This window comes from Chrysochloris asiatica, unplaced genomic scaffold, assembly GCF_000296735.1.
Source record: "Chrysochloris asiatica unplaced genomic scaffold, ChrAsi1.0 scaffold00411, whole genome shotgun sequence".
In the NCBI taxonomy this organism is placed as follows: Eukaryota; Metazoa; Chordata; class Mammalia; order Afrosoricida; family Chrysochloridae; genus Chrysochloris; species Chrysochloris asiatica.
In genome coordinates, this window is record NW_006408929.1 from 1,135,260 (window position 1) to 1,194,510 (window position 59,251).

Sequence of the window (59,251 nt, forward strand, 5' to 3'; positions counted from 1 at the left end):
CCACTCCTCAGAAACCCTATACAGGGTCGCTCTGAGTTGGAACCAGCTCAACAACATTTGATAACAACAACAGTATCCCTGGATTAAATAAACTTGATTTCACTAAGGATTTTTAAAAAATAATTTGACCATGGAATTATTATATGCCCAGGATATTTATCACCATTCATGGAACTAGTGTTCCATGAAATTAATACTCTGCAACAGGTAGTCTAAATTTTTTGAAAAGTCTTAATCCTTGGGAAAACACACATACTCAGGCCTTCAATTAGTCAGGTAATTAAATACAATAATTTGTTATTAGAAAGAGTTTGCTATTCATTTTCAAAAACCTATTCCTATTGCTCAAGTCAGTTCTGACTCATAACAACCCTATATTGTTGTTGTTGTTGTTGTTAAGTGCCGTCGAGTCGACTCCGATCCATAGTGACCCTGTATAAAGTTTCTGAGGAGCAGCTGGTGAGCTTGAACCACCAACTTTGAAGTTTAAAACGGCTTTGCAGTCTGACGCATTAGCCCACAGCGCCACACCAGGACTCCAACCCTATAGTACAGAATAAAGTACCCCATGGGGTTTCTATGGTTGTACATCTTTATGAAAGCAGACGACCACATCTTTCTCCCACAAAGTGACTGATGAGTTTGAACTGCCAACTTTTCAATTAGCAACTCAGCATTTAACCACTTCGCCACCAGGGCTTCTTTCTGTCTTTTCTTTATTTCTTCTTCCTTTTTTAAAATAGTGTTTTGCTGAGTTTTTGGTTAAAGTTTGCATAGCAAGTTAGGATTTCATTTGACAATTTCCACAGATATTATTCAGTGACATTAACTACATTTACCACAATATGTCACTTTCTCTTTGTGTTCTATTTATTCCCTTTCCAGTATTAGTTCTTTGTGCCCTTATCTTCTCATTTTTGCTTTTGAATATTTGTTAACTTTTTTTTAATCTCTTATTGATGGTTTTTAAGTTGAGCTCTAATCTTATGGGTATTACATGGGGACTTCAAAAAGTTCATGAAAAAATAAAACTAAAAGATCATGGAATTTTTTAAAAAACATTTTGAAATTCCTTTAGATCTTTTAGTTCATGTGTGCTATTCTGCTATTTGGAATCCTAGTGTGGCGCTGTGGTAATGCGCCAGACTGCAAAGCCATTTGAACTGAAAGGTCGACAGTTCAAGCTCATGGAAACCCTATGCAGGGTCACTATGGGTCAGAACCGACTCAGTGACACTTAACAACAAACAAACAACAACTCTGCTATTTTGCTAAATGGTGATCTTGGGATAGGCTTGGTTATAAGTTTAAAAGTGTCTCAGGGCTATAGTCTCAGGAAGTACTTGGTTCTCTACTGTCCCAGTTTGTCAGAATTTTTTTTTTTTTAATTCAGAATTTGTGTTCCACTCCACATTTTTCTCCTATCTATTGTAACCCCAGTCAGAAAAATCAGTGGTGGCAGCTGGGCACCATCTATTTCATCTAGTCTCTGAAGAGGTAGTTACTTGTTTCTTCTCTGAGCTTCTGGTAACCTTCTTACTGTTTTGCTACAGATAAATAGAGACCCATAGTTGTATCTTAGATGGCTGTTTGCCCCATCACTTCACTAGGATGCAGATCATGATTTTTGTGAATTATGTTATGTCAAATGATTGAGTTATCCCATGAGACTACAGGCCTAAAATTTCAAACCCATAACACCAATCTTCAAAGATGTATGGCAATGTCTGTGGAGTGTCCCATATTGTGTCTTAGAAAATGGTTATGGTTATAAAGTTATAGAAATCTTCATTATTAAACAAAAAATATCAAAATACGAAGCTATTGTTTGTCAACACATCCTCCATCTAGGTCTATATGATGATAAGTCAAAAGTATTGCTACAAAATCATAGAAACCTTTATGAAACTAAATATCAAACCATGAAGGATTGTTTCTGAACATATCTTCCATCAAGGTCTATACATTTCTAAAAACTCCTTCTCTCTAACCATACTGCATTTGGGTTTACACCACATCAAAATGGCAATTTTGGTATCCTCAAGGAACTCAAATCATTTTTCTTTTAAATATTTTGTCTTTAGTTTGGGTAGCAAAATTAAGTTTAAAGGGGAAAAATTAGCACTGTAAGGTAGATAGGGTAAGATATCCCAATGAAATTCTCCTAGGACAGCCCTTGCTGCCCTCGAAGAAAAAAAAACTCCTCAGCACAACTTTCAATGGCCATTTTAATGTAATTTTCAATTATCTTAAAACTTCCTTATAATAAAACCTGTCCTTCAAGAAAATCTATCAAGTTTACCTTTTTGGAATCCTAACCTTTTGAAATAATCTCTCTGCCTTGAATTTAACTGACCCAGCAGACACTCTTAAAGCCACTGTTTGTATTAGACCTTTTTTGAAAGCCCCCTAATGAAGTTAAGACAAGTGTATTATTCCTGAGAGAATTTGTCTGCAGCCATCCACTCATTACAGAAACATATTTAAACATATTTAGTTTGGAATAAACCTGTGCATGTATGAACTAGAACCCTAGTAGCAATATTTTTGGACATACCTTGTATATATAGAGACCAACGGTCGTTGGTGGTTGCCAGGGAGAAGAAAAGGAGGGAAAAATATGCTTTACTTCAGAGGTGGGAACATCTGACCCAAGGACTATATAAAACCTGAGAAATAATTTGGTCTGGCCCTGCCAAGGCAACCTCAGTTCCAGCCATCACATTGTTGTTGTTGTTGTTGTTGTTGTTGTTAAGTGCCATTGAGTGAGTTCTGTCTCACAGTGACTCTGTGGAGGGTTTACAAGGAGGAGCTGGTAGGTTTGAACATTCGACCTTGTAATTTGGAGTACCGTGCTGATCCATAGCACCACACCAGAAGTCCAGTCATCACATTGTTGTTGTGAAGTGCCTTCGAACTGGTTCTGACCCATAGCGACCCTGTATAAGGTTTCCGAGCAGCAGTTGGTGAGCTTGAACCACCGACCTTACAGTTCAAACGGCTTTGCAGTCTGACGCATTAACCCACAGAACCACACCAGGACTCCCAGTCATCACATTGTTGTTGTTGTTGTTAGGTGCCATCAGTTAATTAAATGTTTGAGCAAATATAGCAGGCTAATTTTTATGATGATATATTTGTATGACCCGTGAATGATATTATAAATATTCAAATGGTCCTTGGGGGAAAAAAAAAGGTTCCCACACCTGTTTTAGGTAGTAAAAACTTGTTTATTTTATTTTATTTTATTTTGATAGTTAGAAAAGAGACACTAAATGTGAATGTTATGATCATAGCACAACCAATGTAATAAGGAGTGTTTGAGCACATATAGATGAATACAGGGATATTAGTATACAGGTAGGTACAGGTACGTACATAGGTGAGAATAGATAGAAATACCTACAGATATGTGTAAATACAAATATGTGGTTGCAGGCCTATATGGGCATAATTTTATCTTATGAAAGTGGGACCATACAGTATTTGTCCAAGGGGTTTTGACTTATTTCACTTAACATTATGCCCCGTAGGTCCATCCATGATAAAATATGGTTCATGATCTCATATTATTATTTATGATTACATAGTATTCCATTGTTGTACCTAACACAATTAGCTTATCCATTCATCCATTGATGGGCAGTTTGGTTAGTGCTATTTATTTGTTATTGTGAATAAAGCAGCAATGAAAATTCTTGTGTATATGTCTGTTCATATCATTAGTCTTAGGTCTCTACGATATATACCAAGAGGCTTGGTGGTGTAGTGGGTTATATGTTGAGCTGTTAACCATATGGTTAGTAGTTCGAATCCATCAACCACTCTGCAGGAAGAAGATGAGGCTTTTTCAAGTCAAACCAACTTGATGGCATACAACCACAGTAACAACAACATATATACCTAATGAGATTGCTGGATCGTGTTGTTGTTAAGTGCCCTTGAGTCAGTTTCCAAGGAGTGGTTGGTAAGTTTGAACCTCTAGTCTTGCAGTTAGCAGTCCAATGTTTATCCTACAGCACCCCACCAGGACCTATTTCTATTCTGGTTTTTAGAAGGACTCCTTTCATTCCCCACACAAGTTTATAATTCTATAAACAATCTTGGAGTAATGCAGTTTGAAAGAGAGAGCACCGGTCTATAAAACAAACTTCCTAAAATCCATTTGTTTGGGGTTGATCTTTGTTTTGAGGATCTTTAGTGGAGGTAATGCCTGATGTTTTTCTCTTTCTTATCAGGCAGCAGTGAAGGCTGTGGTGGCCTCCTCTCGGTTGGGAAGTGCCAGCAGTCACAGCAACATCCAGGAGAGCCATAAGGCCAACCAAGATCCCTCCTCAGTCCAAGATGGCAACCAGGATATCAGAGCCATTCCAGAAAGAGAAAAAGGTCCAGAAGACGAGGCACAAGTGGCATTTGAGGCGGCAGAGGCTGAGCTGATGAAGGAGCAGGACTTAGAGGAAGTTAAAGATGCAGATCTAAATGCTGCCAAGATGGTGCCAAAAGCCCTGAATGATGAGATAAAGGTGGCCGAGACGGAAATAGCAGAAGATCTAATAGAGGAGAAGCTGAAGACTGTGGAGGCAGCAGCGGTCCCTAAAGAAGGTCAAGAAAACCCTAATCTGGAACTCGGAGTTCAGCAATATGATGTGAACCTGCCAGAGGATTAACAAGTCTTCCTTCAGATCTGGAAGCCAAGCCTGGCATTTCATGAACTTTGTCCTTCAGCAAGGAAGATGTGGAAGCATGATATTCACTATAGTGATTCTGTTTTTGAGGTGCAAAAAACTACATATATACCAGTTGGTAATCCTAGCTTCAATGCATGTGACTGCTTTATGAAAATAATAGTGTCTTCTATGGCATGTAATGGATAACTAATACTGATGAGTTAAATTTGAAATTGCAAGTAAACACAGCATCACATTTAAATGCAGACAGTTTCAGAGACCTGTGGCATACATTTGAAGTAAAGAATAACCAAGTGTTTCTTCTTTGAAAACCTAGCCATTCTGTATCCTTTGATTTCTTCACAAGGCAGTAATTCTTTTAGACTACAAGTCTGGTATTACCTGGTAGTCCTATAAGATGTGTTCCTATGATAGTCACAACATTTTACTTTTCATCATTATTGTGTTCAAACTTTTTATAAGGATATGGTTATAGGTTATAGTTGAATGGTGCAGCAAAAACACATTCCACTCAAGGGTAAGAAATTGCAGCATATTTTCAAGGGTCATGAATCATATGGCTCTAAAACTCACGTGGGAAATGCCTTCTTAGTTTATCTTTCTTTATAGATGCTTATTAAGAACAAAAATGTTCTTTCATAAAATTTTGCCATTTTACATTTGTAGAAAATCAAAGGAGACTTCAAAAAGTTGGTGGAAAAATTCCATTATCTTTAAATTCCATTTTTCTATGAACTTTTTGGAACTCCCTCATATTTACAGTCAAATATTATTGAGGAATATATGCGTACTTTCATTTACTCTTCAATAAAATGTACTTGTGATGAAAAAAAAAATTTAGGAGGAAATACACTGAGGAGAAAAGACGGGCTTAGACAAAAGAAGAAAGATTGGTTTCATGTCATTTTTGAGACAAAAATTATACTTATCCATGTGTTTTTACAACTTTATAAACAGGAACATTTTTGTGGATAAATTCTATAAGGACCAAGTTACAAACATTTTTTTAAAATCCGTTCCATAGGCTGGTACCAAAATATCTGAAAACAGTGGGAATAACATTCCATTATATAATCATTATTGACTTTACTAGAATAAGAAAACATTTTTACTTCCTTTAATGGTTATGTAGATGAACTGTGTATGAACTAAAGATATTTCTGAAAAGTTAGTGTATCTTTTTTTTTTCATAATTGAAATATAAATTCCCATGTTTTACAACATAAGTTTGAAAGTTTCCATGTAAACAAATGTAGAACAATGCAACTTCATATTTACCTTTAAAAATTTAATACCACCAAAAAAAAAAAAAAAATTACAGCAAAAACAGATTTCAAGTCAGACTCTTGAGAAGCTAGAACATTAAGCCTAATATTTTATGATGTTTTTGAGAATAAATCTAACTTTTCTTTTATGTAAATATTAATACATTTTCCCTTAGAAAAATCACACTGATTCCAAGTGTTCCAGATTTATTTCTACTTTGAGTTGAAATGGAAATTTTAACAAATGAATTATGTATCACATTTTTATAAATTTCCTTAATTAAAAAAAATATATTTTTGAAGATCAATATATGATAGTGAAAATGGCTGTCACATAAGAATCCACATCTAAAAAAAGAGAGATAGATCTTACAATTTTGGGGCTCTTCCTCAAAATGATTACATTGAGAAATGAGATATAATCTCTGATTTCTAGAAGCGATGGTAACTCAGGAGTCCTGCTTTGGTACTGTAGGATAAGCACTGTACTGCAAGGTCCGTTTGAACCTCAAGGTTGTTGTTCAAACTCACCAGCCACTCCTCAGAAATCCTATACAGGGTGTCTATGAGTCGGAATCAACTTGACAGCATTTAACAACAACAACAACATGGCAACTCAGTAGATATTTTGCACAGATCTTCCTTTACTGCTATCTTCTCACAAAGAAAACACGAACATCATATCTACCTTGGTTTAAGGGCCTGCCACTGACATGCAAGACTAGAGTCCTAAAGAGGCCAATCATTTGAGTTTAGAGAAAGATGCTTTTTCTGTTTTGTTTATCTCTTCTTATCTAGTATAGAATACTTATCCTTTTATCTCTTTCCTTCCTTCCTCCATTCCTATAATTATTCCAGAATTTTCATTTTTGCTATTAAGAAAAAGCTCACTATTTTTAATCTTCAAAAATGCACCTTTGCTGAATATTAAGATTTCCCATCTTAAAAATCAGGGGAAATAACTGTCATGTGAAAAGTCTATTTCTTGGCATTATTTTCCCAATGAGACTTAATAGACATAGTAAAACCTGCAAAATCTGGAACTTGTGTAATGTGGAAACCAATAAGAGAAGGAAAACTCAAATATTTTCCAGCAATGAAAAAAACAGTAAAACCTGAAAAACCTGGAAAAGCAGTACAATGCCATGGACTTCTGGTTCTTACAGGTTTCTCTGTAGCGATGGTAAGTATCCCATATATGTGAGGAGAGGAGGAAGGATGGAAAGGAGTCTTGTTAGCAAGTCTCAATTACTTAGAAGATGAGAATACATCATCCCTCACAGTCCATCCCATATTGTTCCAAGGGCAGTTGTTATTGCATCATTCCAATAATGTATTGATTTGCCCAAGCATTGCAAATGCTAGAGCCTATGTATATTTTAGAATTTTCCCATTGAAATATGAGTATGCAAGCTCATTCTTTAAATATATATGTAAATTGCAATCTCAAAAAAATCAATGGGAGTTTTAAATTTTGAATTATATTTTAAGTATTAAGTCCTGATAATGCCTACATAATAACTTAGACAATTCAATGAGGGGTAGAGGGGGAGTCCAAATCGATTCACAAAAATTAGTTATTAAAAAATTATTTTCTAAGATTTCATATAACCTAAGTTAGGATAAATTATGCTTACATTTTTAAAAGAACAGCCAACATTTTTATTGCTTGCTAAAACAGACTATATTATCTATCAAAGATTACTTTGACAAATAATGGTAGACTGTTGCAGATAGAGTCTAATTTGACAAACCTCTGTGTAATACCAATATACTCACAAAGAAATTTAAATGAAGAGTAATAAACTACCGTTAAGATTTTAGAGTTATTGGTTACATTATATTATTGGCTTTTGTTTTGAGATAAAGTCAGGTATATAGCATAAACTAGACTATTTTATTATGAAAAAAAAAAAAAAAACCCCACTGAAACCATGTAGATTCCAACTCAACCTAACTACTCTATATAGGGTTTCTGAGCTTATAAATCTTTATGGGAGCATAGAGCCTCATCTTTCTTCCACAGAGCAACTGGCAGTCCAGTGTTTATCCTTCAATGCCACTATAAAGAAGAATAATCTTGAATGATTTTTGCAATTTAAAAAGTTGAATTTGGAATCCCATTTTTTTCCCAAACTGTAAGAATTCATTTGTCCTCTAGATATGAAGAGGGTAGAAATCAAAATATGTAGATGTTATAATCTAGAATGAGTGCTATCTAATACAATTCAAGCCATGAAGGTAATTAAAATTTTTCTATTAACTACTTTAAAACTAGTGAGATTAATTGTAGCCATATATATTTCAACTTCATTATTTAAATTATTCATTCACATGTATTTAATGTTAAAATATTAATGTGGTATTTTACATAATTTTATACACATTTTTCAAAGTATGAGGTATAATTTACAACTTCAGTACATCAAGTGCTAAATAGCCACATGTGGCTAGTGGTTAAGGTATTAAACAGCAGTGGTCTAGTATTTTTTATTGTAAACAAGGTAATACTAGTATCTATGCTTACATTTAAACTGCCTCAGTTTTTTCAAATTGATAAATCAAATTGGCAGCCAAAGAGAAAATCTTTCAGGAATGTCAGACTTAAATAATTTGTTTTTTAAGTCTATTTGCAACGTCAACTAATTCGTATGCTTCAGAGGAGGAATAACTCCCAACGTGACTTTTGAAGAACAGTTTGCTGAACATGGTTAACTTGCCTATTGGCTACAGTCCCTGTAGTTCCCCTTTGTGTCCTGGGCTCTGGACTACAGGTTAGAGTCTCCTGATGACTACCATGGAGGCAACAGTTTCTTGTTTATTAAAATCTATTATGGGTGAACCATGTCCCTCAGGATTATACCAGAGTCTTCATCGTGTTTGTAGGCTTGAACTGTTGGACATGACTCATGTGTTCCAGGTAGTTATGTCCTTCCAGAAATCTGCTGCACCATACCAAATTTACATCGTGATGATTATATTCTGAGGAGGATGTCATCCCATCTACTCTGAAAATGGGACTATGTTGTTGTTGTTGTTTAGTGCTGTCAAGTCACTTCTTACTCAGCAACCCTGTATAGGGTTTCCAAGGAGTAACTGGTGAGCTTGAACAGCTGGTCTTGCAATTCAAACAGACCTTGCAGTTCAGTGCATTATCCAGGTTTCCTTAGATTTCCTTAGAAGGGTTTGTTTAGCACTGCCATTGCACACAGATTTTGGAAATTTTCTTACCCTCTGATTTTTCAGAACAAAACTTAAGGCTCTATAGTAGTTTTTAATGGCCAATTTAAAAAGAAAGGATCAGTTTGCCTTTGATTGTGACCTCAATTACATGATTTTTTTTTTGTAATGAGCTTTAAAGCATCTTTTGTAATCTGGAATGCTTCCCTATTTCCAGTTTAACATGCAAGGTAACTGATGGTGGGTTATCTACAGCCTGAAGCTTTGGAGAGAACCATTTTGTTCCATAATTCAAAGTTTTTATTGTACAGAAATAGCTGGCTGTATTTCAGATTGGAAAATGAGAAACAAATGCCAGTAAAGTCAAAGGATAAAATTAGGAAACAAATTATTCTGTTTTAGGAGTATTCTTGCTAAGCAAATGCAAAAAATGAAAAGTCAGCAAAGTGAATCAGCACAAGGCTTTTCTTGATGAAGGTTGACTCCATAGATAATTGACATAAATATATTGAGCATGATTACATAATTATAATGCCATTATGTAATTTGCGTGTCATTTAGAGTAATTAATCAGTCTGGTTACCTAGGTCTACTTTGGTACATAGTTTCCAGACATTTACTTATACAATAAAATTTGCAAAGTCCTTGTAATTACTGTCTATTAGGTCAGTTTCTAATTTCCTTAACCACTGAAATGTTCCTAATCAGGGTCATTGATAACTTTTGAGCATTTGCTGGTTAAACACTGCTTAATGGTCAGACTCTATGCAGTGTTTGCATTTTTTTTTTTTTTAATATTTACTGTATCGGTTTTATAATATTCAGAGCTACACGAATGAGAAGCAGAAATGTACCCAATACTTATGTATAACATTTTTCTCCAAAGGCCTTTTATTGCTCTGAAAAAGCACAGAGAGTTGCCATTCATGGTAACTTGTTTGAACATTTCCACTTTGATCTGCTGTTGTTATTCAGTTCCAACTCATAGCATTCCTGTATAAGGTTTCCAAGAAGCAGCTGGCAGGTTTGAACCTCCAACCTTGGAGCTAGCATTCCAGTGCTTATCGTACAGTCCCACACCAACCCAAGTTTTTGTCATTATTACTTATATAGTTACCACCTCACACATTCATATACTCATCCTGGAGAGCAATAACAAATCTAATTGAAGTTTTGGTGTCTGGCTGATTAAAAAGGACCTCTGTAGGGCAGTGGTTAGATTGTTCAATAGCTAACTGAGAAATTTGCAGTTTGAGCCCACCAGAAAGTCTCAGGGAGGGAGAAGATGAGGCAGTCTGCTGCTGTAAAGATTTACAGGCTTGTAATCTCTGTAGAGCAATTCTACTTTTCTATATGGTCACTATGGATTAGAATTGACTCAATGGTGGTAGGTTTGATTTGACTATTTAAAATTCCAATTTTCATAAATGTGCAATGATTTACACTAGAAAGAATTAATTGCTTAGTTTAACTCTTGCAAGACTCAGTTTGTTTCCTCACATCCCTGTCATCTGACCTAGAAGTCCATCTAGAGCAAGACATGAAAGTAGGACCATCTGACTCGTCAGACACTACTGGGCATCTGACCTGGCTGAGCTCAAACGAGCCAAATGAGAGAAAGCTCTTTCCATGCTTTCATTGGAAGTAATGTTTGAATATTTGCATAATACTTTTGACCACTAATGGCAAAAATGGGATTCCACCAATCTTTTGTTCTTGGTTTGCTACCAACTTGGCCCAGATAAATGTTTTGTTTCATTCCGTTAGCCATCAGGCTCACCATCTAGGACTGTGTGATCCTCTAAAGTTCTGGAAGAAATATGGGGTCCTTGGTGACCCAGAATTTAGTTTGAAACTATAAATAGCCATGATAAGACTGCAAACTCACATTATTCTTCTAAACAGTTGTTTTCAGTGCATTTTGAAGATTAACCAAAGAAACTCATATAATTCTTGTATCCAAGTCCATCTTTGCTGTGATTCATTGTGTTAAAAATATTGCTGTTGTTAGAATCTAACTCATAGTGATCCGATGTACAACAGAATGAAACACTACATGGGCCTGTACCATCCTTACAATTGCTTTCAGTTTGAACCCATTGTTGCTGTCACTGTGTCAATCGTTAGAGGTCTTTCTCTTTTTCACTGACCCTCTACCATGTCCTTCTCAGGGGGGATTGGCCTTCCTGACAACATGCCCAAAGTATAAGAAATAAAGTCTCAGTCTTCTGGCTTCTAAGGAACAATCTGGCTGAACTTCTTCCAAGACAGATCTGTTGATTTTTTCTGACAGCCCATGATACTTGTAATATTCTTCACCAACACCTAAATTCATATGCATCTGTTCTTCTCCAATCTTCCTTATTCAGTGTCCATCTTTTATGTTCATATGAAGCTACTAAAAATACCATAGCTTGAGTCTGTCAGAGACACTTTAGTCCTCAAAGTGATATCTTTGTTCTTTAACACTTTACTGAGGTCTTTGGCAACACGTTTGCCTAAACAAATATGTCATTCATTCTGTTGACTCTTAACTTTTATTAGTGTTGATTGGATCCAAGCAAAATGAACTCTTTGACAACTTCAATCTTTTCTTCACTTATCATGATACTATCTCTTAGCCCAGTTGTATTTTTATTTTCTTTATACTGAGGTGCATAGTGAAGGCTGTAGTCTTTGATCTTCATCATTAAGTATTAAATCCTCTTCATTTCCAGCAAACAAGGTTGCTTGATCTGCATATCATAGGTTGTTAATGATTCCTTCTCCAATCCTGTTGCCATGTTCTTCATAAAATCCATCTTCTGGGGTTATTTGATTAGCATCCAGATTGAATAAGTATGGTGAAAGGATACACCTTTACTGATTTTAAACCACTCTGTTTGAACAACTCCTCTTGGTCTATATATAGGTTTCTCATGAGCACAATAAAGTGCTCTGGAAAACCCAGTCTTTGCGATGGTATCCATAATTTGTTATGATCCATACATTCGAATGCTTTTGCATAGTTAATAAAGTCTAACTAAACATCTTGTTTTCTCTGCTTGTATCCAAGATCCATGTAATGTTAGTAATGATGTCCCTCACTCCACATCTTCATCTGAATCCGGGTTGAATTTCTGGAAGCTCTCTGTTGATGTGCTGCTGCAACCATTTTTGAATATTTTTAGCAAAATTTTACTTGGGTGTGATGTTAGTGACATTGTTCAATAATTTCCACATTCTCTTGGGTCACCTTTCTATGGAATGGGCATAAATATGGATCTCTTCTGTCAACTGGCCAGGTAGCTGTCTTCCAAATTTCTTGACATAGACAAGTAAGTGCTTCCAACACTACATCAATGTGTTGAAACATTTCAATTGGCATTCCATCATCTTGGAGCCTTGTTTTTTGCCAGTGCCTTCAATACAGTGTGGATGTCTTCCTTCAATATCATTGGTTCTTGATCATATGCTACCTCTTGAAATGGTTGAGAATCAACCAATTCTTTGTGGTACAGTAACTTCATGTATCCTTCATTTTTGTTTGATACTTCTGGCATCATTCAATATTTTGACCATAGAATTTTTTAGTCATAAAAATTGAGGCTTCAATTTTTTTTCTTTTTCAAGTCCTTCAACTTGAGAAGTGCTGAGTATGTTCTTCCCTTTTGGTTTTCTATCTGCAGGTCTTTGCACATTTCATTATAATTCTTTACTTTTTCTTCTGGAGTTGTCCTTTGAAATTTTATTTTTAGCTCTTTAAATCATCATCCAGTTGCTTTAAATGTCATTAAACTGTGTTAAAAATTACAAATATTTGATTGTCAGATTAAATCATAATCTTACTTTTTTTTTAAAGATTATTTTAGGTCACTCAAATACAATAAGTAGATTTGCTACTGGAAATTCTGAAAGCTATTACTTTCTCTAAGCTTTCTCACAATTCTGATAATCCATTGTGGTGAATGAAAATTCCTTAGATTTGTCCTTTCTTAATCCATTTACTATCTATATTAGTTAATCAGTTTCATAAAAGATACAATTAAGCATGACTATAAATTGAAAACTGTCATCTAATAACTGCCTCCTTTCAACCTGTTCAATTTTAAATGTCTACAATATAGTTAATGTTGAATAGCATAGTGTACAAATAGCACATTCATGGTGTGTGATTTTGTTTACGTTCCTATTGTCAAGGCAATTTTCTGACTGTTAATCTTTTTCATTTCTTTGAAAAGAGAGGGCCTTAATTAGGAACAGCAGATTTGTGGACTTCAGCAATTCATTATGCCTTGTGAACTAAAGGTACCAAGTAAAAGTGATTATTAGAAAATGAGTTAGGGGAATATTTATACTTACTTATATGAATGCTATCATTCTTTTATCTCTGTTGGTCTTTGACATACATATGAAAACTTACGTGTTTGTTTTTGTTTTTTAAGCATTTGCTATGCAATTTCCTAAGGGACTAAATTTGAATTTCTAAAGAATAGTTTTTAGGGGTCATGCAAACTGGCTTGCTGACTAATCCAGCCAGAAGTCTGTTTTTCAAAATAAAGTTTTGTTGGAACACAGGCATGCTCATTTGTTTATATATTGTCTGTGGCTGCTTTCACACTATGAAGATAGATTGACTTCTGATGAAAACCATGTGGTCTACAAAGCCCAAAATGTTTATCAAGCCATTTACAGAAAACATTTGATGATCCTGATTAATACAGATTCTCAAATTTTATTTTTCTTCTCCTATGCTCAAGGTTCTTATTTCCATTCACTTCTCAGGAAGTTTAGGAAGAGTTTTGTTTCATGTTGCAGATGCTCTTTCAACTCGTATTCATGGCGAAGTACAATTTAGCTGTGAAGTTCCTCTCTTGTTAGTTGCCGTTGAGTTATCCTTGACTTATGGAGACCCACGCACAGCAGAATTGAACCACAGTGATCCACAAGGTTTCACTGACTGGTATTTTGGAAATAGTTCACCAGCCTTTTCTTCCTAGTCCATCTTAGTCTAGAAGGTCCTCTGAAACATATTCAGTATCCTATTTTCAAATAAGTCTACTAACAGGTGAGTCCTGGTTGTGTTTGAGGTACAGTAGCCAGGAATCCAAACCCCAGTAGACATGAATTTGACAATTGAACCACATTGCTCCTTGTAATTTCCTAATAAAACTAAAAATTCAAACTTGCATCATTCCTGAAAAATAGAAATTTGAGTACGGATTGATTGACTTGGTCAGGAGGGAAGAATCTGAAAGATTTGCATCACATTGAGCATGCACCAGTTATTTGATATTTATATTTTAAATCACACGAAAGACATTTTACATTGACAATTGTTTACATGTAAGTCTACCTGAAAGCTGATAAGAAGATTCAAAGTTCTGAATCCTTCAGTGTATTCTCAAGTAATGAATACCAATTGGATTTTCTTTTAATCATTTTTAGAAAATAATATATATTATTATATGACATTTTGTGACAATGACTTGCTCATCAATAGCTTAGGGAACAAACAAAGCCAACTGTTCTACATAAGAAAACCTTCCAATCAACATGCTTTACAGGGAGACTAGAGTACATGCTTTTCTCTATTTTGTTGTTGTTATTAGGTGCCATCGAGTTGGTGCCGACTTATACTGACCTTATGCACAGCAGAACAAAACTCTGTCAGATCCTGGGCCAACCTCATTACTGTTGCCACACTTGAGTACATCGATGCTGCCACTTGGCTAATCCATCTCATTGGGGCTCTTCGTCTTTTTCTCTGACACTCCACCTTACCAAACATGAGATACTTCTCCAATGACTGGTCCCTCCTGACAACATGTTCAAAGTATGAGAGATGAAGTTTGGCCATCTTGGCCTCCAAGGAACACTCTGGCTGCACTTCTTCCAACACAGATCTGTTGGTTTTATGGGCAGCCCATTACATTTTCAATATTCTCCAATGCCATAACTCAAAAGCATGAATTCTTCTATGGTCTTCCTTATTTACTGTCCAAATTTCACATGCATATGAAGTTATCGAAAATGCCATGGCTTGGGTCAGGCACACCTAAGTCCTCAAGCTGACATTTTTGCTTTTCAACACCTTAAAAAGGTCTTGTGCAGCAGATTTTCCTAATTCAGTACATCATTTGATTTCTTGACTGTTGCTTCTATGAGTGTTGATAGTTGATCCAAGAAGAATGAAGTCCTTGACAACTTCAATTTTTTCTCCATTGATAAGAATGTTGTTTATTGGTTCCGTGGTGAGGATTCTTGTTTTCTTCACATTGAGATTTAATCCATACCAAATGTGCTCTTTGATCTTCATCAGTAAATATTTTAAGTCCTCTTCACTTTCAGCAAGCAAGGTTGTATCGTCTACATACAACAGGTTGTTAATGAGTCTTCCTCCAATCCTGATGTCAGGTTTTTCTTCATAGAACCCAGCCTCTCAGATTATTTGCTAATCATACATGTTGAATATGTATGGTGAAAGAATACAACCCTGTCGTACACCTTTCTTAATTTTAAACCATCCAGTATTCCCATGTTCTGTTCAAACAACTGCCTCTTGGTCCATGTGCAGATTCCTCATGAACACAATTACGTGTTACAGAATACTCATACTTCACAATATTGCCCATAGTTTGTCATGATCCACACAATCAAAAGCCTTTGCATAGTCAATAAAATCACAGGTAAACATCTTTCTGATATTCTCTGCTTTCAGCCAAGACCCATTGGATATCAGCAATGATATCCCTCGTTCTATGGTCTGTTCTGAATCCTGCTCGAACCTCTGGAAGTTCTCAGTCAATGTATGCTTGCAGCCATTTCTGTAAAGCTGTTTACCTTTAGTAAAATTTTACTTGCATGAGATATCAAAGAGATTGTCTGATGATTTCGGCATTCCATTGGGTCACCTCTCTTTGGAATGGGCACAAATATGGATCTCTTCCAATCAGTCGGCCAGATAGTTGTCTTCCAAATTTCTTAGCAGAGATGAGTGAGTGCCTCCTGTGCTGCATCACTTCCTTGAAAGATTTCAATTTTTATTCCATCAATTCCTGGTGCCTTGTTTTCACCAATTCCTTCAACACCCCGTGAATTTCTTCCTTCAGTATTATTGGCTCTTGATCATATGCTACTTCTTGAAATGGTTGAACATCAGCCATTTCCTATTGGTATAGTGACTCTGTGTATTCCTTCCATTTTCTTTTGGTGCTTTATGCATCATTCAATAATTTGCTCAGAGAATTTTTCAATAATGAAAGTCAAGGCTTGAATTTTTTCTTAAGTTCCCTCATCTTGAGAAATGCTGAGCATGTTCTTCCTTTTGGGTTTTCTGACTCCAGATCTTTGCACATTTTGTTGTAATATTTGGCTTTATCTTCTCGAGCTGATCTTTGAAATTTTCTGTTCAGTTCTTGTACCTCATTTCTTCTGTTTGCTTTAACATCTCTACACTGGAGAGCAAGTTTCGGTGTCTCTTCTGACATCCATTTTGACCTTTTCCTTCTTTCTTGTCTTCTTAATGACTTTTTGCTTTCTTCCTGTATGATGTTCTTGATGTCATCCCACAAATCTTCTGGTCTTCGGTCTTTAGTATTTAATGTATCAAATCTTTTCTTCAGATGATCTCTAAATTCAGGTGGGATATACTCAAGGTCATATTTTGGCTCTCATGGACTTGTTTTCATTTTCTTCAGCTTCAGTTTGAATTTGCATATGAGCAATTGATGGTCTGTTCCACAGTCTGTCCCTGGCCTTGTTTTCACTGATGATATGGAGCTTTTTCCATCGTCTCTTTCCCCAGATGTAGTCAATTTGATTTCTATGTATCTCATTTGGCGAGGTCTGTGCATACATTCATCTCTTATGCTGTCTAAAGAAGGTATTTGAAATGAACAAGTCATTGATTTTGCAGAATTCTATCATGCATTCTCCAGCATAATTTCTATCACCAAGACCATATTTTCCAATTACTGATCCCTCCTCTTTGCTCCCAACCTTTGCATTCCAATCACCAATAATGATCAACACATCTTGATTGCATGTTTGATTGATTTCAGATTGAAGAAGATGGTTGTTGTTGTTATGTGCCTTGAGTCAGTTCCAACTCATAGCCACCCTGTACAGGGTTTCCAAAGCTGTAAATCTTTACAGGAGCAGAAAGTCTCACCTTTCTCCCATGGAACAGCTGGTAAATTCTAACTGCTGACAGTGAGATCAGCAGCCCAATTCGTAACCACTATACTACTAGTAGAATTCTTCTATTTCATCCTTACTGGCTTTAGTGGTTGGTGCATAAATTTGAATAATAGTGGTATTAACTGGGCTTCCTTTTGGGCACATGGATATTATCCTATCACAGACAGCATTGTATCTCATGACTGATCTGGATATATTCTTTTTGACAATGAATGAAGCACCATTGCTCTTCAAATTGTCATTCCCAGCATAGTAAATCATGTGGTTGTCAGATTCAAAATGGCCAATACCAGTCCATTTCAGCTCACTAATGCCTAAGATATCAAAGTTTATGTGTTCCATTTCATTTTAGACAACTTGCAATTTTCCCAGAATCATATTTCATACATTCCATATTCTGATTTTCAATGGATGTTTACAGCTCTTTCTTTTCATTTTGAGTTGTGCCCCATCAGCAAATGAAGGTCCTGTGGGCTTTACTCCCACAGGCTTTACTCCATTCGCATCATCACGGTCAACTCTACTTTGAGAAGGCATCTCCCCCTGTCGCATTTTGAGTACCTTCCAATCTGAGTGGCTCATTTTCCTGCACTATAGCTAACAGTGTTTCTCTGCTATTCATAAGGTTTTCAGTGACTAAATGTTTGGAAGTAGTTCATCACTCCTTCTTCCTAGTCTGTCTGGAAGCTCATCTGAAACCTGTCCAGCATGGGTGACCTTGCTGGTATTTAAAATACTTGTGGCATAGCTTCCAGAATCACAGCAACTCACAAGCCACTACAGTACGACAAACTTGACAGACGAGTGGTGTTTTCTCTACTTACATACATAGAAATACAAGTATGGCCTTTCTCTTAGTCTACTTCTGTCACAGAGATATAAATCTTTTTAAAATAGCTGCCTAAACGGAAGCAGGTGACTCATATACTGAGAGAATCATAGACATCCATGGCCCTTGTGTTTCAGCCAATGAACAAACATTTGTAGTCAAAAGGTTATAAATGAAATAGTGAGTAGAAAATCCATTATCAACTTGTTATTATTGTTGTTAGATGCCATCGAGTTGATACTGACTCATAGCGACCCTATGCACAACAGAACAAAACATTGCCCAATCCTGGGCCAACCTCACAATTGTTGCCACACTTGAGCCCATTGATGCTACCACTTTGCCAATCCATCTCACTGGGGGTCTTCCTCTTTTTCTTTGATGCTCCACCCAAACATGAGATCCTTCTCCAGAGACTGGTCCAACCTGACAATATGTCCGAAGTATGAGAGATGAAGTTTGGCCATCCTGCCCTCCAAGGAGCACTCTGGCTGCACTTCTTCCAACAAAGAGCTGTTGGTTCTTTTGACAGCCCAATGCACTTTCAATATTCTCCTCCAACACCATAACTCAAAAGCATCAATTCTTATATGGTCTTCCTTATTTACTGTCCAGCTTTCACATGCATATGAGGTTACTGAAAATACCATGGCTTGTGTCAGGTGCACCATAGTCCTTATAGTCTTTGCTCTTCAATACTTTAAAAAGGTCTTGTGCAGCAGATTTTCCTAATGCAATACATCGATTGATTTCTTGACTGCTGCTTCCATGAGTGTTGATAGTTGATCCAAGAAGAATTAAGTCCTTAACAACTTCAATCTTTTCTCCATTGATAAGAATGTTGTTTATTGGTCCAGTGGTGAGGATTTTTGTTTTCTTTACATTGAGATGCAATCTATACACTAGGCTGTGGTCTTTGATCTTCATCAGTAAATATTTTAAGTCCTGTTCACTTTCAGCAAGGAAGGTGTATCATCTGCATATCACAGGTTGTTAATGAGTCTTCCTCCAAACCTGATGCCATATTTTTCTTCATAGAACCCAGTTTTTCTGATTATTTGCTCAGCATACAGGTTGAATAAGTATTGTGAAAGAATACAACCCTGTCACACATCTTTTTTAAATTTAAAACATTCAGTGTTCCCTTGTTCTGTTCGAACAACTGCCTCTTGGTCCTGGTACAGATTCCTCATGAGCACAATTAAGTGTTCAGGAATATTCATATTTTGCAATGTTGTCCCCAGCTTGTCATGATCCACACAATCAAAAGCCTTTGCGTAGTCTATAAAGCACAGGTAAACATCTTTCTGATAGTCTCTGCTTTCAGCCAAGATCCATTGGACATCAGCAGTGATGTCCCTCATTCTACATCCTACTCTGAATTCAGCTTGAACCTCTGGAAGTTCTCTGTCAATGTATGATTGTAGCCGTTTGTTTCTGTATTACCTTTAGTAAAACTTCACTCACATGGGATATCAAAGAGATTGTCCGATGATTTCTGCATTCCGTTGGATCACCTCTCTTTGGAATGTACACAAATATGGATCACTTCTAATCAGTAGGCCAGATAGCTGTCTTCCAAATTTCTTGGCATAGAAAATTATTTGTTAATTTTGAAATATCCCATGACAAGTCAATTCCAGGGCTCATTTTTCAAGTGAACTTATTTTTATTGAGCACCTGTAATGTACAATGAAGGAGTCAGCGATTAGTTAAATCCAAGGCTGCCTTCTAGGAGTAAGCATTGCAGTTTGAGAAAAGAGGGAAGAGCACATCTATGGCCTGTGCTAAATGTAGGCAGGTAGTAGAGCCTCTAGGAATGGACAGAAGGAAAAATTCCTTCTGCCTGGCATGATCAAGGAAAATTCTGTAGGAACACAGGCTAGACTAAAAGGATGGAGTAGGAGTATGAGGCAGATCTGGCTGAGAAATGTGCTGTGCATTGACAGGGTGGAGAAATGCAAGCAAAAGTAAACAAATAATACTGGATGTGAAAGGCTGAAATCCACAAGGAAGTGTCACATCTGCAGGGTCCCAGATTTTATGCAAAGTTGAATTATACAGCTTTATATAATTCAAAGACTTTGCTCTAGGCAGACACATGTGTAGGTAGCTTTTCCTGTCAGAGCAGCTGAACCTCTATGCTCTCCTACACACTTAGGTAATTTGAAGCATCCTTAAGCAGAATAAAAACCATCATCCATCTAATACATCAAATGAATCCTGGTGTGGTGCTGTGGGCTAATGCACTGGACTGCAAAGTTGTTTGAACCACAAGGTCAGTGGTTCAAGCTCACCAGTTGCTCCTTTGAAATCCTATACAGGGTTGTTATGTGCCAGAACCAACTCGACAGCACTTACCAACAACAACACATCAAAGACATTGTTACAAGATACTGCTTGAGGCAAAACCTGTCACCAAGAGCAAAAATTTCATTGGCGAGGCTGGTTTCTATTGACAAAGCAGGGAAAAATGATCACAATGCTTTTCTGAGTAAGTGTTGCAGACCTCCAATTTCTGAATAACTCTGACTCCAGAAAATCAACTAATAAGCTTTGCCAATGCCAAGTCAACATTACTGCTGTCCTAACTATTTCAACCTTTAAAGTTATTTGACCTAAAAGTACAAGCATCAAAGGATTTGAGATAGAATTATACTTGAAAGTTTAGACTTCAAAAGATAACCTGTACAAAGCTGAATCTCAGACAATAAAGTTGCAAATGATCAGAACTGCTTTCCCAAGCATCAAACTGGTTCTGTCAAGTCCTGTCTTCATCGCTCCCTTTTGTTCCTTTACATATACTTTCATAAATTTTGTTTTTTAATCTCTTTACATCCAACTTCCAGAAACTTATTTTTTGGAACTATTTACCAATTAGAACCAGACTAAATGGACCCTAACCATTGGCATCAATTCTGACTCATAGTGTTCCAGTAAGAGAGCACAACTGCCCCAATAGGGTTTTCAAGGCTGTAAACCTTTACAGAACAGATTGCCTTCTGTGCTCTTTTTCTGGTGGAGTGGATGGTGGATTACCAGTCAATCATTAACCACTGTACCACCAGGGCTCCCTAAAAACATATCACAGAAAAGTGGCAGTCTGTGATTACTATATGGCTATATTTATTAATCCTCAGGGTAAATCAGATGAAGGATGGAATGGAATAAAGACTATCATCTGTAGGATAAGCAATATCAGCAGTTCAAACCCATCAGCCACTCCTTGGGAAAAAGATAAGGCTGTCTTCCCTGTGAAGATTTACAGTCTTGGAAGCCCTTTACAAGGATTTCGGAATTGACTGGATGACAGGGAGTTTGGTTTCAGGTGGATCAGTTGAATGATGAATGAAAAGTAAGATATTGGGAAGGCACAGAAACTCAGGTTGCTGTTGATAAATGCTATTAAGTTGGTTCTGACTCTTAGCCACTCTGTGCACAACAGAACAAAACACTGCAAGGTCCTGTACCATCTACACAATTGTTGTGTTTGTGCCCATTGTTGCAGCCATTTTGTCAATCCATCTCTTTGGGCGTCTTCTCCTTTTCACTGACCCTCCACTTTTTCAAGCATGATGTCCTTCTCCAGGGACTCATCCTCCTTGACAACAAAATATCAACTCCAAAGTATGAGAAATGAATTCTCGTCATACTACCTTCTAAGTGGCATTCTGGCTGGACTTCTTTCAAAACAGATTTGTTGGTTCTTCTGAGAGTTCATGGTACTTTCAATATTCTGTGTCATCTCTATAACTCAAAAGCTTCAATTCTTCTACCATCTTCCTTATTCATCGTTCAACTTCTACATGCATATGAGGTAATTGAAAGTAGCATGGCTTGGGTCCAGCACACCTTAGTCCTGAAACCGATATCTTTGCTCTTTATCCCTTCAGGGAGCTCTCTGGCAGTATATTTGTTTAAGGCAATTCTTTGTTTGATTTCTTGACTGCTGCTTCCATGACCATTGATTGTGGATTCTAGCAAGATGAAGCCTTTGACAATTCCAATCTTTTTTCCATTTATCATGATGCTATTTAAAGTGGAAGGATGAAGAAAAAGAGGAAGACCCCTAACAAAATGGATTGGCACAGTGGCAGCTGAAAAGGGCTCCAGCATAGCAATGATTGTGAAGTTGGCACAGGACCAAGCAGTGTTTCATTCTCTTGTGCATAGGGTCACTATGAGTTAGTACCAACTGGATGACACCAAATAACAATAACAACAGTTTAAAGGTCCAGTTGTGAGGATTTTTGTTTCCTTTACATTGAAGTGCAATACACACTGAAATCTGTAGTCTTTGATATTCATCACTATATATTTCAAGTCATCTTTGCTTCCAAGAAGCAAGGTTGTCTCATCTGCATATCGCAGGCTGTTAATGAGTCTTCATCCAATTCTGATGTCCCGTTTTACATATAACCCAGTTATCTAGATTTTTTGCTCAGCACATACAGATTGAATAAGTATGATGAAAGGATACAACTATGATGCACATTTTCCTGATTTTAAACCATTGGGTGTCTCCTTGTTCTGTTCAAACAACTGCTTCTTGGTCCATGTAAAAATGCCTCATGTGCACAATTAAGTGTTCTGGAATACTCATTATTCACAATGCTGTCCTTAGTTTGTTATGATCTACACAGTTGAATACCTTTGCAAAATCAATAAAGCACAAGTAAACATCTTTCTGGTATTCTGCTTTCAGCTAAGATCCATCTAATGTCAGCAGTGATATTTCTTGTTCTGCATTCTCTTTTGAATCTGGCTTGAATTTCTGGTGGTTTCTTATTGATGCACTGCTGCAACCATTTTTTGATTACCTTCAGTAGAATATTACTTCCATGTGATATTAATGATATTGTTCAATGGTTTCCACATTCTGTTGGATCACCGTTTTGCGGGATGGATGCAAGTATGGAACTCTTCCAATTGGTTAGTCAGGTCGCTGTCTTCCAAATTTCTTGGCCTAGGTGAGTGAGGACCTCCAGCATTGCATCAGTTTTTTGAAACATTTCAATTTGGATCCCGTCAACTCCTGGAGCCTTACTACCACCAATGCCTTTAGCGCAGTGTGAGCTGCTTCCTTCAGTACCATTATTTCTTGATCAGATGAATCAGAGGTCTGATGGTGTAGTGTTTAAGTGCTTGACTGCTAACTCACGTTACCAGGCATTAAGAAAGGGAAACTTCCTACGAAGGTTTTCTGGGCTTATATGGCATTGTCTTTATCCCTTTTCTCATATTTCCCAAAGGAGATATTTGTATTATTGGATTTTCTAAAGCTTTCTGGACTAAAGGGACATGAGCAGCTTAGTACCAGAATAGAAAATTAGACTAATGATACTGTGGAAAACCTACATCTTCAGTAGTTTAGACTGTAGGTCATTAGCAAAAAACAAGAGTATGTAAGAAATGGAGGACAAAGGAAGTCTGAATATTTTAGTTTACACAGTCAAGATTATAGGCTACTTGGCAGCATGATAGAAAAGCACTGAAAAGGAACTGTGAACATCACTTTTAAAATCGGTCAAAATGGTGCTATTGACTTCTTAATACAGATATATAACAATACTTTTGAGGGGGAAAATATAAATCTGATCTGCCCATAAATGTAAATACAGAACTATTTGCTTTTGGCTGAGCTGCAGTATTCTTCAGTTGGTGATGACTGACGAATTCGTCTCTACTTCCTAGAGATGGGACAACAGAGTCATTGGCTCTATCAGTGGTCCAAAGTCTGGGACTAACTCCAGAAGAGCTCATGCAGTTCCCACTTGGGGTTCAGGTTGCCCAACCAGTTAAATGGTTAAATATGCTGTTTTTGGTGTTTCCCAGGAACATAAGCTATATGTGACACAAAGGAAAATGAATTTTGGTAGACAAATTGTAGAAATTTACCTTAGTAAGTGCAAATGTCACTTTGTGTAAACTCACCCAGAAGAAATGGGTCAGTCAGAAAATGGGAGCAGAAGTTTATACCTTATTGCTGAGAAGTCTGTAATCTGCATGTACAGTATGATAATAAATCACCTGAGAGCCCACCAAATTGCATTCTGTGATTTGAAATGTTATTGCAATTCAAGAGAGACACAATGGAGACTTCCCTTACATCTGAAGTAGGATCATTTGAGTGTTTCCCCATTCTTTCAAACAGAATTGTATCTTAAGTTCCGCATTATCTTTTAATATGTTGTTGTTGTTAAGAGCCGTCGAGTCGATTCTGACCCATAGCAACCCTGTATAAGGTTTCCAAGGAGTAGCTGGTGAGCTTGCAGTTCAAACGACTTTACAGTCTGATGCTTTAGCCCACAGCGCCACACCAGGACTCCATCTTTTAATATAGAGTACCCAAATACTTATTTTTTATAGAGCAAATCATAAAATTGTTAGCTAAAGAAGGATTTTAGTAATCATTTAGCTCAGTAAGTTCATTCTATTGATAAGAAAACTGCCACCTTGAGAGGCTGACTTCCTTGAGGACGACACAAGTTGTAAGTGAGAAGGGAAGAGACCCATTGTTGTCCATTCATTTACTAGCCCAGTTTTCTCACCACTGGAAAAAGTCAACTCACTGGGGACAATTCAAGCTCTATAATCCATATAAAAAAGAATTTTTCTTTATACAGATTTGAAAATACAGAGAAGCAGAATATTACCATAAAATATTTCACATATAACCAGTCTTTTTTCTTGAATTATTTTTTTCTTACAAATTTGAACTCCTGTTGTAAACGTTTTTGTATCATACTAGACTATAGTAGAAGCATTCTTACATTCTTTCCACAAACATTTATGGTATCAATATAATAATACAGGTTTAGTTTTTCTTTTTTTAGGAACATTGTGTAAGCCTTTTCTGCATTTCACCAACTCAATCCTAAAGAATTCATTCTTACGTGAAATTGATGGACTAAATGCTATTAAGTTATAACTCTGAAGAGATTGTTGTTGTTGTTGTTATGTGCCGTCGAGTCGGTTCTGACCCATAGCGACCCTGTACAGGGTTTCCGAGGCTGTAAATCTTTATGGGAGCAGAACGCCTCTTCTTTCTCCAGCGGAGCAGCTAGTAGTTTCGAACTGCTGACCTTGAGGTTCACAGCCTTATTTGTAACCACTACGCTACCAAGAGATTAGGAGGAAAAAATACTGCATTTTCACTCCCAAGAAGCTGATTATTGGTAACATGATTTGTAGCTATCTGAACGTCTTCCTTGAGTTTAGCTACACAATCAAATAGCAAACAGTTTTTTGAAATATTTGAGGGGAATAGGATGAATAGAATAGGCAACTGGTGCTGCAGCAATTAAGTGCTCGACTATGGTTTAAACCCACCAGCTACTCTTTGGGAGAAAGGTGTGGTCATCTTGGGAACCCTATAGGTATGTTTTACTTGTCCTATAGGGTTGCTATGGGTCAGAAATTGACTCAATGACATTGGTTTTGAGTTTGTAGCGTGTTGTTAATTACCATTAAGGTTAAAACTCTTTGTTAAGAAGAAAAACTTATCCTAAGTAATAGCTTGTCTATTGAGGAACAGAAAAATGCTAGAGAGAAACAAAACTTCCCATCTGCAAGTCAATTTTTGACATCATGAAACATGTCTTGTTTTCTCAACCTTGTTTTGCATGATCTCTGAACTGCTTTTTATAAGAAAATGATCTGGCCTGTACTAAAGGGATGTCACCAAAGCACAACATAAGTAGGAAGGTAAAGCTCATGGAAAAAAATATCATCCATTGAGAATGAATGAGTTAATGACTATGTTGGTACTCACACACTTTACTTTCTTCCTTATTTTTATCAGAATACCGCATGCATTTCACTGTTGTTAAGTGCCTTCGAGTCAGTTCTGACTTAAAATGACCCTTTATAGAGTTTCTGAGGCTGAAACTCTGTGCAGGATCAGAAAGCCTCATCTTTCTCCCAAGGAGTGGCTGGTGGACTTGAACTGCCGACCTTGTGGTTTGCAGTCTAGTACTTATCCTACAGAGTCACCATGCTCCCTGTACTCCACTAATCACCTATAAATTAATTGTGTTTCTACTTTATCTCCTGGAATATATTTGCAATTCACGTTATTCAGCAATTTCTGTCCTGGTTTGTCTATAGAAGCTGTCATCCATAGAAAACCCTTGCTCTAGTGGACTAGAAAGAGTGGCAATCAAGAATTTTTATGTTGGATGTCATGTAACACCATTAATTAGCACTGTTACTTAATGAGATGGAAGTCTCTATCATCTCATTACGTCAGTGAAGTAAAGCTTTATAGTGTGTACCGTGTAGATCACCAATAAATGTTCTTGACAAGACTGAAGAGCTGCTTTGCTATTTTCATTTTTGGGGGGAGCTCATCACCTTAAGTCATGACAGTTGAAAGAACCTCTATCAGAGGCCTCAGCGGCATCTTGGGAAGCCATACCTTTCTCTTTTCTTCAGATCCTTGATCTTCTAGCTAATAAAGATTTGAATTCTACTTAAGTAATAAAGGAGCACAGGTAGTGGAGTGGATTATAACCTGCTGACAGCAAGAACTCCTAGCACTGTAAGATCAGCAGTGGCTTGTGAACTACAAGGTCGGCAGTTCAAACCCACCAGCTTCTTGTTGGAAACCCCTCATACAGGGTCGCTGTGAGTTGGAACTGACTCAGTGGCACTCACTTTACAACCACCACAAGGTCAGCAGTTCAAATCTACCAGCTGCTCCACAGGACAAAGATGAGGCTTTCTGCTGCCATACAGGTTTATAGCCTCAGAAACGCTATGCAGGGTTGCTCCGAGTCAGCACTGACTTGATGGCACACAACCACCACCACCATTACTTACTTAGAGGAGATGGACCTCAAATAGACGAGACAATTCTGTTTCCTAGTTTTTTTGGTGTGTATGTGTGTTTTTAAAATAATGTGCACAAAACAAAAATAGCTCAGAGAATTAGAACCAAAAAATCAAAAGGCAAAATGCAGGGAAAAAATATTACACACACCTCCCAATGCTGAGCTAGTGGGAATTGCTGCTGGTTGGTTATCTAGACATTCCTAAGCTCCATCAAAGGGTTAGAAACCCTGATGTTTATTTTCACAGCCACCTTTATAATTAGAGGTAGTCATGTAACTCAAAATACCATGAAGGATAGTAGAGGCTTCTGGGAAAAGTTTTACTTTTCGGATGAGATAGACAGATGACTGATGCTAAACCTTCCCCTACTTCTTGACTTGAATGCATCTGTAATTCCTTGGGTTAGTCAGCTACTTTTCCCTGAGGGAAATCACAAGTTGTTGTTAGGTGCCATCGAGTCAGCACCGACCCATAGCACCCTTATGCACAGCAGAATGAAACACTGCCTGATCCTGGGCCAACCTCACTAGTGTTACCACGCTTGAGTCCATCGATGCTGCCACTTGGCCAATCCATCTCTTTGGAGGTCTTCCTCTTTTTCTCTAACCCTCCACCTTACCAAACATGATATCCTTCTCCAGTGAGTGGTCCCTCCTGACAGTATGTCCGAAGTATGAAAGACGAAGTTTGGCCATCTTAGCCTCCAAGGGGCACTCTGGTTGCACTTCTTCCAAAATGGATGAGAACTATGGAAACATTGTCTCTGACATCCTGAGCAATCACTAACAATTATCTGTAATTAAATTAGAAAAAATTGCCCTAGTTTTTCAACTCACTAATGTCTAGAGTGTCGTTCTACAAGCATTTCATTTTTCACTTTTCCCTAGACTCCTACTTCGTACATTCCACCTTCTGTTTACAGCTGCTTTTTCTCATTTTGAGTCATGCCACATCGGCAAATGAGGGCCCTGAAAGCTGTACTCTATCCCTGTCACTAGAGTCAACTGCATTTTGAGGAGGCTATTCTTCCCCAGGCTCCTCTTTTTCATTGGTATTCATAAGGTTTTCACTGGTCAATTTAACATTTTTATTGTAAATTGAGTGAAAGTTTACAGAGCCAATCATCAGTTTACATTCAACAAATCATACACTTCATCTCGATGATTGTAATCCCTTCATTGTAACATCACTTAACCCACTTCCTCCCTGTTTCTTGTTTCCATTCCTTCTTCTTTCCCCACTCTTCTGAATTTTTTCCTTGGGTAAATGCTGTCCTTTTAATCGTCAGTGGTTTACCATTCTATGGTGTGTGGATCTCAATGGTGGTGCTGTCCTGTCTATATAGCTATCTATTGCTTGGTGGAAAATTGAGTCATGGGGGCGAGTTTAGTTCCAGACCTTAAGGCTGATCAGGGGCCATAACTCAGCATTCCTCCAGTCACTTTCTGAACAGCAAGCCGGTTTTTGTTTTACATTTTCTCCCACTCTCCCCATGGCCTTCTAATGTGATGCCTTTCAGAGCACCACATACCAGCTAGTTCTTCTGGTGTCCGGGTCATGTGGTCCATTAGTTCACTGAACTACTTGTTTTCATGTGTCTTACATTTTCATCACTCTTCTTTCCTTCTGAAAGGGAGAGACGAATAACTGCACCTTAATTGGCTGCTCATCTGTTTTAAGGCCCCAGTTGCTACTCACCAAAGTAAGAAGTCATACATTTTCTTTATGGACTTCAGTTACGGCACTGGCCAGTTTTTTAGAAGTAGATTGCCAAGTCCTTCTTTCCAGTCTGTCTTAGTCTGGAATGCCTGCTGAAACTTGTCCACCATGGGTGAGCCTACTGGTATTTGAAATATTGGTGGCATAGTTTCTAGCATCATAGTAACAAGCACAGCACCACTGTACAACAAACTGACACACGAGGAGTGGTGCAGATTACTATGTGTTTGGTTAATCTTTTTCTTCCATTTTATAGTTTTCTTTTGTAAGGGTTCAAGAAGTTAAGTTATATACATTAAATAAAGATACGTGAGATTACATACTAATCGCATTTAAGATTAAGGTGCTCCGGTAGCGTAGTGGTTACGAATCAGGCTGCGAACCACAAGGTCAGCAGTTCGAAACTACCAGCTGTTCCGTAGGAGAAAGATGAGGTTTTCTGCTCCTGTTAAGATTTACAGCCTTGGAAACCCTGTACAGGGTCGCTATGAGTCGGAACCGACTCCACGGCACATAACAACAACAACAACACTAAGGTAGGGAATACAGAGATTCCATATGCTAAGCACTGGACTGTGAACCACAAGGTCTGCAGTTTGAGTCTGCCAGCTGCCCCATGGGAGAAAGATGAGGCTTTCTCCTTCTGTGAAGATGAAAAACCATATACAGGGTCGCTATGAGTCAGACCTGACACGATGGCACTTAACATCAAAAAGATTAAGGTAATATATCATATCAATGATCAATAAGAATGGCTAGAAACTTTTATTGTGATGTATTTCATAGCAATTCAAAATAAATACACATTAGTAAATATTCTGGTTTTACATATTGGTTCATAAAACAATCATAAACTCCTTAAAAATAAAATCTATACATATTATAGCTTTAATTTAATTGTAAGAGGTACATTTTTATTTAAGAATACAATTAAAATCTTTGGAAATAACAAAATGAGTGAAAAACTGTAATTCCAACTTGTAATTCCAACTTTCTGTGCTTTAGAGCTGTTTCTTTTATGCTCAGGTTCCACCATTCTCCACTTCCGGAAGCTAAATAAGAGAGGTATTAGAGGTACGCTAGGCAAATAATCATAAGACACATTCTAAAGAAAACCTGGTCAAGTCCCTTATGCTTCTGGATTTGGTTAATTTACCTACAGGTTTCTGATAGCTATGTTGTTGTTGTTAAGTGCCATCGAGTCGGTTCCGACCCATAGCGACCCTGAACAGGGTTTACGAGGTTGTAGCTATAATACCCATTTAATGAAAAGAAACTGGGTTCTAACAACTGATTTTCTGGATGCTAGCATGCTCTTGGGAGTCCTGGTGTGGTGCTGTGGGTTAATGCGCCAGACTGCAAAGCTGTTTGAACTGCAAGGTCGGTGGTTCAAGCTCACCAGTCACTCCTCGGAAACCCTGTATAGGGTCACTATGGGTTGGATCCAACTTGACAGCACTTAATAACAACAACAATATGCTTTTGAGTAAACAGGTAAAACTTCCATCAAGAGAAATTACTCATATATAAAACGCAATAGATACTTAGCGGTTTAAATTGTACAAACGTTTTCCTATCTTCTTCAGAGGCAACCTCAGTTACAGGGTTTCTAGCTTGTGATGTTAATTGAATTCAACCTTGGTGCTGATAAAATGTCCTTGAGTTAGGAAAAGAACGAGTGGGGAGGGAGGAAATGAAAGAAAATTTTAACTGGGAGACAACTTTATACATAAGACACCCACAATTTCAAAGATGCCTAGTCTCAATGAACAACAAAATAAAGAGATTCTTAACAATTATAATTGAATACTCTAGCTGCTTATATAATGAATAACTGCAAAACATTAAATGCTCATAATTATTTTTGATGGGTACTGTGTTAAAGTCCAAGAGTTAATCAGAAGTTAATTAATAAGAATTAATATTTAATGCAAAATATCACAATAAATAATTTTTTCTTACATAAAACATATTTTCCTTAAAAGGAAAAAAAAAAAGTAGCATATACTGGAAATAGTAATATACCAAGTATTTCCTACATTCACTTTTCTAATACAAATTAACCATATAAGGTACAGGAAATGTATGAGGTACAGGAAATGATCAACCACATAACAACAAGGCAGATTATAGGTTTTTCATTTTTTCAAATGCTCCAACAAAAGAAATATCCCTAAAGGGGAGTATTTTTTGGCTATAATTCTGATTTTGTTTGATAACTACTAATTGACTTATTTCTGAAGTACACAGGGTCCATTTAGCAAGAATTTTTAAGACACTCTGGGGACCAAGAAAAAGTTATACATAAGACAAAATTTAATGAAATTTTCTCCTTCATAAAACAAAAAAATCTGTCTATTATAGAACTGTGCTACACATGGCTATCTGAGCACTTACAATGTGGCTAGCCTAGCAGTAAGATATGCACCAGATGTGAAATAATTCAGACAAAAAAGAATGTGAACTCTCTCAGTAATTTTATATTGATTACATTATTAAAATGGTAATAGTTAAGTATACTCAGTTAAATGAAATATATTATTAAATTTGATGTCACCTGTTTCTTTTTCGTTTTCTTACTGTGGCTGCTAAAAAACTTTAAATTACATATATGGCTCACATTTTTTTTTCTATCCTATAGCACTGTTGTAGAAATAATAGACTTGAGAAAGCATATTTAACATATTACCACAAGGTTCCTGAGCTTAGTTAGAATAAAGAACACTTCTAATCTTAAAAATAAAAGCTAACCATGTAGTCACATGACATCTGAGTTCATAATAGTCTGATATGTATTTTTTGCCATTTTCCATATATTGACAACTGTGCTAAACTTTGGTTAGATATGAGTCTGCAAACAGGCAAAGAGATCTTTTGGGGGTGATGGAGATGTTCTAAAACTAGATTGTGGGGATGGCTGAACAATTCTAAAATGTAAACGATTGAACACAGTGAATTTTACAGTATGTAAATTATATCATGGTGTGGCACTGTAGACTAAAAACTGCAAGGAAGGCAGTTCAAATCCACTAGCTGCTCCTCAGACACCCTATACAGGGTCGCTATGAGTCAAAACTGATTGGACAGTACTTAATAACAACAAATTATAACTCAATGAAGTTGTTTCAAAACAAAACAAAACAAAACCAAAGCACAGAGATAGATTATGCAAAAACAAAGTGCCACCACCTAGAAGTTGCATATAAATTTCAGGTAACTGAACTATAATTTTCCAATCTATCATATAGTCCTATACTGCAAGGAAGTTTCATCTGCAATGGGATCACTTTCCACAGTGGATTAAGTAATCACTTACTGGAGGTGTGAGATGACAAGGATAGAGAGACACCAAAGTAGCTAAAAGTGGGCAGTTGAGTTGCATTTGGAGGCACCCAGCTCAGGCAGTAATAGCCCTTATACTGATGTGCATCCTTGTCACAAATCGTTTACCCATGCTAAGCACTATAGAATTGAATAGAGAAGAGCTGGTATTTCAGCATCCTAGACAGAACATCAGAATATAAAATCTCCTACTCTACACTAATAAAAGCAAATAAAAGAAAATGGATGGATTAATATTTAAGAATTTCCTTCGGAAACAAAACTAAACCGCTGATTTTTTATTCTCTATTGCTGTACCAAAAAGTATCAGCAACTCAAAAATGAGTCAATTTAAAAAGGATACTGGAGGTTAGTAAGCTTATTAAGCACACAAAATCATTTGTGCATCACTTCTGTCAGATCATGAGACAAATTATTTTTCAAGAAACTGAGATTATTAACTTTGAACTTTGTGATGTTCCCATCTTTAGATTTTCAAATGCCATCCTATTGAGTAACAAAAAATAAATAAAAACAAAAACACAGCTCTACTTTTCAAAAGCTATGACATACTCTTTTCTTACAAGGAGAGAAGTATAGTAAACTATTAAAAGATCAAGACTTCATGCATTTGAACCACTATGTTTGTGCCTTTTGTGGCCTGTCTAGCACAAAACGGCTTCCAGGCTCGCTTTACTGTATATTAACCCAAAAGAAGCAGTGACAGTAACACAGCCAATGCAAAAAAAAAAAAAAAGACACTGGACATTTAAATGGATTTAAGATGTGTACAAGTATACAAAATATATCATATGAAGATTTGCATAGACACACTGAATTGCCTGAAGATCTCATTTTAGAAATAAACTATATGGACATCTCAAAAGTCAAAGAATAAAGAAAATTCATTGAGGAATCTTCATTTAAGGCAGCCAGATTCGAAGGACCCATGCAGTCTTTTCAAATCATTATGAAATTACTTATCTAGGCATTCGGATAAAGCTAAAAATGTGCCATTGTTCTAGATCAAAGTTATATCACAATTGTGAATATTTATGATCTACTTTGCAATGTTTTAAGAGTAATCTTTTAAAATTAAAACATGTATAAAATATTTCTTAAATTTAATTTTCTAGAGAGATTATTCTTTATACGATCACCACTATGTTTTAAAACCTAGACCAATTCAATGTGATGTCCCCATGTACATAGGAGGAGGTTTCAGAAAGTTCCTGGAAAAATGGAATTAACAGATAATGGAATTTTCCCACTTTTAGAAGCATCATGTATTTAGCGTTTTTTGTTTTGCTATGTTTATACATACATCAATGCTTTGAAGATTGATGAAGTAAATGCATGCAAACACATAAAGATGTTCTTAGAGATGTGCACAAAAGCATGTCATCAAAACATTAGCAAAACAAAACATGCAAAGTATCAAAGCCAAATTGCACTTGAATTGTTCTTATTTCTGGTCTTTTCAATGACCAATATATTAACAATGAAGTTCATCTTTATAAAAAATAGAGAAGAGCTTTATTCTTTTGTCCAAGCTATTGCCAAACTCAGAGAGCATATACAACATAAAGCACTATATTTCAAAAAAATTAAAATTTTATAAAATGTTTATATAGCTCTAAAATAGGTAATTTTAACCTGATGGTAAGAAATTTATGCTTTCTTTAATTTCTAAGCAATCAAAATATTCATACTAAAATACTACTCAGTTTCTTACATTTCGGTCCACTTTGTGAAATTCTGTACATACTCTCCATTCTAGACATATTGCCATAATTTAACAATGTGCAAATATCTGTGAAGATAATTAAAATGCTCTCTCTTGGATAACTGTTTACTTTAGGAATAAAAATACAATTACTACTAAACCAAAAATCTCAAGTTATCCTACAGGTTGTGCAGAAGAGAAGAGAGGATGATTTTTACAGGCCATGCAGATGAAGACAATGTTGATTCAGGGGACCATGGTTACTGCAGATTTGCAAATATCACACCTTTTGTAAGACTTTTTGTAAATCACCATAAAAGTTGATTAACGTGCTTGCCATGGCTATATCTACTGCCGAATGAGGAATCATCCCTCCGAGATCAGTCTGAATATAGCCTGTCAAAAGACTCTGGTTTGGATTGTCTTTAAGTGGAACACAAAACCAACCACAGGGATGGTTATATCCGCGAACAAATTCATTTCTCTTTTCACTCCAGTCAAGGCTTTTCCCTACAAGGCAATTTAAAAATAACACTATTAATAACAATGATTGGCATTTGTCTAAACCGCTCATTAAAAAATATTACCCAGATTTTTTGTTTTAATATTTATTTTCTTATCCATGTAGAGGATAATTAAGCCCCAAGAGAAACTCTGGAAGAATGAAAAGGATAATTACCATGTAGAATAATGACAGAGAGCTGGTAGATGTGTAATAAGGAAAGTTCTAATCCCTTCAGAGTAGAGATATCACGTCATTTTTTTGTAACTCTTTGAAACTTTGAATCTTGGTGGTAGCAGCCAGGCCTCAAGGTACCAATAATCACACCTATGTTACCACAGGTATTAACATATTTAATTGTGGTATTGGCTGGTTAATAATAAACAAGTAGCTATTTATCTACAGCTGCCAATTCAAGTATATACTATAGCAGAAGAAAAATATTTATCTATAGGTATAATTTACAGAGCAAGAGCTTTCCAATGACAATGCTTTTAATCTTGAAAAATAAAATACTATATAATTAGAGTAAGGAAAAATATTCCAATGAGCAATAAGTCTATTTTTAATTGACCAAGAAGCTGTTTTCTGAGAGTGGCTTGAAAACAAATCTATTTACCAAATTCCTTTCTTGGAAGCAGTCATGTGACCCAAATTTGGAGGATACCATGTACTAGGGCCAAAACTATTCAGAAAAAAAATTCAAAACCCTTTTTGAAAATATTAGTTTACTGCCTTAGGGTTCAGTATTTGCAAATAAATCTTAGTAATTACATAGTAACTATGAAGGGTGAAAATAAAACTTACATGGAAAGAAACACTGAGCTAGAAAACGCACATATTTAGATCAAAATGAAAGAAAGTACACAGTTTTAAGATTCTTACCACAGGATAAAAGCCCTTCTTTATAGTTCACAGTGTAGGAGAAATCAACAAACTCTCTTGGGGAAACGGTATTCCACAGCTGACCAGCAGTAGTGTAACGGATCACACAGCAATTCTAAAACAGAGGAGTCGTCTCGTAAGGCAATTGCTATTACTATAGGAACCACATACATGGAATTTATATTTTATGTTCGTATTTAGTTAAAAGTAAAATGTTTAAATTATCATTTACAATGCTTCATAATTATTTTTGATAATAATTCCAGCAGTGATTCTCATAACGAGATTCTTACTCTGGGACTACCAAATAGACGTGGAGAGGATTGTTGTTGTTATTAAGAGCCATCGAGTTGGTTCTGACTCATATAGGTTTTTTGAGGAGCAGTTAGTGTGTTTGAACTGCCAACATCATGGTTAGCAGTGCAGTCCTTATCCTACAAAGCCACACCAGGATTCCATGGTGAGGATATATAATCAAAATAAAGACTGTTAAGTTTTGTAGGATCCTAATCTCTAATTCATTACAGCAGCCTTGTATCCCATCTGATATCTGCAAACTGTCGTAGAGTGTTTAAGATAAAATCCAGAGAGGCATGTGGCAGTATTTTCAGAACTTTACATTTAAGACTTAAACTACAAGAGTTAATGATTCTAAAGATTTTCTTAAGTAACAGAGTAAGACTACTGTGAGAAACTCAGTTCTAACGAACACTCATTAATTAATATGAGGAAATGCACGCATTCTAAAAGGCAGCACAAGATTCCCCCTGAGGTCTTTGCATGGCTACTTATTCCGAAGCAAAGCATACAATGGACACAAGTACGCACACAAGCATGCATTCTCTCTCTCATACACACACACACACACACATTCTGAAGTAATGTTACTAAAGAAATACCTCTTCAAAGTGCTCCAATATATCCAAAGAAGTCACTAGGCTGTCCCAATCTAAGCGACACGGCCCAGGGCGTATGTGGTCTATTACACTATTGACAACGTCATCTATCACACCTTGGGCTTTGTAGCTGGAGAAACAAAATTAAAGTCAAATGCTATTAGAATGAAACATTTCAGCATGCCCTCACAGTTCAGAGCTAACCCCAGAAAGAAAGAGTAAAAGTAAGTTTTATTAAAGGGAGTTGCTGCTGTTGTTAAGTGTCATCGAGTCACTTCTAACCCATAATGACCCTGTAGAGGGTTTCCAAGGAGCAGCTGGTAAGCTTGAACCGCCGACCTGGAAGTTCATACTGACTTGACAGTTCAGTGCATTAACCCACAGCGCTACACCAGGACACCATTAAAGGGAGTAAATCCCCCAATTAGTCTGATAAATTAAGCTCTATCAACTTTTTTTTTTTTTTTTAATCAGAGTAAACTCTTTGTCCTCAAAACAATGAGAAGAATGAAGGCCATATTAGAGACATCCCTTCATGAATTATGTGGTGGGAAGCTGTCTATAGAGCACTGTAATGCTTCCACTTATCTGCATGGTATTATTTACTCAGTTATCCCCTAATTATTGCTCAAAGCATATCTGTGCCCTGACTTTTAAAAGTTTTTTATAAGGAACAGATAAATAGGACAGAAGAATAGAACACCCAGGAACTGACTCATAAATAATATCAGAAGTAGCGTTACAAGTCACTGGGGAAAATATGTATTATTCCATAAACAATGTTTGAAGTCAAGAGTTATCCTTATGGAAAAAGGACAAAAGTTGGATCGCTACTTCACATTACTCAAAATAACTAATCTAGATATAAAGACCTCTACGGAGCTCTGGTGTGGCATGGTAGGATAAGCATTGGACTGCTAACCACAAGGTGAGCAGCTCAAGCCTATCTGTTACTCCTTACAACTACAATGTAATAACAACTACAATGTAAAATGCAGTATTTACAGCACAAAATACAAAGGACTATCTTTGTGACCTCAGAGTACAGGGGATTTTTAAGTATATAAAGCCACAGAAAAACACAAAAGATTCAAAAGATTGTTTAATATTTAAAAGTCCCTAATATAAGCATAGAAGAAAGATGAGGCTTTCTACTCCCATGAAGATTTACACCCTCGGAAATCCTGTACAGGGTCGCTATGGGTCAGAACCGACTCGATGGCACTTAACAACAACAATATAAGCATAAACAAAAAAAAACTGGAAACGAGCTACAAACCAGGAGAAGATACATGTAATACATATCAACATAAGTATAATGAGAGTATATAATTACTATAAGCCAATGGGAGTCCTGGTGAGATAAAGCGATGGACCGTAAGGTAGGTTTGAACCAAAAGGTTAGCAGTTCAAACTCACCAGCTGCTCCTTGGAAACTCTATACAGGGTTGCTATGAGTTGGAACTGACTTGCCGGCACTTAACAACATAAGCCAACGAGAAAAAGGCACACAATCCAAAAAAGGATGGGCAAAGAATGCGTTAAGATACTCAAAAGGAAACTTGAAAATGAAACATAGAAAAGCTTCCCAACTTCACTAGTTATTAGTCAACTGACTACTAATAAAATGTCAAAAACATTATTTCATACCACATACTGGCAGAGATTGATACTTAGTAATCACTAAGTACTGAATGCAGGGTTATGAGAACTCTCAAATTGTTTTAAGACCACTTTTGGAAAGCAATTTAGCAATGCCTTATAAAGATGGGAGCTCTGGTAGCGTAGTGGTTATGAATCGGGCTGCGGGTTCTGCAAGGTCAGCAGTTCGAAACTACCAGCTGCTCTGTGGGAGAAAGATGAGGCTTTCTGCTCCCGTAAAGATTTCCAACCTTGGAAACCCTGTTCAGGGTTGCTATGGGTTGGAACTGACTCGCCGGCACTTAACAACAACAATAAAGTTGGAGGACTCCTGATGTGGCGTTGTAGGATGAGTACTGCACTGCGAAACACAAGGCCGGTGGTTAGGTGGTTCAAACCCACCAGCTAGCTGCTCCTTGAAAATCCCACTTTGCAGTACTTAATAACAACAAAATAAAATTAGATAATAAATATATATCTGACCCAGGAATTACAGGCATATAATCACACAGAGCTCAGTTGCTCTGAATGATAAGCACTGGACTATGAAACACAAGGTGGGTGGTTTGAGTCCACCTATGGGAGAAAGATGAGACTTTCTGCTTCCCCCCAAATTTGCAGCTTTGGAAACCCTGCACAGGGTCACTATGATTCGGAACCAACTCGACAGTACTTAACATCAACTTAACATCAAACTGCAAAGCCATATAACTGCAAGGTCGGTGATTCAAGCTCACCAGCTGCTCCTCGGAAAACCTGTACAGGGTCGCTATGGGTCGGAATCGACTTGATGGCACTTAACAACAACAACAAACATCAAACAACATGCATTACTACAGTTACTATATGGAGGCTTGCTATATAGTACTTTATAAGGAAGAACTGAATATAATCTATTTATTAATAATATTTATTAATAGTTAAATTTGTAAAAGCACCTTTTGTTACATTCATATACAAATGAAAGAGTATATATACATGTGAGAAAATTAGAAGCAAAATACTAAAGGACTGACTAACAGATATAAATCTATATATGCATGTTGTTGTTATTGTTATGTGCCATGGAGTCGATTCCGAATCATAGTGACCCTGTATAGTAGGGTTTCTGCAGCTGTAAATCTTTACGGGAGCAGAAAGCCTCATCTTTCTCCCGCGGAACAGCTGGTAGTTTTGAACTGCTGACCTTGCAGTCCACAGCCCGATTCATAACCACTACGCTACCAGAGCTCCTCATATATATGTATGTGTATATATATATATATATATATATATATATATATATACACACATATATGTATAGATATGTATTAATATATATGTACTTTCATATGAAAATGAAAAGCATGTAAAATAATTCTTTTATTGTTTGCTGTTTTTAAGTGCAGTTGAGTTGGTTCCGACTTACAGCGGCCCTGTATAGAGTTTCTGAAGAGCAGCTGGTTAGTTTTAACAGCAGACCTTACAGTTCAAACCGACTCTGCAGTGCAGTGCTTATCCTATAGCACCACTATATATAAATATGTTGTCAAAATCGGAAGCAGGAATAAACCGTACAACTTTGACAGAGTAGTTACTTTGAGAAGGGAAGAAGGAAAAGGAGAGGGGAGACTTGTGGCTTTAAATAAGAATCTGAAGTGATTTAATCAGTTTGTAAGCATCTCAAGCCCAAACATATATTATCTCCTCCACCCTCTATCTATTCTTTCCTCTAGGTGTAACACAAATGAGTCCAATCATTCAAATTAGAAATCTGAGACACAACTTTAATTCTTTTTCATTCCCATAATCCATTGCCATCAAGTTGATCCAGACTCAAAGCGACCCTACAGGACAGTGCAGAAATGGCCCCATAGGGTTTTCCACGCCTTTAGGAAGCTGACTGTCACATCTTTTTCATGCAGAGTGGCTACTGGGCCCAAACTGATAACATTTTAGTTAGCAGCTAAGCACTTAACCATTTTGCCATCAGAGCGCTTATTCCTGTAGACAGAACTCATCTGTAACCATGTTTTATCAACATGTTTTCTTAAATGTAAAATGCTATCATTACACTACAGAATATTCTGTATATACTAAGCTGTTGGTGGTGGTGTTAGGTTCCATCGAGTCAGTATCAACTCATAGCGACCTTAGGCACAGGAGAACGAAACACTGCCCGAAACTGGGCCAACCTCACTATTGTTGCCACACTTGAGTCGATGGTGCCACTTTGCCAATCCATCTCGCTGGGGCCTTCCTCTTTTTCTCTGACCCTCCACCTTACTAACCATGATATCCTTCTCCAGCGACTGGTCCCTCCTGACAATATGTCCGAAGTATGAAAGATGAAGTTTGGCCATCCTGGCCTCCAAGGAGCACTCTGGTTGCACTTCTTCCAACACAGATCTGTTGGTTCTTTTGGCAGCCATGGCACTTTCAATATTCTCCCCTCCAACACCATAACTCAAATACATCAATTATTCTACAGTCTTCCTTATTTACTGTCCAGCTTTTGCATGCATATGAGGTTATTGAAAATACCATGGCTTGGGTCAGGCACACCTTAGTCCTCAAGCTGACATCTTTGCTCTTCAACACTTTAAAAAGGTCCTGTGCAGCAGATTTGCCCAATGCAATACGCCGCCTGATCTCTTGACTGCTGCCTTCATGAGCATTGATAGTTGATCCAAGAAGAACGAAGTCCTTGACAAAGTCCTTTTTCCATTGATAAGACCAGCAATTTCAGTTTAAAAAGTTTCAGGGATGTGGACATCCTTATTCCAATTACACAAAGCAATTGTCTTCACTGGCTTTAAGAAATTTTTTTTCCTGGTGGTAGGCATAATTCATGTTCACCATAAGAAAATACCAAAACAAGGGGGGGAAAATACCACCATATGTTGTTGTTGTTGTTATTGTTAGGTGCTGTTGAGTCGGTACAAACTCATAGCAACTCTATTTAGGGTTTCTGAGGCTGTAAATCTCTGTGGAAGTAGAAAGCCTCATCTTTCACCCATGGAGCAGCTGGTGGTCTCTTACCATCATACAGAGGTGAATATTTGGAGTCCTGGTGTGGCTCTGTAGGAACAGCACTGGACTGCAAGGTCGGTTTGAACTGCAAGGTTAGCAGTTCAAACCCACCCACCACTACTCGGAAATGCCATCCTCATTCCCAGGGATAATCCAGAACATTCCACAGTTATAGCAACTGACAAAATGCCAGTGTCTTCCAATTCTTCGTCATCATCAGAATACATTTTTTTAATCTGAGTATTTTTATGTATGCTATTATTGCTAAGTGTTGTGGAGTCAAGTCAGTTCTGACTCATAGTGATCCTATGGAACAGCTGATGGGTTTGAACTGTTTACCTTGTAGTTAGCAGTCTAGTGCTTATCTTACAGCCCCACACCAGGGACTCTGTTTTTATGTATATATGTATTCAAACATAACTATATATATGTATTTAATATATGTAATGTTTTCAACCTCCAAAGGCAAAGACTGGATTTGTAAAAATACTGATTAATAAAAGGTTTATTGGTATTATTAAGTGCCGTCAAGTAGGTTCTGACTCAGCAACCCTGTATAGGGTTTGTGAGGAGCAGCTGGTGATCTCGAACCACCGACCTTGAGATTCAAACTGAGCTTTAAAAAAAGAGGTATTTGACTGATGTCAGAACCGACCTTTGATGGAGCCATCAGGAGGGACCAAATATGATCTATTACAGATATTTTCATAATCTAATAATTCCCTGACTACTCCATGGCACACCACCACCACCACCACCACCACCAGTAGCTACTCAGGTACATTATAATTGTTAATATTACAAAGAGTGTCATGAGAGAACAGCTGCACACTTAAATTAGTACTGTCTTTCTGGTGACTTCAGATAAGTTCTTAGAATAAAGTATACTGCACTCACTAAACACATAGTATTAAAAGGGTCTTGTATAGCATGCTAAGGAATATCAGGTACCATTATTTATGATCCCCTCACCAAGAACTCAGTCTACAAAGCACATAATTATTTTTAAGGCTCTAATTAAAATGACAATTTACTTTGCAGAAAGTTTAATATCTAAAAAGCAAAAGCCAAAATTTACTGCCAATGACAATTTAGATATATGTATATATGAAATTTAGCAATGCCTAAGGATTATATAAATTTAAAGTATTGACTTACAGATAGCCACTAAATTCTTCTGAAGGTTTCCTCCAAACAGTCACATCTTTCTGGAAAAATAAAAACAGCATATGATAATTACATTCACTGAACCCTGGATATAAAACTAATACTTTAGTAGGAAAGAGTACTTGCTTTTGTATTAAAATAACACATAAGCAAATTCTCAAAAAGATGAATAAAAAGCATTTATATCAAGTTACCCATATTTGAATTTCTTCTGTATTCCAAAGTTCTTCACATTTTACCTAAATTACAGACTTTCAAAAAAGATTTCAGTAACTTCTTGTTTTTAGATGCCATCTAGTCAGTTCTGGCTCATAGCAACCCTGTGCAAAACAGAAGAAAACACTGCCTGGTCCTTCACCATCCTCACAATTGTCCGTATGTTTGAGCCCATTGTTGTTGCTACTGTCAATTCTCCTCACTGGGTGTCTTCCTCTCTTTCTTTGACCTTCCACTTTACCAAGTATGATGTCTTCGCAGGGATTGATCCTTCCTGATAACATATTCAAAGCAATCTCACCATCCTTGCTTCTAAGAAGGAACATTCTACTCCAGCAAAACTTCTTCCAAGTCAGATTATTTTTGTTTTTCTGGCAGTCTGTGGTACTTTGAATATTCTTTGCCAACATCATATTCAAATGCATCGAGTATTCTATGGTCATCTTATTCACTGTCCAGCTTTCAGATACAAATGAAGCTTGGGTCAGGCACACCTTAGTCCTCAAACTGACATCTCTGCACTTAGAGAGATCTCTTGCAGAAGATTTGCCTAATGAGAATGGCCTTTGATTTCTTAACTGCTGCTTCCATGAGTATGGATTGTGGATCCAAGCTAAATGCAGTCTTTCACAAATCCCATCTTTTCTCTGTTTATCATGTTACTGGGCCAGTTGTGAGGATTTTTGTTTCCTTTATACTGAGCAATTCATACTAAAGATTGTAGTCTTTACTCTTCAACAGTTAAGTATTTTAAGTTCCCTCGCTTCTAGAAAACAAAGATGTACTAACTGTATGTTGCAGGTCTTCCTCTAATCCTGATGCCACGTTCTTCTTCATATAATCCAGCTTCCTGAATTATTTGCTGAGTGTACAGACTTGATAAGTATGGTAAAAGGATACAACCCTGAAGCACACTTTCTGATTTAAAATCATTCCATTTCTCCTTTGTTCTGTTAGAATGACTGCCTCCTGATCTATGTTCAAGTTCCTCATGAGCACAAGTAAGTGTTCTGGAATCCCCACTCTTCACAATGTTATCCTTAGTTAGTTATGATCCACATAGTTGAATGCCATTGCATAGTCAATAAAGCCCAAGTAAACATCTTTCTGTTATTATCTGCTTTCAGTCAAGATCTATATGACGTTAGCAACGCCTATCCCTTGTTGCATGTCCTCTTCTGAACCTGGCTTGAATTTCTAGCAGATCCCTGTCAATGTACTGCTGCAACCATTTTTAATTATCTTAAGCAAAAGTTCACTTTCATATGATGTTAATGACAGTACTCAATGATTCAGTAACTTATTAAAGACTCAAACACTGCTCGATTTAGTGATGTTACTATCTTAATAGTCATTATTTGTTTTATTCCAATATTACCTATAGCATTACTGACACATTCAGATCATGACATAAGTGACACTAAACATCCCTCTGAACTTGGTAATATAATTTAAAAATTAACCAGTTCACATGTATTTAACAGTGCAACCTTGAATTAGTCTCAAGTTTTGTTTTTCTTATCTGATCATTTCCCAAGTAATTTTGAATCAAAACAGCCTGATCACCTAACCAGAAGATTCCTGGATCCTAGGATTGCTCTGTCAACATCCTGTCATGTGATAGTTTGGGTAAGTCATATTGGTAAAAAAGAATATTAAATGGCTACCTCACAAGCTTGTTGATATAGCTGAACTATTCCAAACCATAAATTACTACATGCCCTAAGCAGGTAACTACACATTTTATTTGCTGACATAAGAACCTATAATTTAGACTCTTGCTGGGATGAGTCTATTTTCATGTCTAATAGCTTAAGAAGCAAATGAAAGCAGCATAGGATTACTACTGAGGTGTCTTTTTTTATGAGATGTTACACCATCCAGTCTATTTGCACAATTATCTATCATTTGTACATCCATCCAAAGTATGGTCTGTTGTTAATATCTTGTTCCATTTTAAAGACATCTACCAATTCTTTGGAGTTCTGGTGTGGCGCTGTGGGTTAATCCACCAGACTGCAAATCCATTAGAACTGCAAGGTTGTCAGTTCAAGCTCACCAGCTGCTCCTTGGAAACTCTATACAGGGTAACTCTGGGTCAGAACCAACTTTACAGCATTTAACAAAAACAACAACCAACTCTTTAGAAAGAAGACAAACTCCAAACACTGGTAATTTAACTAATTTACCGTTTTCTTAGCAACTCTCCATTTATCATCTTCAATGCTATGGTAGTTAATGAGAGTGTTTTTAAGCTTAGTAGAAAAAGCAGCAGCATCAGGCAGGCCTTCCATTTTTTGTCCTGTAATAGAGACCAAGAGGAGCAACGGTAAATACTACAGTTTGATGTGTCTGGATTCCCAAACTGGCTTTGTATTAGAATCCTAAAGAACTGCAAAAGATACCTATCATCAGACCATACCCCAAATCAATTAATCAAAACATCCGAGAGTTGGACTCATGCATGTTGTTGCTGTTGTTAAGTGTTTTCGAGTCGGTTCCAACTTATAGTGACCCTGTATAGGGTTTCCAAGAAGCGACTAGGGAGTTTGAATCACCAACCTTGTAGTTCAAATCGACCTTGTGGCCCAGTGTTTTACCCCACAGCGCCATAGGCATTTTTCAAAGCTCTCAAGATGAATAATACAGAGCCAGCAATGAGGATCATGCATTTTGGCAGTTATTAAACCTACTCATATAAAAAATAAAATGCAATATGTGTCCTTTCTTATTAGATCCCAATAAAAGAAACAAATTATAAAATTCCAGATAGCCTAAAAATTTTTAAAGTGAAACACTTATTGCTGTTTGCAAAATATAAATACACAAGACACAAATTCTATAAAAGTACTAAGCTCTTCAGGCACTTCAAATTTTTATTTTATCATCCAACAAATTTAGGACTCATTCCAACAAATAAATACCACTAAAGGAAAAATTCTGGTACCTTTAAATATGTCTATAGACCTGTGAACAATTACAAATTTGTAAAGATTCTACTGTTTTCAATATTTTATTAATCACTTGATATATTATTATAGTATTTAATGAGGTACCTGTGAAAAGTAATGAGGCCATATGATGACTTTTAGAGTCAGTGTGGCACTGTAGGACAGCATGGTCAGTTTGAACCACAAGTTTAGCAGTTCAAACTCACCAGTTGCTCCTCAGAAGTACTGGGTCGCTATGAGTTGGAATCGACTTGATGGCACTTAACACCAACAATAGCAAGTATGACAAAAATAAAGCTTACAATTTAAAAAACAATTTTAACAAGATGAAGAAAAATACCAATTAAATAATACATTAATAAATCCAAAGACATTTTGCTGCTGTTTTTAAATGCCTTCGAGTCCGTTCCAACTCAGTGACCCTATAGTTTCCAAGGAACAGCTGGTGGTTTTGAACTGTCAACAATCCAAAAGTATGTTACTATTGAACAACATTTTTACAGGGGGATGATTACTGAACTTAAAAGAATTCAATATAATGAGAGATTCAGTAATGTAGTCACTTTACAACATGTATGCAAATTATTTGACATACTTCCCATCAAGATGCAGAGTCTATATCCCCTCCACTTGAAATTGAGTGGACCACTTAAACTGCCTCAACACAGAATGTGACAGAAATGACCACATGACTTCCAAAGCTAAATAAGAAAACCCCACTCAACTTCTGCTGGTTTCTCTTAGGATAATCTCTCCAAAGTCTTTGGTTAGCATGCAAGAAATCTGGCTACTCTAAGACACATGGCAAATATGGGTCTAGATTCCAGAGAGAAAGAGAGAGAGGTCTGAACAATTTTTCCAGTCCTAGGTGAGTTAATGTGCCAGACTGCAAAGCCATTTGAACTACAAGGTTGGCTGTTCAAGCTCACTAGTTGCTTCTTGGAAACCCTGTACATGGTTGCTGGGTTGGAACCGACGCGACGGCACTTAACAACAACAAAGATGCTACAAATGACAGCCTTGAAGAAGACTTTGCCACAACCTGACTGAAAACATGAGAAGTCTTGAGCTGAACCCTTTTCTACCTCTAATTCATGAACAAAATAAATATCTGTTACTGTTTTGAATTGCTATTTTAGGATGCTTATGTCTAGCTTATAATTTACTAAAATCTAAAAGTCAACAACAAAACAAAAAAACAACAGTGGTTCTTCCTAATCAAAACATCTTGAATTAGTAAGTAATTTCCAAGTTGAGTTTTACTGTACACAAATATTATGAAATCATTAATACCTATAACACATTTCAATGATCGGATACCATGTGCACCACCCAAGCACCTTACTCAAGTCACATTATGTGTATTATGTCCTTTTATCTTCCTCACAGTGCTTAATACTATCTCAAATTACTTTATGTAATGATTTGCTAGTCTACTCTTGGGGTCCTGTGTAGCACTGGACTGCTAACCATAAGGTCTATGGTTCAAACCCACCAGCCACTCCTTGGGAACCCTATACAAGGTCGCTATGAGTAGAACCAACTCAATGACACTTAATGACAGTCTACTCTTTGGTCACCCCGCCTTCAACTATTTAATACCACATTCCCGTCACCTAGAACACTGCCTGCCCCGCCTTCAACTATTTAATACCACATTCCCATCACCTAGAACACTGCCTGCCCTGCCTTCAACTATTTAATACCACATTCCCATCACCTAGAACACTGCCTGCCCTGCCTTCAACTATTTAATACTACATTTCCATCACCTAGAACACTGCCTGCCACACAGTTGTTGAAGTGCGTCTGATTCAAAATAAGAATTATTTTATAGTTTTTTTTTCCCAATTCTCGGGCACCCATTGTGTTAGCTTAGTTCCTGCTTTTCCTTATTCTTAATTTACTCTCCCCATTCTTCAGTTAGAGAAAAGTTTTAGGGACAAGATTACTACAGGTAGTTTCCAGGTTATGAATGTTGAATTTATGTTAAGAATAACCTCACAAAGCCTATTATATTAATAACTCCAGGTACATATATACAACGGTTCTTAATAATGAATTGGTACTATTTTGTGACAAGCATCAAAATGTTATTATTACTACTGTATTATTAAGTTAAAGATGTTTTAATATGTCTGGAATTGCTTCTTGGACTTTTTTTTATGCATAAAAAGTATAGAATAGTGATATACAGGGACATCAGAAAGTTCACAAAAAAAAGGAATTAAAAGATAAGGGAGTTTTTCCATGAACTTTTTGAAGTTCTCTCATACACTAAGACAAACACTAACTAATGCTAGCTACTTTTCCAAAGTATGTACAAATTCAACTTAAAGACAGACTTGGGAATGGCATGTGTTCATAATCTAGGGACCACCCATATTAAAAAGGAGGCAAAAAAAAAGAATCAAAGTAAAAATCTCTAATTTCAAACTTCTAAGGCTCTGGTAGCATAGTGGTTATGAATTGGACTGCGAATTGCAAGGTCAGCAGTTCCAAACTACCAGCTGTTCCGTGGGAGAAAGATGAGGCTTTCTGCTCCCTTAAAGATTTACAGCCTTGGAAACCCTGTACAGGGTCGCTGAATTGGAACCAACTCCATGGTACATAACCAACCAACAAAGGAAATAACCTGCAATTCTCAACAGATATCAGAATCATTTTGATATATTTTATAATATTCGTTGCTGTTTGGGATGTTAGATTTCAGGGTCTCTCTTCGTTCTGCTGTGCATAGGGTTGCTATGGGTCAGTACTTACTCGATGGCACCTAACAACAACTCCAAATATTGTGACTCAATGGGTCTGAAATAGGCACCAGGAATCTATGTCCTTAAAAAAGTTTCACTGATGATTCTGTTGCCCAGCCAGAGATCAGTTGTTCTAGAAATGAAAGGTGATAAAACATTAAGTCAAAGTTGTTATAAGTCCAAAATTTAGTATGCAAGTCATTAAAATTGATTAAGATACTAAAGTTACATAATAGCAGGAAAGTATATATAGAAAATTCAATCTTCTAGAACTTAGGATCTGTCTGTTGTTGTTGTTGTTAAGTGCCATCGAGTCGGGTCCGACCCATAGCGACCCTGTACAGGGTTTCCTAGGGTGTAAATCTTTACGGGAGTAGAAAGCCTCATCTTTCTCCCGCGGAGCGGTTGGTAGTTTCGAACCGCTGACCTTAAGGTTTGCAGCCCGATTCGTAACCACTACGCTACCAGAGCTAAGTAATACAAAATGTATATGTATAGTTTGTACCTATAGGCTGGATGTGAATGAGTTCATTCAACAAGTGTGCCAGTTAGGAATCAACTCCATTTCCACTTAAGAGCCTGCCAATTTCATAGCCAGTACAATGACCTTATTCACGGGTATATTATAAACAAGCACAGATTCTTTGACAAAGCTTGCAAAGGAAATCTAATTTATCTATTACTTCAGTCATTATGATTAGACAGTGTTCTGTAAACCCAAAGATAAGCTGCCAAGTTTCTGTGGTTGGCTGATAAGAGTAAACCATCAAAAGTCTGATAAAAATCAAAGGTAAAATGGAAAGCTACTATTCTCACAAGCAAACATAATCCTTATGCAAATCCAGCATAGAAAACAGTAACCAACAAAAAATTATCTGCAAAGATGAGTATCTGAAACTTAAAGGTGCCTCCATAAGAGATCATTCACTTCTACTGATTTATATAAAATGAAAATACTTTATATAAATGGCTTCCAACCAAATTCAATGCTACTGAGTCAAGTCAGATTCACTGCAACCCCATCTAGCATTTTGGAGACTATAAATATTCTTAAGAGCAGAAAGCCTCATCTGTCTCCCTAAGAACAGTAATTGGGTTTGAACCACTGATGTTGAAGCTGGCAGGGCAATACTTAACCCAGGGCTCCTTTACAGGCCTTTTTATGATCTGGCAGCATTTCATTATCTAATTCCTAATGTTCTTAATTTAGATATGATTGCCTCCAGGAAGCTTTTCTAGATTCTTTAAAGACTGGGACAGGTCACCCCTCCCAGAGTTTTTCACAGCAACTTTGTACTGTACTTACTTACAGCCTTCTTCTCCCATTTAACTGTAAGATATTTGGGGGTAGAGAATATAACCTGTTCAATGCCTTATGCATAGCATGCAGAAGGAATCACTGAATGAAACAGGAAAGATAAATGGACATCGATCTACCTGTCTCACGGAAGACTTCAAGGAATCTAAAGGTGATTGAACACCAATCACCTTCAAGTTTTTGAATAATGATGAACATTTACCATTATGAAACACAATTTCTCAAGGCCTACTATTAAATACTTTCTATATACCTAGTGGAGTCCTGGTGTGGCGCTGTGGGCTAATGCATCAGACTACAAAGTTGTTTGAATTGCAAGGTCGATGGCTCAAGCTCACCAGTTGCTCCTTGAAAATCCTATACAAGGGTTACTATGGGTCAGAACTGACTTAACAGCATTTAACAACAACAAGCACCTAGTGGGAGTGCCATGACACTGTAGACAAGCACTGGACTGCTACCCACAAGGTCAGCAGTTTGAGCCCACCAGCTACTCTGTGGGAGAAAAATGAAACACCTAGTGTATACCAGGTATTAAAAATATAGAAATGGATCTGATCTAAGTTTTGCTGTCAAAATTCACTTTTTCTACCCTTTAAATAAACTGGTGTGACACTGAAGGAAAAGCAATAGACAGCAAGGAAGGCAGTTCAAAACCACAAGTTGCACCTCAGAAACCCTATAAAGGGGCACAATGAGTAGGACAACCAATTATCTGTCAGTTTGTCATACTGTGGTGGCTTGCATGTTCCTGTGATGCTGGAAGCTACGCCACAAGGTATTTTAAATACCAGGAGGGTCTCCCATTGTGGGCAGGATTCAGCTGAGCTTCCAGACTAAGACAGACTAGGAAGAAGAAAAGGAGGAATACTTCTGACTGTTTAGCCACTGATAACCTTAAGAATAACAGTGGAACACTGTCAGGTAGCACCAGAATATTGAATAGGGAAACATTATGAATAACATCAGAATACTGTCAGAAGATGAGCTCCTCAGTTTGGAAGTCACTCAAAATACAACTGAAGAAGAGGTGCCTCCTTAAAGTAGAGTTGACCATGATGATGAAAATGGAGTAAAAGTCTTCGGGACCTTCATTTGCTGACACAACTCAAAATGAGGAGAAAAAGCTATAAAAATCCATTAATAATAGGAATACTGAATGTACAAAGCATGAATTTAAGAAATCTGGAAGTTGTCAAAAATAAAACTGAATGCATAAAGATTGATGTCCTAGGAATGTGTGAGCTGAAATGGACTGGTATTGGTCATTTTGAATATGACATTCATATGGTTTACTATGCCAAGAATGACAAATTCAAGAGGAATGACATCACATTCATGATCAAATAGAATATTTCAAGACCTATCTTGAAACAAAATGCTGTGATAGGAGAATATCCATACATCTACAAGGCAGACCAGTTATTATCACTATTATTCAAATTTATGAAATAAATATTAAAGCCAGTGATGATGAAATTGAAGAATTCTACCATCTTCTGCATTCTGATGTTGAGCAAGCATGCAATCGGGATGTATTGATAATTACTGATGATTAGAATGTAAAGGTTGGAAACAAAGAGAAAGGATCAGTAGTTGGAAGATATGGCCTTGGTGACAGAAAAGATGCTGGAGATTGCATGATAGAATTTTTCAAGACCAATGACTTACTCACTGCAAATACTTTTTAAAAATAAAATAAAAGACTATATACATGGACCTCACCAGAAAGAATACAAAGATATCAAATCGATTACATCTGTGGAAAAAGCCGGTGGAAAAGCTTCATATCATCAGCCAAATAGAGGCCAGCGACTGACTGTAGAACAGACCATCAATTGCTCATATGCAAGTTCAGGCTGAAGCAAATTAAAACAAGTCCACAAGTGCTAAAATATGACCTTGAACATATCCCACTTGAATTTAGAGGTTGTGTATTAGACACTAATGACTGAAGACCAGAAAAGTTGTGGGATGACATCAAGGATGTCTATAGGAACAAAGCAGAAGTTCATTAGTACAACAAGAAAGGAAAAAACCACAATGGATGTCAAAAGAGACTCTGAACCTTGCTCTCCAAAGTACAGAAATGAAAGCAAAAGGAGAAATGAAGAGGTAAAAGAGCTGGACAGAAAATTTCAAAGGGCAGCTCAAGAAGACAAAGTACTATAATGAAATGTGCTAAGACTTGGAGTTAGAAAACAAATAGGGAAGAACATGTTCAGCATTTTACAAGTTGAAAGAACTGAACAAAAAAATTCAAGCCTCAATTTGCAATACTAAAGGATTCTAAGGGCAAAATTTTGAATGATGAAGAAAACATCAAAAGAAGATGGAAGGAATACACAGTCACTGTGCCAAAAAGAAGTGGTCGATGTTCAACCATTTCAAGAGGTAGCATATGATCAAGAGAGCCAATGATACTGAAGGAGGAAGTGCAAGGTGCAGTGAAGGAATCGGCAAAGAACAAGGCACCAGGAACTGATGGAATAAAAACTGAAATCTTTCAAGAAAGCGAGGTGGCACAGGAGGCACTCACTCATCTATGCCAAGAAATTTGGAAGACAACTATCTGGCCAACTGATTGGAAGACATTCATATTTGTGCCCATTCCAAAGAGAGGTGACCCAACAGAATGTGGAAATCACTGGACAATCTCTTTGATATCCCACGCGAGTAAAGTTTTACTCAAGGTAATACAGGAACAGCTGACTTCACCATACTTAAGCATACATTGACTGAGAACTTCTAGAGGTTCAAGCCAGATTCAAAAGAGGCCGCGGAATGAGGAATATCATTGCTGATGTCCGATGGATCATTGCTGAAAGCAGAGAATACCCAAAAGATGTTTACCTGTGCTTTATTGACTACACAAAGGCTTTTGAATGTGTGGATCATGACAAGCCATGGACAACATTGCAAAGTATTAGTATTCCAGAACACTTAATTGTGCTCATGAGGAATCTGTACATGGATCAAGAAGCAGTTGTTCAAACAGAACATGGGAATACTGAATGGTTTAAAACTAAGAAAGGTGTGCGACAGGGTTATATTCTTTCACCATACTTATTCAACCTGTATGCTGAGCAAATAATCCGAGAAGCTGGGTTCTATGAAGAAAAATGTGGCATCAGGATTGGAGGAAGACTCATTAACAATCTTCAATATGCAGATGATACAACATTGCTTGCTGAAAGTGAAGAGGACTTAGAATATTTACTGATGAAGATCAAAGAGCACAGCCTTCTATATAGTATGGATTGTATATCAATGTCAAGAAAACAAAAATCCTCACCACCGGACCAATAAACAACATTCTTACCAATGGAGAAAAGATTGAAGTTGTCAAGGACGTCATTCTTCTTGGATCAACTATCAAACACCCATGGAAGCAGCAGTCAAGAAATCAAACGACATATTGCATTACGGAAATCTGCTGCACAAGACCTTTTTAAAGTGTTGAAGAGCAAAGATGTCAGCTTGAAGACTAAGGTGCTCCTGACCCAAGCCATGGTATTTTCAATAACCTCATATGCAGATGAAATTTGTACAGTAAATAAGGAAGACTGTGGAAGAATTGATGCCTTTGAGTTATGGTGTTGGAGGAGAATATTGAAAGTGCCTTGGGCTGCCAAAAGAACCAACAGATCTGTGTTGGAAGAAGTGCAGTCAGAGTGCTCCTTGGAGTTCAGGAGGGTCAAACTTCGTCTCTCATACTTTGGACATATTGTCAGGAGGGACCAGTCTCTGGAGAAGGATATCATGTTTGGTAAGGTGGAGGCTCAGAGAAAAAATAGGAAGACCTCCAACAAGATGGATTAGCCAGGTGGCATCATTGATGGACTCAATCGTGGCAACAATAGTGAAGTTGTCCCAGGATCGGGCAGTGTTTCGTTCTGTTGTGCTTAAGGTTGCTATGAGTCGATACCAACTCGATGGCACCTAACAGCAATGGGCAACACTGAGGAAAATAGGCATTCTGGAGTACTTAATTGTGCTCATGAAGAAACTGTATGTAGACCAAAAAGCAGTGGTTAGAACAGAGCAAGATAACACTGAATGGTTTAAAATACGGAAAGATATGTGACGAGATTGTAGTCTTTCACCATACTTAATCAATCTTTATGCTGAGCAAATAATCTGAAAAACGATTATGCGAAGAACGTGGCAGGATTGGAGGGAGACGCATTAGCAACATGCTATATGTAGTGATACAACCTTCCTTGCTGAAAGAAAGAGGAGTTAAAATACTTACTGATAAAGATTAAAAAACCAAAGCCTTCAGTATGGGTTGCATCAATGTAAGAAAACAAATATCCTCACCACTGGACTCATAAATAACATTATGATAAATGGAAAAAGACTGAAGTTTTCAAAGACCTCATTTTACTTGGATCCACTATCAATACTCATGGAAGCAGCAATCAAACAAATTAAGCTATATATTTCCTTAGACACAGGTTCCACACAAAACCTCTTTAAACTGTTCAAGAGCAAAGAGGTCAGCTTGAGGATTAAGGTGTACCTGACTCAAGTCATGGTATTTTCAATTGCCTCATAAAAATGTTAAAGTTGGACAGTGAGTATGGAAGAACATAGAAGAACTGATATATTTGAGTTAAGGTGTTGGAGAAGAATATTAAAAGTACCTTGGACTGCTACAAGAACAAACAAATCCATGCTGGATAAAGTGCAGCCAGAAAGCTCTTTAGAAGCCAGGAAGGTGAGACTTCGTCTCTCATACCTTGGACATATTATCAGGAGGGATCAGTCCTGGGAGAAGGACATCATACTTGGTAAAAAGTATGGTCAGTGCCAAAGAGGAAGACCCCAAAGAGATGGACTGGCACAGTGGCAGTAGCATAGGGCTTGATTGTGAGTTGTGCAGGACTGAGCAGTGTTTTGTTCTGTTGTATGTAAGGTTGCTTGCTATGAGTCAGATCCAACTCTAGGACACTTAAAGAACAATAAACATTGAACAGCAAAAATAATAAAAACTAAAACATTAAAAATACTCCATGACTGAGTCACTTTGGAATCCTAGTATGGTATCATAGGATAAGCACTTGACCTTAAGGTCTGTTTGAACTGCAAGATTGGTGGTTCAAACTCACTATCCGTTCCTCAGAAACCCTACACATGGTCACTGAGTCAGAACCAACTTAACAGCACTTAACAACAATAACAAGTATTTTGTTAGACTAAAAGAATTTTAGACTTTATAGTTAGTTCTCTTTCTTTCCTATGTTGTTTCCATTGTTGTTGTTGTTAAGTGTATAGGGTTTCCACGGAGCGGCAGGTGGGTTTGAACAGCTGACCTTGTGGTTCAAACTGACCTTGTGGTCCAGTGCATTATCCTGCAATGCCAAACATAATACTTGTTGTTGTTGTTATTAAGTGCCATAGAGTCGGTTCCGACCCATAGAGTCGGTTCCGACCCATAGCGACATTGTATAGGGTTTCCAAGAAGCAGCTGGTGAGCTTGAACCACTGTCCTTGCAGTTCAAACGATTTTGCAGTCTGACATATTAGCCCACAGTGCCACACCAGAACTCCAACATAGTACTTACAGGCAATTAATTTCTCTGTGAATTTTAAAAAATCAAGATTGGATCCTAACAGGAATCTGTCTAAACTGGTTAGTATCTAAACTGCTGCATGTAGTGGACAGGCAGGGCTGGACATCCAGATCTAAGGAGGGTATGGAATTATGGAGTTCTCAGCCCTCTTCTAATGCAAGGGAACTTCAAAAAGTCCATGGAAAAATTCCATTATTTTTTCCATCCATGTTTCTATGAACTTTTTTAAGTCCCTTCGTAATTCTGCAATATGACTGATATCTAGGGATCCCTTTGGTTTATTTTAAGGCACAAAGTTTCTATTGCAAACCTTAAGTTAGCATTTAAATTCTAATATCATAGCTTTGAGTCCAAGTTAGTGTTCAAGCCCTTAGCGCTTTAATTATGAAAAATAATGGTAGTGTTGTTAAGTGCTGTCAAATCAGTTCCGACTCACAGCAACAGAGTATAGGGTTTCTGACTTTGGAGTTCAATTGGACCTCAAGGTCCAGTGCTTTATCCTACAGTACCATACAGCTACAGTTTATTGATCACTTACACAACATTTACTAACCACTTACTACTATGAGTTAGATCCTTTTGGCCACTTCTATTATTTAATCTTTATAAGCAACCTTAGTATCCCTAATTTACAGAAAGGGAAACTAATAATCAAAGAGGTTTTACATCTCCTGTCCAAGATCACACAATTGAGTCAAAAGTCTGACTCCTCAGTCTAAGGGTCTATTTAGTAAAACGTTGGACATTAATCACAGGTTGTCATATAACCTGACACCTTATTGAATTTGCCAAATTTTTTCCTGATCCTGGGCCCGAAAATCTCAGGTCTCTTAAGGAATAACCGTGATATAAATTTCTTAAGGATTACATGTCAAGAGTTTAGTACAGAAAGATAATATGCACTAATAAAATGTTGGCTCTTGTTAATATCTCAAAGCGAGGGGACAGAGTTTCAGCATTGTCAGTTTATCAACTAAGATCCCGAAAGAACTGTGCCCTTCACAAAACATGACCTCAATGACTTTACAATGCCCCATGTGGTTTTAGTTGCGCTCCTCCCCCATTCAACAGATGAGGAAACTGAGGCCCAGTCCTCGTCAATATCCTTAAGCAACTTCTGGGATCCCTAGGGTGAGACCCTTCCCCTCCCTGGGCATAAATTTTCTCTCTCGCCTGTGAGGTTCACCCCCATAGAACACCAGGTCCGAGACCCCCTCCGACCCCCACGGCGGTCCCCTCACCCCAGAACAGGACCAATTCCAGGAAAACGCACTGGGATAGGATGCTCCGGCCACCCTACTGCTGCAGTAGCTGATCGCCTCTACACGAGAATTCCTGAAGTAAAGCTAAGACGTGGAGTCAGCCTCGGAACGCCCTGGAAACACCTCACTCACCGCTTCCCGCTACACATTCTTAGTGAGTTAAGGACTGCTTCCCTGCCTACTGAGGCCGCGCGCCGTATCAGCCAATAAATGTCAAACCACTAGCAGTATCAGCCAATTGGAAGACACGACACTCCTCCCGGCAGAGTAGGCTGGGCGGCCAGTCCTCGCCTTCCCCTCCCTCCAACCCCCCACCACGCCCCCGGCACGGACCCAGACGCATCTGGAGTAGTGCAGTTGCAACGTGTGGTTATTTGGATTGGCTGGCGCAGAAGCGTGCGGAGCGCTAATAGGCCGCCTGGAAATGGAATGATTCTGCGTAAATGTGCACTAACTGCTGCCCTGCGCGCGTTCGCTGAATACATGGTTTCCTGTGGGTTTGGCGTGGTTAGGTTTCTAAAGGTCAATTAATCATGAAAGTATTCTAACGCGCAGTTCAAAAGCAGGCTGGGAGAAATACAAACACAGAGGAGTGAATTATGTTAGAAAGGGTAAGACTGGCCCAATTTTGACTTAGCTGTGAGGATCTTCTTGTTACAGTCGCGCTACTTTCACAGGACGAAAGTCAAATAAGAAAAATACCCAGGCCAAAGATAAAGGACCCTTCGGCCTCCCGCCTAGCCTTAAGAGTAGACGACACTGGGAAGTAATAACTCGTATACAAAGTCACTGTGAATTGCTCTTTAGTCCAAAGGTTTACTTGTCTTCAAATAGGAAATTTCATAGGACAATATTACAAGTATGGAACCTCACAAAATATTCTAATTTTCAATTATGTGAAAATAACTTTTCTTCCAGTGGGTGCCGCACTGTAGGCTAAGCATTGGACTGCTAACCTCAAAGTCGGTAATTCAAAACTTGTTAAAGCTCCGTCGAGTCGGTTCCGACCCATAGCGACCCTGTACAGGGTTTCCGAGGCTGTAAATCTTTACAGGAGCAGAAAGCCTCCTCTTTCTCCCGCATAGCAGCTCGTAGTTTCGAACTGCTGACCTTAAGGTTCGCAGCCCGATTCGTAACCACTATGCTACCAGAGCAGAAGCACTAGGCAGTTCAAACTCTGGAGCCGCTCCCTGAAAATCCTATGCAGGGTCGCTATGAGTTGGCACAAACTTAGCAGCACTTAACAACAATGGAGGTCTGGTGTGGCGCTGTGGGTTAATGCGCCAGACTACAAAGCCGTTTGAACTGCGAGGTCAAGGGTTCAAGTTCATCAGCTGCTCCTCGGAAACTCTATACAGGGTTGCTGTGGGTTGGAATCGACTCTATGACACTTAACAACAACAAAATACAGAGTCACTCTCCAGAATTTAACCAGAAGACAATATGTAGCTTGAAAATCAACAGTAGGTAAGAATGCAGTTATTGTTGGTCAATATTGATTGTACCTCACTGCTTATATACTGCTGCGGTGTGCGTACAACTCACAATTCTACCAGTGGCCCCTTTCCCATTGTTATATGTTGTTGTTAAGTGCCTTCGAGTTGGCTCTGACCCATAGTGATCCTGTATAGGGTTTCTAAGGAACGATTGCTGGGTTTGAACCTCCAACTTTGCAATTCAAATTGACCTTGCAGTCCAGCGCATTATGCTGAAGCACCGTACCAGGAAATTGTTTCATATAGAAAAACAATAATAATCTGCCGTAATACATATGAGATGATAATAGAAAAGTTGTGGCGTGGTGGATTAATGAGCTGGATTGTAAGGACTGTTTGAAGATCAAGATCGACGGTTCAAGATTCTTGGCAGTGCTGCTTGGAGTGTTCAGTTACTGCTCCTGGGATCACCTGTCCAAGCGGCCAGCAGGCATCTCATGGAGGTGTGTTTACAATAGACAGATCACGTCCAGACTTTGCTGTTCCTCTCACAAGGATTTTCAAGTGTCTCTCAGCTTTGGCGCTGTTCGAACCAGGAGTCCACTCTGTGCCAGAAGTGAGGACCATCTCCCTAAGCCGTATGAGATTCGCTACCAGCCCAGTACCAGGCACACTCACACACTCCTGCACACAAAACCTCCCTTTTAAAATTTTTGTTAACATACATTCTAAGACTGTTGGCCTACTATGAGAATTCCCCATTGTTGTTGTTGTTATTATGTGCCGTGGAGTCGGTTCCGACTCATAGTGACCCTGTATAGGGTTTCTGAGGCTGTAAATCTTTACAGGAGCAGAAAGCCTCATCTTTCTCCTGTGGAACAACTGGTAGTTTTGAACTGCTGACCCTGAGGTTAGCAGCCCAATTCATAACCACTACGCTACTGCGAGAATTCTCCCATAGCACCTAAGTGTTCTGTAGCCAGAGCCATGGAACCACACAGACTGGGTGCAACAAGCCACATTTCGGCTACTTGCACTCAACCTATCACACAGAGTTTATGGCTGTTCCACCCCCCTTAGGGGAGTCCCTGACTAAGGCCTCTAGGTGAGACCTTGGAAGGGGATCAGCTTCCCACTTCTGTCCATAGGGCAGGCCTGACTGGCCCGGCCCCGGGGGCCTTACCTGTTCCAGAAGTCCTGGCTGGTTTCTCTGGTTCAACCTTTGCTTTTGAATCCTGTCAGGAGAAGTGGGTGTGGCCGCCAGCTGCCACCACTTGGAAGAGTGGTGATAGCCATGGGGAGCTTGCCAACAGCCACTACCCAACTCCAAGCAAGTGGCTCAAGGAGCCAGTGCAGTTGGCTTCCCAGTCAGGGAACCAAATGTTACAGCAGTTTTAGATTCAAGAGTGTTACAGCAGCTCTGTCATTGAAGCAATTGAGGCCACTTGGAAAGGAGAAGCAGAGTTTCTTAAGCTTCTCCAGATTCTGAGCCCTGAAATGCAGGTTAGGGTCACTGTAAGTCAGAACTAATTCACCAACTTTCACTGTACAAAGCTTCAGAGTCACAGCTCAAGCACTACAAACAAGGCCACTTGTGTCCTCAAAGAAAGCCTATTTCTTGCAGTAACAGAACTGATATTGCTAAAAACCAAACCCAGAGTCTTATTGTAAGAGTGGCAGAATTACACTGTCAATTGAATTTCCAGCTTCCAAGTGTGTCCAAAGTTAAAGACACTGGTTCTAAGAAATAGAATCATGAAACTTGCAATTGGGACATATGGGCAAATAATCAAGAAGCTGGGGACATTGAGCACCTAAGTTCTGTTGAATCACTGCCAACAGAATTCTCCCTCTTATTCCTATCTGATCCCTCCTGAATTTAGAGATCA

General features: G+C 37.7%; 2 protein-coding genes across 2 annotated transcripts in view; one reads left to right on the forward strand and one right to left on the reverse strand.

Moving 5' to 3' along the window:
- The window catches only part of CAMK4 (calcium/calmodulin-dependent protein kinase IV), a 410,640-nt gene extending 405,384 nt beyond the window's left edge, over positions 1–5,256 (forward strand). The window contains exon 11 of the mRNA XM_006876760.1: positions 4,239–5,256. Coding sequence (XP_006876822.1) covers positions 4,239–4,667 — 429 coding nt within the window. The 3' untranslated portion in view covers positions 4,668–5,256. The remainder of the gene's footprint in view (positions 1–4,238) is intronic.
- A 28,768-nt stretch (positions 5,257–34,024) lies between these two features.
- Positions 34,025–44,357, reverse strand: STARD4 (StAR-related lipid transfer (START) domain containing 4). Its single transcript, XM_006876762.1, has 5 exons — positions 44,253–44,357; positions 41,839–41,888; positions 36,031–36,157; positions 35,132–35,246; positions 34,025–34,254 (listed from the first exon to the last, which is right to left on the reverse strand). The coding sequence occupies exons 1-5, from the start codon at positions 44,355–44,357 to the stop codon at positions 34,025–34,027; spliced, it is 627 nt and encodes a 208-aa protein (XP_006876824.1).
- Between the last annotated feature and the right edge of the window lie 14,894 nt (positions 44,358–59,251).

What these genes read in the sequence shown, in the direction of transcription:
- STARD4 (XM_006876762.1), bottom strand. Translation starts at nt 44,357, where the DNA reads ATGGAAGGCCTGCCTGATGCTGCTGCTTTTTCTACTAAGCTTAAAAAC. An exon ending in TATTGGAGCACTTTGAAGAG is followed by an intron (nt 35,247 to 36,030) that starts GTATTTCTTTAG and finishes CCTCTGTTTTAG; the next exon opens with AATTGCTGTGTGATCCGTTA. An exon ending in AGAAGGGCTTTTATCCTGTG is followed by an intron (nt 34,255 to 35,131) that starts GTAAGAATCTTA and finishes ATTGCCTTGTAG; the next exon opens with GGAAAAGCCTTGACTGGAGT.